The sequence below is a fragment of the Scomber japonicus genome, chromosome 17 (assembly GCF_027409825.1).
Source record: "Scomber japonicus isolate fScoJap1 chromosome 17, fScoJap1.pri, whole genome shotgun sequence".
NCBI lineage: Eukaryota > Metazoa > Chordata > Actinopteri > Scombriformes > Scombridae > Scomber > Scomber japonicus.
The window spans coordinates 31,670,079-31,742,167 of record NC_070594.1 but is presented as its reverse complement, the minus strand read 5'-3'; the positions used below and the strand labels follow the sequence as shown (position 1 = coordinate 31,742,167).

General features: G+C 38.5%; 1 protein-coding gene across 1 annotated transcript; it reads left to right on the top strand.

The window, feature by feature from the left end:
• Window positions 1-12,041: 12,041 nt before the first annotated feature.
• On the top strand, window positions 12,042-69,813 carry opn5 (opsin 5). The gene is made up of 7 exons (XM_053337257.1): window positions 12,042-12,207; window positions 17,441-17,587; window positions 41,709-41,828; window positions 60,504-60,674; window positions 61,448-61,782; window positions 61,934-62,178; window positions 69,596-69,813. Exons 2-7 carry the CDS (start codon window positions 17,455-17,457, stop codon window positions 69,660-69,662), a joined length of 1,071 nt encoding a protein of 356 aa, XP_053193232.1. The 5' UTR covers window positions 12,042-12,207; window positions 17,441-17,454; the 3' UTR covers window positions 69,663-69,813.
• Window positions 69,814-72,089: the final 2,276 nt, after the last annotated feature.

The following is a 72,089-nucleotide window of genomic DNA, read 5'->3' as shown; positions in this document are numbered from 1 at the left end:
ACAATGTGCTTTATTATATTACAGACAATAGAAAGGAGAACAGCCCCAATGCAATATCGCTCTATCACCATTAGAGGTCCTCATGGAGTTTTGAAGCTTCGAACCATGGACCTTTTTTCAATACAATTGCATTGAAAGCGTCATTGGTTCGGAAAGCTTCATTTCGCCATCACTAGTTGCTGCACTTTCCTGCATTGACCATCACAGCATTTAAAGGGACGTGCACACAGTTTGTCGTTGCATTCAATTCATAACCAGTCGTTGTCTGGGGGCCCCCGGCCAGCTCGGGGCCCAAGGCAATTGCTTGGTTTGCCTGTCATGTTGCGACGGGCCTGTACACAGGGTAACAAAGACAATCTGGCAAGGAAGACATGGTGGGGCGGGGTTATATACACAGGGAGGCAAGACACAGGTGAAACAAATAGATAATCAACTAAGGCGGGAAAAAGAACAAAGAGGGGAAGTAAAACTAACAGCACAAGGGAAGACTAGACTTTCAAAATAAAACAGGAAGTGTACAACACAACATAAAATACAGAGTCTGACAGATTTACTAAATGAACTGAAAGAATTACATTCGTACATGGCAATATTGAACACACACAAATCAGAGAGTCAATCTGACAGCCCAAGCCAGCACAGACCCAGGATCTTGCCTCACCCACAGTGGAGGACTGCACCCCCCCCCCCCCTCCCCCCCCTCCCCCCTCCGGCTCCAGTCTCAGTATCCACCACAAAGCTTCTGACCTCCCCCAGGGCCAGGACGAAGAGGAGATACTGCTCAATATCTGAGATTTGCTCCACAACACCAGTACCCCATCCCAAATTGCACCTCAGGAGAAAATGCATTGTCTGTCAGCAGAGTGGCAGTAATTATTGCACTCACTGCTACAGGTGTGGGAGCAATGAACACTATCAGGCTGCAAGGTGAGAGACAAAAGTAGAGTGAAAATTGACTGAATTAACACTATCTCTGTGTATGATTATAGTCATGTTGAATAATGTGCAACTTTGTATGTACTTTTTTGGATGAATACACTCCTGAGGAAGCCTTGTGTCCGAGTAGTTCATTGATATTTCCCCTTTTTCAGGGTGTAACGTGGTCTATTACTAAAAGTTGGATCTCATAGCAAAACAAATTGTTTTATGTCTCTTGAATCAATATATTTCAAAATATATTTCAAGTATAATATGTTGTAATACATAGAAATCAGGTTATTCTTAATGTATTTCAGCCTATGTATGGTTTGTTACTGGTCATATTAGTTTCAGTCAGTTAGTGTATTAGGGATGTCTGATAATATTGGTATCAGGTTTTTACCAGGGGCCTGTTTCAGAAAGCAGGTTTAGTGAAACCCTGAGATGAGGGAAACTCTGGTTTTTCGGTTTCACAAAGCCAGTTCAGCATAACTCTGAGTCAGTTACCCTGGCAACATACTCTGTGAACCTAACCTGCTCACTGGCAGGTTTTCTTCAACTAACCCTGAGTTTCTCCTCCTTTTTAGTTGAAGCCCGCAGACTAGAAGGAGCTGTCAGACATGGTGTGTCCTTTTCTTAAAGAGTCAGTTAATATTGAAGCACAAATCTCCGTCAGAGGGTGATCAGACCCCGCTGGGACGTTTTATTATTCTCTGATGATGTTCTGTTGAATGTTTCCATTTTTCTGTACAATCAATAATTTATCTGAACAATATTCTCAGCCCTCGTATCGTCTGTATGACACCACATGGACATGCCTCAGTTCAGAACAAGTTCTCTGTTCAAGTTCATGTTTCCAAGGCAACCATCTGTCAGGCTGTCACAAATGCAGTATTTGAAGGTGATTGATAGGCAAGTGGTTACTGCTCATGCTTCATAGTGACAGTGTCGCTGGTTTGATACCAGTGAGGAACTTTTCTCTCTCTCTCTCTCTCTCTCTCTCTCTCTCTATACCAGCTACTGTTAAATTAAGGTGAAAATTCCCAAACATAAAACTAAACTTGACTATTTCACTGAAACGTTTACACTTTTGTAGTGTTGTATGTATAAAGGCATAGGTGTTGCTTTCAAATAGACAATATTAAATACTGGCAGTGTTGGGATGGCTGAAAAATTGACTTTCTTCTTTGCTTAGAAGATTTCATCAACTACTGAAATATATATAAGATGTTGAATGTAGCATTTAAATGCCTTTTAATGAGGTAGGGCAGGCTAAACAACACCACAGCAGCTTGTAATGAATACCTTACTGGTTTGAGCTATATTTTTATATTTCATATTCAGTTGCTGCCAAGTAGGCCTACGTTTTGTACCTGTTGGGGTCTGCATGAATGTTAAATGTGCCACACACACACACATACACACATACACAGAATATAAATGTTGAATAAGCCAACCACTCGAGACAAAATGTTTCTCTTTTGTTTTCATTAATACTCACTGTTGACTGTCTTTTCTTAAATATACCGGTACTCATCATCTGCATGTATTCATTAATATTTCTAAATCCTTTGGGGAGAAGTAGGAGGACTGAGCCCTTTGTTTCTCCTGTTGTCATGGTGAATCATGTTATCTGTGCTCCATTGATGAGGGCTTGGTATCTCCTCATGCAGAAGCTTCACTCAGAGTTACTTTGACTCAGAGTTGATTGAACTAACTGTTAACACTTGTTCTGAAACCCAAAACTGAGTTTGACAGCTCAGAGTTGGTCAACCTAGAGTTAAGGTTTTAACTCAGAGTTAGTTAAACCTGCTTCCTGAAACAGGCCCCAGGACACAAACTCAGAGCTGAGCAGCAAACAGGTTTATTTGGTGGGTGGAAAGGTAGGTTGGAAGGGAAGGAGGGGGCTCAGGGCGACGAGCGGGAACTGGAGTGGGTCCAGGGAGGCAGCGAGCTGAGCAGGAGCCGGAGGATTCCTGGGATACAAGGATACAAAGTAAGCACGAGGAAAAACACACTGAAAACCACACAAGCTAGAGGTCGGCCTGACGTGAGTTACCACATGGTGAAATGTAATGATCTGGCGGAGAATGACAGGAGAGCCAGAGTATTTAACCTGAGTGATGATGAGGTGATGAACTCCAGGTGTGCGTCCTGCAGCCGCTGCCTGCGCCTGGGACCCGACCCTGGGAGAGAGGGTTGCATTTATGTTTGCATCCAGTGGGGCATCACTATACAATTTGCCATAATGTGTTCATTCCACAATATGACACATGTTATGTTGTTATCTAACAGTTTTGGTGTAAAAAGCCTGCATTAGTATCGGGTGATATCGGTATCGGAAATTAAGAGTTGGACAATAATGGAAAATTGGATATCGGCAGAAAAGCCAATATCGAGCATCCCTAATTTGTATTATTATCAATCAACAAAGCAACTAATAACTGTAGGTGTCTAATAACTGTAGGGGAGTAGTGCAATGTTACAACCTGTGAATGTAGTGGAAGAGAAGTATAGAGTAGTACAAAATGCAAATACTCAATAAAGTACAAGTATCTCAAAACTGTGAAGTTTGTTACTGATGCAGACAATAATGTTTGGTTAAAAAAATGTCAAAGAAATAATCAATAACCATTATTAAATGATAATGGTGTAAATGAATAAGATAATACAGTTGAATTCAGTTGACTGCCGCTCCCTTCCACCATTCTCAGGTTCCAATAGTGCTGCAAGCTGTTAAGGAAAGTCCTGTCAACTGGCTGGACAATGTGTGTCGTATGTTGAGAGAAGCACACAACATGCATGTTGTTGTCTCTCATGAGAGTAATGAACTCAGTGTTAAACAAAACTCCTGTAGACAGGAAGTGGTCCTCTAGACTTGTGTCCCAGAGGGTTCAACATCCCAAGCTCAGAAATCATTTTGCTGTAAAAAGCTAACCACTTTTGCACAACTGCAAGCAGACTGCTCAGGCAGATGGGAGTTCCTCATACTAGAACTTACTCCCAGCAGTTTGCTTCTAGATTTTGACAACTCCCTTCACCGCCTCTGCAGGGTTGATTTTGGCACATTCCAGGCCCTGGCCCAAAACCTTAACTTTGGGGTGTTCCCAGCCTCCACTATCTCCCTGTACTCTGCAATGGCTCCCTTCATCCTGCCCTCACTCAACTTTACTTTTTTTTTTCTTGCTGTTTGTTTTGCGTTCCCTTTCTTCCTGCATCTCTTTTCCTGGCTCATTTGCGTCATTGTAGTCTGCTTAATCAGGATGAGTTAGTGCTGGGTTAAGAGGTCAAGGCTAAACTTAGTGTGTTAGGTTTGGCTTAGTTAGTTTGTTGCAGTGTTTTTTGTTATATGAGCTAGCCCAAAAAAACACCTAGCAAAATCCAACTAGTCCAACGTTTTGTGGTTGATTAGGGGTCCGCACACATAACGAGGTTGGGAACCACTAATCTAGAGCATACTGAGGATACACAATGGTTCTTGATTGCTTGAAGCCCTGTCCCAATCACTCAAACTATATTAGGGTTGATGGTACGAAATAAAAACAACCTACTTAGAAAATTGGAACATGATGTTGACACATTTAAATGTATTTTGTTGCAGTAGTACATCACATTCATGTTTCCATAAAAGGATTGTGCCATATATTAGCAACTCATATGTTGCAAGGTCAACTTCCTGTTTGATACTTGCCCACCTACATATGTCACACCAGTGAGGGCATTCAATTTTGATTATGTGCTTTCACAGCTAGAGGTTTGCAAAATAAAGGTTTCTTTTTTCCTCAGCTGAGAAAATAAAACCCATATAGTTAAAATGTCCCATTTTTATTCCAAGTATTTATACATTTAGAAATATGTTTGTAGAGGACCTCTAAAATAGAATATAAAAATAGGTTTGATTTGGGACTTCATGCTTCATGATTGCCCTGAAAGTTAGCTTCTGGAAAAAGGCTCTCCTCCACGGATGCTGACCAATAACTCAATCAATCCCCATGACTCTCACTGTCATTCAGTAACCGTCATGCTTACTTCACTCACTGTCACATGCTTCCATTGTTAGGATACCCTTACACGGCGTGCTTTTATTATGAAAGCCTAGACCGGAAACTAGTGTTTAGCCAGACTGTGTGCATTGACAGCAGTTTGACATCTTACAGCAAAGTGATGACTGCTTTGATACCGCTCAGAGCGTGTCTGCGGCTCAGAGGAGAAGTTAAAGCGGCATCCAGGCAATACTTAGCAGACTGTTAGTGTTGCTTCAGGACGTCACGGCTGTTTTCCTCCACTTCATCTCACACTGAAACACATTTGTGGGAATTAAACTCCGCCCGGAATGACTGATGACCGGTGATCTAAGGGTGAGCTCCAGCAAAGCTTCACTGTGGAGTTATTATCTTTCACTTTATTCTCTGGTGTGTGTGTGTATGTGTGTGTGTTCTCAATGTGTTATGGAGGCATGTTCCAAACTGTGCGGAAAATTATGATAATCACCGTATTAATAATTTTAATGTTTAAACTATTAATAAAAAAAACACCCAGCCTCATTTTTCATAATCCTGTTTTTTATTGGTCAGCATTTCTGTAAACAATGACCTCTAACTCTCCAGCCACCATAACACAAATGAGAAAAGCTCTGATGTGGTTAAAAAAAAAAAAAAAAAAAAAGTTGATATAGGCTAGCTACTCGTCTGATTCGCCTTCAATTAGCCGCGATATTAATTTTTGTCTGTCTTTGTCTGTTGCCCTGAGTTTGATCTCTCAGGTACAAACAGTACAGACAGGTCTGCAGTCTAAATGTAGTGTTAGAAAAAAACATCCATTCTGTTAGTGTTGTTGCGATGTTGCTTTACTTCCTCATTTGATGCTGCCTGTCTTCAATTAATAAATAGAACTACTAATCAACAATTTTCCTCTTAAATATACATTTTTTTCTTCTGACTTTGAACATAGTATGTGGAGTAGTGTTGGACTCTTCTATTGCTCTCAAACAAAAAAAACAAAAAAAAGTTCATCCTGCATGTCATCCTGAGCGTTCAGTCATGTTTAGAAGCAGCTAGAAAAGTCATGAGTGATAAAGTTGATAAAACCATGCAAATGTAGTTTTTTGGGGCTATTGAAAAATCAAGTCTAATAAAACAATAATGCAACATCTGTCAAAGCGGTGGTTTGTGGTTGGACATTCACTGAGTGCATTATATAATACAGTAATCTAAGTGTTTCAATGTTAAATTCAAAGAAATATATAATAGCACCCAAACACCTCCTCCTGACTCAGCCTCAGCAGTTTGAACCTCCCGAGGATGAATCTCTGTCAAATTGGAAAGCAACACTGTGTCTAATTGTGACTCATGTAATGTCTTATTCAAAAGCAGTCTGTGAGCTTCATATTGAATGTCATTTGAAAGTGAATGCTGCTTATATGCAAATAAGTCTTAGAAGTCAAGTCTCATGTAAACCATTCACATGCCTGTTTAACAGCCTCTCATTGAAGTTAGTGGGCCAAGCAAGGCTTTTACACACAGTTATACATTTTATATATTTCTGCAAATCCTGAGAGAATATAATACTACTTAAACAGAATAGTCTGACTGATGCGCAGGCTGAGTGTGCTTCTATATTCATGAGAATTACCGTCTTACTTCATCTCCTTCTACCTGCTGAGGGATTCTCCCCAGCTCCTCTTCTACCCAATGAAAACATTCATCACTTTCTCTTCAGCTGCTCAGATGATCTTGGAAGGAAGTGACCAACAGACAGGACACTGTTTCTCCGGAAGCTCCAAAAATTCATTTTAGGAGATTGTAATTACTGCCCAGTCATTGAAAACATATGAACAGTACTGTACATGTGCAACTGTTGAATTGTGCTATGGCTCAGTGTCTGGCCCATGCCTCGATTTGGAGCATCCTAAAAAAAACCCTGTTAAATGTCACAGCATTCCCAGATCATAAGCTTGCTTTGATTGCACAGATTTGGGATGTGGGCTAGTGGCTAGTGCTCGGACCTAAATGAACTGGCAGATCTTTCTGTGCACCAGCATTCCCTGTATAAACATTACAGTCTTCTCAAATAACAGACACAACATGCATTTTTCAATACATGGAATAGCCAGGAAAAGAATTGCTAAAGAAGTAAGCAGTGAGATAAGAAAAGCTCAAATAATGTGTATATAAGGATAAGGACATGGCTTTAAAAAAGTGAAAAGAATGTGTATATATAAGGATAGAAGTACTGTATCAGTAATGATCCTGAGCTCCTTAACATTTTTAGAGTTTTATTTCAAAAAAAACATGACTTCTGAAAATACAGTGTTTCTCTTCTGACTGAGATGTTGTGATGGGTCAGTAATGTGTTAGACATAATAATAACACACACACACACACACACACATCCAATAATAAGTGTCCAGTGTGTTTAATTCCACCACAAAAAGTTCTGTTACCTCGTTAAAATCCTTAAACTGACTTCCGGTCCATCTTCCTCTAAAATTCCATATTATATGAATATATTAGGATTGTAATATATTAGACGTCTTTTTAATTCCTGAGGTGGAACTGCCTGGCTTAAGAGGTCTGCTATAAGGTTCCACATAAGTTTAATACTGTTGTAACTTTGATCGGTTACCTAAACTCAGTAACCTTAAAATATGAGACGGAGAACAGAAGTTGTCGAACAGCCAACTGGGATCTTTATTGCAGGTACTCGATACAAACAACAAGATAGACCAACGAACGGCAAGATAGCAAAACAGCCCCGAGGCACGTCCTTACAGACCCTTTATACCATTGATTGCGTATGGTGTCGTGCGTCATTGTGTGCGTGCACCAGGTCAAGTTGACCTGGCATGTTCAGGCTAATTCTCAGTTCCTGGAACTCTATTCTTAAGTGTTGGTGGCCAAGATCTTCTGGAAATATCAGACATGGTGAAAAACAACTCCTTATTAGGAGTTTGGTGGAATAAACATAATGGCCTGTTGAGCAATGTTGAGCAATCTTACTTGACCTTTCGCCTCTATCTGGTGTTCTCCTTTCTGATACACACAATGTAGGATTTGCCTCTACAATACTTAAATCATCATTGGCTGCCAGAGTACTGTAGTTGTGATGTCACAAATCATGCTCATAAGCCCGCCCCCTTAAACTCAGACTGACAGTGAGCACAGAATGAATGTGAAAACAAAGTCATTCAGGTGCAGGAACAAGAAGAAAAACATATTTTTGAGTGAAGGTGGACTTTAATGCTGTAGGCTGACTAATTAGATTATTTTAAGGGATACAAAGGGATGACAGAGGGAGGATCTCTTCATAAATACACTCTGGTCTACTGCGATTGTATGAGAGTGACTCATTTTACTTTTCCTTTTTTCCTTCATGTGTGAGTTTCTAGCTCAGGTGTTATAAGTCTCCTGCTTGATGCAAATGAGCCACTTAGCATCACCTTTCTGTTTTTCATCATCATATCACAGTTTTTTAATCACTTTGTTATTCTATTTTTTTAATCTACCATCTGACTAAACAAAGTGAAAGTACAGGGATCCATATACAGCTGTAGTGACATCACTCCAGTGTGAAAAAAACAAAAAGAATTGAGGGAGCGTCTAAGTACATATACTACTGTATGATGACATTCACATGAATGTATTCCATTGTCTGTCTTTTTGTCCAGTTGTCTTTCTGCTTCCATGCAGTTCAGTTCTCACCAGGCAACATCCCTGCCATCCTCCACCCTAACCCAACATATTCAATATATAATGTGTATATGCTTTATCCTTTGATGTAGGAGGCATTCAGTATTCCAGGTCAGACATGTATATGGGGAAGCCAGATAAATATTCCTCTTAGATGGTTGATGGACTGCTGGAGGCAGCATATTCTGTGTGTGTGTGTGAGTGTGTGTGTGTGTGTGTGTGTGTGTGTGTGTGTGAGTGTGTGAGTGTATGTGTGTGTGTGTGTGTGTGTGTGTATGTATGTATGTGTGTGTGTGTGTGTGTGTGTGAGAGAGAGTGTGTGTGTGTGTGTGAGTGTGTGTGAGTGTGTGTGTGTGTGTGTGTGAGTGGGTTTCTTTTTTGCTCTTTTTTTTGCTCTGAGGTTTGGCCCCCGTCCTAGGTGGAAGCTTTCATTTTCAACCACACAGTATCTCACCCAGCGTTAGCCTGCCATGGTATTGACTCCTGAACACACTCATTAAACCCACTGTGGAAAAGCAGTTTCTTTCTTTGAGCTCGACATTAATACAAAAGGAACTTCTCTAAAAAACGTACAGTAAAATCCGCTGTATAAGACAAACCTTTAATGCAATATTTTTTCAGTGAAAAGTGGGGTGTGTCCAATACAGCAGTAAAACACAGAGAGAGTTTGGATCTGGATATGATTATAGGTATTTAAAACTTCAAACAATACCAATAACAAAATAGACTCATACACTGGTGTGACTTATACGCTGGTCTTTCTGCATCCATGATACTGCAGGTGTGGTAGAGCAAGCTGTACCTTAAAGTTGAACCATATCTTCCTCTTTCATGGCTTTCCCTCTGTGGTGGCTGCTTATAAAGAAAAAGAGAGAGATGGGAGAGAAATATATACAGATATTAACATTGCCTTAATAATAACACATGCATGCAGTTCACTGACATGGAAGTAAAAGCAGGTGAAAGCTATAATGAACAATTTAAAATGCAAAGTTTAAAAGCTGTACTCATTCATTTTTTATATGATCAATGAAGCAGCTGTGTTCTTTAGCTGACTGCTGAGTGTAGCTGTCTGTGGTGTGGGAAACCTCTGTCTACACATACATTTATTTAATGGCTTACTTTAAGCACCCAATGACCACATAGAGTAACGTATAATGACATTATATGGGCACATAGGCCATCTATTACACAATATACATTTACATATACAGTTATTTGGATATAAAATGAACTATATCAAGGTATAGAGAGTTTCATCATATTGCCCAGTCCTAATTATTATGTATTATAACTATGATAATTAGAATACACTATGATCCCTGAAAAAAAGCAACCAGCAGCTGTGATATGATATGATACTTGACATTATAAGTTATTATAGAATGCTTCATAATGATGTGATTATTGCTATAAAGCATTATGAATATTTATAAATATGACTATACAGTGTTATAAACAGATTATAAATGATTTATAGACATGGGATTTGTAGAAAGTGTTACCAAACTTTCCACTTGATAAAGAGATACCACTGCCTGTATTACATGATATCATCATAAATGTTAATGTGTTGTTCTATTGTATCACAAGAGAAAAAAAAGGAGAAAGTCAGCTGAATGGCAGACATTGACTAACATATTATTGTTGTATGTAATGACAGGAACAGGTGTCGTTCAAACTGAACATTATATTCTTCAGTATGCTACAGTTTGACAGAAGGGGAGAAAAGAACATGTTGAACATATGTTGTTACTAAAGTTGCAACAAAGCACAGAGCAGAATAAAAACAACTGTATGTAGATGGAAACAAGGTATTTTCAGTATATTCTCCATAGTAATGCTGAATATTTACCATTACCAGGTTCCCCATATCTTGTCTAATTCTGTAAATACAATAAATAATATGTTTTCTTCACATACTGTTTAAACTAAACCTGCCTGATGAATGATTGAATCAAAGAAGTTACAACACAGACATCAGACTAAACTGCAGAGTCACATAATAACCTCCTGTACTGTGTTTAATAAGTGTTGCACATCCTAAAGGTCTGTGTTTCCATTACTATGATAAAACACACACGCTTGTTAAGATTTATTAATGCAATGAGACTTCTGAGAACCTGAGGACACATGGACTGAGGTTATTATGGAGTCTGTGAAAGCAAAAATATCACTATTTGAAATGAGGAAATATAATATAATATAATTAATATAATATGATAATATCAGCACCTACTTATTAATATACTAAAAGAACAAAGACAGCATGTGGTGCTCTTTGCTCTGCTGGGCAAACAGAGGAGACATTTTAACCCAAATCCACTGCTGCAAAGGCAGTAAAGGACACCGATGAAGTGTACACTGTGTCAGATTAGAGGATAACCACCTAATCCAGATGGAAGACGAAAACTGAGGAATACTTAAGAGCTTCTAATGTGAAAATGATTTAACCAGCACTTTACACATGATGGGAAATGTTCAAGTTACACTAGAAAATAAAATCACTCAAAACAATCTTCACTCAATTGCTCAAGTGGTCACTTGATTTAGAGAAGACAAAAGAGAATAGATTGTCCTAATTTTACAGAGCTCAGAGGGGCTTGGTGACACGCCAACATTACTGATGAATGCTTGTCTATGTGTGTATTTACTGCTTCAACTGAATGAACCGAAAGGATGATGTGTGTGTGTGTGTGTGTGTGTGTGTGTGTGTGTGTGTATGTGTGTGTGTGTCTTGTGATCTCTTAGCTTAGTGGTGGATTCAGAGGATTTCACAGCTCATACTTTATATTTGATCAATAGGACTTTAATTCTATCAAGAAGGATGTGGCTAGGTAATTCCTCTGCTGCCTTCAGTGACACTCGTAATATGGCTGAGTGTGATTCAATTGGCCCTTGTGATTCAATTAGGAACTGCTAAGCCAGGTGAAAATATAAGTATTCTGTAAATATAAGTATTGATTATATTTGTATCTTCCTTGCACGTTGGAGATGAATTGATATTAGTTTTTTTGGGATAACAGAGATACGGTAACCACACCAACAGATGGGGAACTCTTGGGATGGGGTACTGAGTTGCCGTGCAGTGTTTCCCCCTGTATTCATTCTGCAGGGGTGCTGATGCAGAATGGATACAGTGAAAACACTGCATATGCCCCCCCCCCCCCCCCCTCATGTCATGGTTACAGGTTGTGCGATTGAGGGATTAGACCCAGGAAAGCAATTTTGGAGGCTAGATTTAAATGTTGGAACCATGCCTGAGAAAACATGAGGGGATGCTTTGGATCAAATAAAGTGGATCATTCAACTTGTTGGTTGTTGGTTTCCACTTTGAACACCCAAATGCGGCGACAGATGCAACAAAGCACATGTTGCTCACTTTGCACACAATTTTCTTGAAGGCGACGCAGCTTAATACTTTAGGGAATAAAGAGAGCCTTTACTGTAAAGCAATCGATGGTGCTGTCCTTGGAAAAAACCTATTGGAAGCAATTTAGCTGGACAAATACAAAGCTGATATGCTGCCAATCCACTGCTTTGTGTTAGTGTGGTAATTGATGGTTCCTTTGTGACGTTACAATAGGGGATGATCTCCCATGTAAGAATCATCTGCACCTTTAGTTTGCTCTACAAAAAGATTTCATTACAGCTAAGCCAATCATTTGAGGGACACACCATGCTGCTGTTGTAATGTAGTTGAGCTCACAATAAGAAAGATACTCTGTGTAGCTTATCAGATATTGATTTCTATTCTCTCCTTTATATCAGGAGTCATCAATTACTGAAGGTTTTTAAGGATTTATCATTGGAGTGGAGAGGAAACACATTCCTATATTTCATGTTTATTCATATTCTCTGTTTAGGGTTTTATCTGTGGGCAGATGTGATTTTCCCATTAATAACTTATAGTTTATAGTCACAGCTAGTTTTAATAAGCATTTGTCTAAAAATAACTCATACAGGAAATATACAGTATGTTCTGTGTTGCAGTTTGAGACTAGAGATGTAATTGATTATCCTCACACAGTGGGCCGCTGTATTGACCCAAAGTCATGTTGTTGTTGTTGTTGTTGTTGTTGTTGTTGTTGTTGTTGTTGCAGTAGAGAAGAAAAAAAGGCTTCAACACAGCATTTCCTCTTCATCTGCCACCTATTTGTGTATGTGAAAAATAAATGTGTTGAGATTAAATAGGCTTAGACTGTGAAATTAAAAGAGTACTTCAATTCACACATTCAAAGTTTCATTCCTGGTAGGTTTATTCTGTGTAATTTCATATGACACAGTGGATACCTCTCATCCTGTGGGGACAGCATAGAGGTAACAGATTGATTGGGATTTACAGAGTCTTGTGTTAATTATGTTATCCACAGTATGAATAATAATGTAAAAGTTGAAGTAAGTAAATTAAAACTTATTAAAGTCAAAACTCCTGCTTTTGTCAGAGGGCCGTTTTTTCCCAGGGGCCACTGTTTGCCTTTCACTGCTGTTTATACTTAATACTGCAGGAAGGAAAGGGTTTCTCCATCTGTATCCTCTTATAAGATGTGATTCAACACACACACACACACACACACACACACACACACTTACACACGTGTGAACTGTTTACATCTTGCACAACAAGCACCAATCACTAAATGAATGCTAATGCGTCAGCCCTGAATTTCTAGGAAACGTGTTTGTACTCAGCATGATTCAAGTGCCAGTGTTGAAGAAGAAGAGTGTGCTTTAAGGAGGGAAGTGAAAACAAAGGACGTGGAGTTCAGGGTGATGGAGGAGTGTGTCTTTCATGCCAGAGACCAGCAATAGCATCTTATCTCAGACCAATAATTCATGTTAATGCCTTTTTTTAAACCTTGACCTCAACCTTTCTATGACCCTAAGCTGCACTGCTTAACCATACTGTAGTTGTGGGCTGTTTATTCAGTAATCATACCAATAATAATACTATATTGTGTGTTTTTGATAATATTTTCCCACATTATATATATATTGGTGAAAAAAAAGGTATAATAGGTAGTCATAGCAACACAACACGCTTTCTGACTCTGGAATTGGGTAGTAGTTCAGCAATCATCAAAAGGCCCAGAAACAAGACTGGATCAAACCACTAGTAACCTACTGTTGCACTGTGTGTGGTGTGGTAGTGTCTATAATGTTCATCTGTAATTATCTGCACTGGTCCCAGTAATATTTGTGTAGTAGCATGTCACATGAGATGGTGAAGCTATGTTTGAGTAAAGAAAAGGTTATACTCATATTTTCAAATGTTTGATGTATTTTCTATTATAACGATGTGTTAACTTGCTCTTTCATCTCCTTCACTCTGCCAACGGCTCTCATTTTTCACTCTGTATGGAGCATTTTGTCAGGGTGATGCTTCTTTGATACGCTTTAATGGTTGCGCCCTCCTTCACTTTGTCAGCATGTGGAAGACACTCATCCAAGAGATTCCCTGTCAGAGGAGTCAGACCTGCAGGTTGTTCTCTCTCACATGTTCTATTCAAAATACCTGCAGCCTTTCTGAGTTTCCTTGTAGATCTTACATATAGTCTACATTTGTTCTAATTTAATTTAACATATTTAACATATTTAATTCTGTGTTTATTTCCAGTAAAATTATTTATCTATAAATCTGCACCACATCTATTGGCTTTTATTCTGGGCTACTGAGAATGAGCCTGTTGATATACTATGACCTCATTTAGCCTGATGCAGACATTCAGGAGGTAGGAATGAGAGCAAGCTCACAAAAATAGTTAACACAGCTGAGCAAGGTTATATGGAATCCCCAGAGACGGTTAGTAGAGCTGCACACCACACAAAGGAAAGGAAAGGAAAGCAACATTCATAGTTCAGGACCCTCCACATCCTTAGTTGAATGGATTTGAAAAACTCAGGAAGACAATACAAGGTAACCACAGCAACGAGAAACATCTTTCAGAGATCTTTTTTCATCCTCAGTCATCTTATGAAATGAAAAACTTGAGATATTACTGAATGCTGCCGTTATTAGGATTTCTATTTAAAGTCTGTGTAAAGTAAGAATAAATGTGTTGAGTTTGACATACCACAGAAAAGTGTGTTGTTAACCTGCCGAGTTTGCTGAAACCCTGCCCCCTACCAAGCGTCACCTGTCAATCAAAGTCACCACCTCTACCCGAAACGAAGTTTTCTGCTGCTAACTCAGCTGCTAGCCTGGTGGCTAACTTGGTGGCTAGCTCAGCGTCTAACTCGGCGGCTAGCTTGGCGGTTAACTCGGCGGCTAGCTCGGCATCTAACTCGGCGGCTAGCTTGGCGGCTAGCTCGGCATCGAACTTGGCAGCTAGCTTGGTGGTTAACTCGGCGGCTAGCTCGGCGTTACGTAATGCGGCAGTGATTTTCAGACCCGCCCACTAAATCCTGAAGACAGAAATGTTGAAACACAGTTTGTGAAGCCTAGCTCCACAATTCAAATCTAAATGGTTGAAATACTTTTTACACCTTTTTTAGAAATACACTTATGACCTATTTAATGTGTTTAGAAGAACATGTCTGAATTCACTTTAAACGGTCTTTAAGTATATGTATTTATGTTTTTATTTTAGCACATTCATCCCAACTTATTTATCGTCTTTGTGTCATGTATTCTAACCCATGGCACAGGAAGTTTTAGGTGTATATGTCTGTGAAGCCATATGCAAATATGAGTGGATATTAAGATGTCTATTCCAGGGTTTAAAAGTGAGTATTTGCATAGTATACAGTATGTAAGTGTGCTCCTGCATGAGGTTAGTCTACATGTGCCTGCATCAATATACACAGGCTCAGCAAATAATTATATGTTTCACAAAAGCTGCTCATAGTGCCCTTCATTTAAAGAGAGGTTTTGCATCTATGTTATTTTTAATATTCCTAGTATGAGAGCCTGCATTTTTGTCTTGGCAAATTGTGCTAACAAATCCTCCAGATGTTCTCCTCCTACTTGCTACTTTTCACTTGTTGAATCTGCTGGTAGACTCCTGCTCTTGCCATCACATCCATACACTTCTGTAGACATACGTAACATTTTGAAGTGGCCTAAAGCTACACCTCCTGCTCCCTCTTTCTATGTTCTGTTTACAGCCTTGCTTGGTGGATGTTTATCATAGTCTATTTTTCTCTTTGCAAAACATATTGTACATAAACATATTAAATTCATAAACCTTTGCACATGAAAGAAGATGCTCCATGGTGAGTGCCTTGGTGATTATTCTAATAATGTGTCTCTGCCTGCCTGTATTGTTCCTACTCTGCAGTACATTCCTCCTTTTCCCCTTGTTGAATGTGCATAAAGTTTACTGCACATAACAATGAAGAAATGACCTAAAGCTAGTGTTGCAGAGTTGCATTTATTGGTACTTTACTTATGTGTGCAATCTTTCTTTTTACTTTTAAATAAAGAGGTTAACTGTACTTTAAAAATAGAGTAGGCCTACATCAGCCACACAATTATCCAAACACTCCATCAGAGTCATATATGTGTCCAAACCTATCCTCCCTCCTGCACATGCAAAGCTCAGAACTGGAACCAACCTGATGCCCAAAACTGTGTTTTAATTAATTCCAGAACTGTCTGGAACTATTAATATGAGACTTGCCAACTTATCAAACTTATAAGAAATCTCCTCTGAGCTGTGGCAGTGCACAGTGGCTTGAGGAAATTAATAAATGATTTAAATACGTTTTAAAATTAAAGGACCAGTGTGCAGGATTTAGTGGCATTTCATAATATCATTTACAGCAAAAACACACTTTTTGGCAGGAGGTGTTATGAACTGAAGCAGAGCTAAAAGAAGTGATTATTGTGCTCACTTTCATGTGGCCAAAACACAACTCCACATAAATGCTAATGTTGCTTGGTGCCAATATGTCCGCATTATATGAATTTTTCACAGCAGACGTTTAGATTTGTCAAAGTAGAAAAAGCATGAGCATAACATTAATGATGACTCATATGACTCACCCATAAACCAGCATATCACTACCCTGGATTTCATTTCATTATTTATACCTGTGATTTTCAACAACTGTCCACTGTGAAAAAAGGCATATGGTGTTTACTTTTTCTGTTTTTTAACCTGCACAACAGAGACAAACCCAAACTTGGGGATATGTCATAGCAACCATCCTTTTATCACTTAAAAATGATGCTAAACATGACGCTCCCATCTCCCTTCTCTGCCAGAGTGACCAAAGGCAATCTGTTGCTGACACCTGTGACATGTGTTTGTGACTGCTGGCTCAGGGGACATCATGATGTAATGATATAGAGCTACTTACTTACTTAATCCTCTTGGTCCCTGGTGGTACATGAGGCTTCAATGATCTGCCTCTAGCTGGACCAGTCTTATGCTGCATGCTGTGCCTCACCACTTTTTAGGTCCATCTCCTTTTTGGGTTGGCTGTGATGATATACCCCACAGGTCCTGTTCACAGCAAGGGGGGGATAATTTATTTTCAATATAATTCTATCCAAGTAACACAGTGACAGAATGTAGGACTATTTTGGTCATGGGTTTCATACATCTACTGGAATAAAACGTCTGTGGTCCAATTGATGTCAGCTTAGGGGACCTTGATGTGAAAAAGTTGGACACTGATGTGTGTGTGTGTGTGTGTTTGTGAAATGGGTTTATAGGTTCATGAATTATTTAACGCCAGCATTTTTTGTGTTTGCATTTCATGCACTGCATGTATAGATACCTGAGTGCAGCCATGTGTCCTGTTTCCTGATGTCTGTATATGTGTGTGAACTGTTTTCAATTTGAGGAAGCAGCTACATTGTTTCAGCCTTTTCCTCCACTTCACAGAATAATCCCCACTGATGGCAGTGATGGAGAATGAGACGTGGCCACACTCCTCATACATCCCCCATTATCTCCTCCGTGGTGACCCTTTTGCTTCAAGACTCTCCAAAGAGGCGGATATTGTTGCAGCGTTTTACATCTTCATCATAGGTCAGTTTCTCCTTATCTCTCACAAATGTTTATTTCAGCTTTTCCCTGAAAGTCAAGCATTCAGTCAGATGTAATGCCAATATCCTCAGCAAAGATGAAGATCGATAAAGATAAACATAATAACAGTCTGTAGCATGCAATAAATGCTTGAACTGATTCTAGACGAAATGTAATATTTTTTGCCCAAGCAGCATTTGCCTGGTTAGTTGATAGAAACTTTCAGACGTAGGCGTGCAGGACAAAGAGGAAGCTTTCTTTAAGGTTTGAGTTTACTTTGGCTGACTATGAGTTCTTTGGCAGAATAGGAAATTACACCTTTAACCCATTTGATGTACATGAAGAATCATTTTATCCTGTAACACATACTGTTCAAATGGCGGCAATAAAGCCAATATGTAAAGAACAGAAGGATATTAAAGGGTAAAATATAGGATGTGGGTCACAGATGAATGATAATACAATTATCAGAATAAAGGGCTAATTTAGGGCTTGGTTATTTTCTTTCTTTCTTTCTTTACTTTTCTATTAGATGTCATGGAAAAATAATTTACCCAATTTGTGCAAACAGGCTAATGGAACACAGCGTTAAGCAATCTTGAATGTATATTTAGGGGTTGTTTAACATGCAGACATGTAAATTCAAAAGAACACCCACCTACACGACAATGTATTTAATTCAAGAAGCTCATTTAGATCAGATTGTCCATAGCCTTGGCAATAGTCACAGTTCATTTCCCCATGCATTCATATTAGATACAATCCTAGGGTTGCATAGTCTGTGTGCTAGCTAACTGATAGCTATAGCTGACCAGTGTTGCTGAAATAACTTCCAGTGCGGCGTCACACCTTTGAAAAACAAAGGGACACATAAAGGGACAAGGACAAATGTGCTGAAAGCAACACCAAAACATAGCTGCTAGCTTGCTGCTAATACTCTGGGTGCCCCTACTTAACTGAGCAGACATATCAAACTGTAACTTCACTTATATTTGCAACATTCACTTTAAATTAAGTGTTAATGTTACTGCAAACATTGAAAATTGTAAGGCTACGGACAATTAAATTACACTTTGTCATGGCAGATGTTTTGGCTTGTCATAGCAGGAAAACCATAGCCTAATGTCACTAATGATGATCCATAAGTGTACCATGCACAAATGAGAACACTGCTACTGTGTTATCGTTGACCCTTAATCCCATGTTAAAATATTAAGGATATTGTTCTGTTACTTTGTACAAACAAACACAGTTAAGAACATTAATGAAGTAATATGGAGTCATTTGGATCATGATTTGGTAATTTTGTGTGTACAATGATTTATTTCAGGTCATCATTTAATCTATTGATTTATGTCAGACTCATAATAAACAAAGTGGTAGTAATTCAATTTACCAGTAACCAAAGCAGGAAGATACTTCTCCATATCTGGTAAAATTCTAGAAGGCAGAAATAACTTGAGAATAGTTGAGCAGCTGTTATCTCAACTAGACCAGAGAGAAGTCTTCAGTAAGTATATATCTTTCTTTTGGCCATTTCTTCATTGGGAAACAGCCAACTTTTGTTCTAGAAATGGACAAAATAAACTTCAGCCCACCTAAAACTGTCTAACACTTAGTTTATTGTGTTTTAAAAAATGTATAATAGTGTGAAGTTTACAACTCCATTGACTCCTTCGAGACCCCCCCCCCCCCCCCCCCCCCCGGGTCTTAGTGTGCTCTTAGAAAGTATGCAGACTAATATATCAATGTTAATTGCATCATATTTGCATCTTGTATTGTGGCCTTGGGATTAATATGATCCCAAAGAACATTTTCTCAATATCCGGACGACTGACTGTAATTACTAATGTTCAACAGCAAATCAGATTAACTGACCTTTGCTGGTAATAAATTCCCTCTGGATACAGCCTCGGGCAGCCCATAGTACAAACAGGGTCATTGTTGAGATACAGCTTGGTTACAGTACACATTTCAGAACTGGTAAACCTACAGTGTGTTAAGTTGCTGTATTCCCTTTTTACTACCAATAAATAATTACCACACTCAATTGAGGCTTTGGTATAACGGGGGAAAGGGAAGTACACATTCTATTTGTGCAGGCAATTTAGGGAATGTCTTGGGAAATAGGAAGTTGAGCAACACAATAGTAGGAAAATACAAACCTTAAGGTGACAAAAGTTGACTCTACATTTGAAATATGTATGGGGCCTGCTGCCCTTTGACTTCCAGCTGTATTTGACAAGTGTGGAGGAGATTACAAGGGACAGAAATTAAAGGGGAACTACTAGGGTTAGACTACTACACATTTGTGAAATAAGTTGTTAAAAGTCTTTAGTGGCTTTAGGAGCTGTGAAAACTCTGATAGATTGGTTCAAGTCTCACCACTTGAGGCAATCTATCAGAACAAAACTCTGATAGATTGCCTCAAGTGGTGAGACTTGAAAATGATTTTGAGGCTAGCAGCTCAAGGCTACATCAGCTGCTTCTAGGATAACACTCCCAACATCGTTGACTCAACTGTTGGTGGTTGCAGTGCTGAGTTGCACCATTGAATAACGGTGGCAGCAGGTTTTAACAAGGAAGAAGAATACACTGTGAGTCAACAATGCCATGTGGGTGAAATGCAAAATACTGGATATTTGCAGAATGTTTGCATCGTCACTCCTCTTCAATATCTACTTTTCCAAGAGCTTTCAACATCATTTCACAGTCTTCCGAAACATGTATTTTGCTCAGTTTTTTAAATCTTTTTTATAGCACTGAATAGGTGTAAGTGTGATTTAATTTTCACCAAACATGCATCCCTTCCAGCCCACCAACATATGAACACATACAGTATATGCACAGCACACACACACATTGACTTTTACAGGAGGTACCTTCAAAGAACATTATAATCCCAAAGAGACCTTATTAAATCCAATGCCTGCCAAGAACATTATAATCTATGTATTGGTCTATGTAAATTCAGATTCTATACAAACACACATTCACAGGATTTCTTTTATCAGTCAGTGGGCTGAGTGGTGGTCTGCTGACATGCTCATATAAGCAGTGGAATGTAAATGCAGTAAATGTGAGCAATCACAGGCTCACGTGCTTTACGCTTTCACTATAAATTATCATCTAACCCTAAAAATGATCTTCTTTTGTTCCCTTGTACCTCTGTTATAAAAAGGCTGGATTTTCTCTGTCCTCCACTTCATTGTTGGCATTGCTATTTAGCTAGTGCCATAATTCATAATTAGTGTGAAAAACCCTGATAGGCTACTGTATTACATGTGCAGATTGTAATCATAACACATGGTAAGTAGTTAAATGGAAGTGGTATATAGCCTGAGCAGCCTCATTTATCCTAAGTGTCCTAGCAATCCTTGTTGGCTGGGAACAAATAGATGCAGCAGTGCTAGAGGAATAGAGAGGTTGTGAGGGACTGATGTATAGTTACGTCATATACAGTGGTGGAAAAAAGTTTTCGGACACCCTTAAAAGTTTACACAATCTCAAATATTATCATGAAATGTTTGTGGAAATATCTTTTTTGTGTTTCCTGGCTGGCATGTTCCCCACAAGCCTTTCACACTGTTGAGGGGTAATCTGGTCCCATTCTTCTTGAATTACTGTTTTAATTCTCCTAAATTCTTCAGTTTACGCTTTGAAACAGACCTTTTGATAATCCATTTTAAGATGTGTTTAGTATTTTGGCTGTGACTGTACTAAAAGAAATTGCACTTGAAGAATTAAGAGTGATTCTTAATGCAATATTTCACAAATGCATGGGGTGTCCAAAAACTTTTTTCCACCACTGTATATAGTAGATCACCAAAGTCACATTGTAATTGAAAATGAAAAGAGAAGTGATAAAGTCACAAACTGTTGTTTTTCTAGGTAATGACTTTCACAATTCGGTGCTTTTTATATAGCACTTTATTGCTCTTATAAATTATCAATGTTTTATTTATATCATAAATTGTTATGTTATGGCTCAGGGAGTGCTATCTAAATTTCATTATATTGTTGTCTGACCCTCAATATAATGACAATAAGGCTAGCAAGCATCCTTGGTTTTGTGAAAGGCACTATATAAATTTAACTTATCATTTATATGTATTATTAGTATTATTACTACTACTACTAATGTGAAAGGTATTTCTTGTATTGATACATTTTTACCATTTTGTCACCCCTACACTGATGCACCAGTGATTTCCAGCAGCTGGCAGCTGTTTTCAATGAAAAAGCTCAGATGCATGATCTCCCTGCACTATGCACAGCACCAAACACCTGGAACGCAAAGTTAGTGACAGGCTGATGAATATAATGAAGCATTTAGCTGCTGAAGCAGCAGAGATTTCCCTCAGGAGTTGATGGAAACATAAACACAGCAAAAAGAGTAGAGTGAATATTGGACCTATGCTCATCAGGTGGCTAGAAACACATCTCTGAATAAATGCTAATGTAGCTCCTCTACTGGATGTGTAAAGAAGCTGTTGTTAGCTAACATGGTAGCCATATCACCTTAATAAGGGAAGGTAGGATGGTCCATTGTTTTAAATGTCTACCTATTCCCACCCTCTGTAATTTGCTCAACTAAATCTATGCCGAAAAACTGTTAAAAACTACTTTAAAAAAATTAATCAAATGAACAATAATACAAACCTGTGGTAAAGAAACGTTTGACACAATTATTGATTTGCTGCTTTTACAGAAGCTACAGTTTAATTATATAAGGCTACGTTCATACTGCAGTTAAAAGTGACCTGAATCCGATTTGTTTGCTCAAATGTGACCCATATCTGATTTGTTTCTGACAATGTGAACAGCATGAGTCACATTGAATCTGACGTTTCCAAATCCGATTCAGGCCACTTTCAAATGTCGTACTGAATCAGATACATATTGGATTTTTTTGAATGCGACCGCAATCAGGTCGCATTTAATGCGACTTTTGCTCCAGAATATTGTCACACACAGCTAATGCTCTGCATAAAGACATCATACAGTTTCTTTCTCCTCTTCCTCCTTTTTAACATCACCCACTCACAAATTTGCTGGCTGGCGCCACACACAGTTTTTTACATTAGACCATAAATGAGACTACTAGCAACTTCACCAGCTGTTGCTGTTGCCACGTTCACTTCAGTAAACACTGTTCTGTGACGTCATTAATGATCAGCTGAGCATGCGGCTCACAGGAAACATTTAAAAGTGGAAACATTTAAAAGTGTAATATGAAGAGGAAACATTTAAAAGTGTAATATGAAGAGGAAACATTTAAAAGTGTAATATGAAGAGGAAACATTTAAAAGTGTAATATGAAGAGGAAACATTTAAAAGTGTAATATGAAGAGGAAACATTTAAAAGTGTAATATGAAGAGGAAACATTTAAAAGTGGAAACATTTAAAAGTGTAATATGAAGAGGAAACATTTAAAAGTGGAAACATTTAAAAGTGTAATATGAAGAGGAAACATTTAAAAGTGTAATATGAAGAGGAAACATTTAAAAGTGTAATATGAACAGACAAACAAATAAATCGGAATTGAGCATTAAGGCCTGCAGTGTGAACGTAGCCTAACACTGCTTCCAGAGTCACTGAACTGTATTAAAGTGAAACAGCATCACCTGTTTTAAAGGAGGCTCTCCAGAGGAAGATGAGTAGAAGAGAGAGTGGTACATCCTCCCAAAGTAACATCTTTGACTTGACATCAGCAGGCATGTGGAGAAATCAGATAGATATTTTGGAAGTAAAGAGCTACTATGTGACCAAAAATTAACAGGCTTGCTACACACACAAAAACATAGCTCTGGACCATCTTAAAACTTTTATAGTATTCAAACAACAAGTGGCAAAGAGAGCAGTACAGAGAGAGAACAGTGTACAGAGAACAAATCCCAGGGGTGACAGAGGGGAGTCAAATCATGAGATCACAAGTTCCACACACATTATTGTGTAGGACATTTATGTAACAGATGTTACATTGACATTACAAGAATGCATCCCTTGAGGTGTACTGCTGGTCTGGAGGCTTAAGTCACTGACCATGTAATTGCAATGTCTCTTTGTTGCCCCCCCCCCCCCCCCCCCCCCCCCCCCACACACACACACACTCATTTCCTGTCAGCCTCTACTCTCTAAATATAAAAATACTAAATATTTTGATCACATCATTTCTAATCCTTCCTTCTTATTTTTCAGATCAGTGTGATTTAAAACCTGCTGTATGGTTTTACATATAAATGAACATCTGTTACATTCAAGATCTTGTCAAAGAAGTTCATGATTAAACTTATCACTGCATGATAAATCTCTCTGTGTTTCACAATATATGGACTATTTAAATCTCTTGTCATGTGCAACAATTGTGTTTGTCATTTGGCTGTTAATCGTTCCACTTTGTTAGACTTTCCAAATGTTATCAGACCGAATAGATCAAATTCTGACTATCTACTATCTATCTACTAACTAAACTATCTATCTAACTACTAGTGAAAGTCATTTTGCAGAGGCTGTGTGACAAAACTATTTATGTACTTTTTTAACAGCCACAGGAGTACTGGTCATCAGACATACTGGAACTAATCCTATCCAAAATATGTTTTTGGGTCTGTAGACCATCAAAGCATTGTTTTTTGTCTCTGTGTGCCTGTCATTCAGGATGCACATGACAACGTGCTGCATGCTTGTGTCAACCAATCACAGCCAAGCTCCCTCCAATATTCTCACTGCCAAAAGGGGGAGACAAAAGCCTGGCACTCCAGCTTTAAGCATTTCTGCCATTGTTTACATTCAAATGTTTTCAAATGTGTCTATTCTGTTTATTAGTGGAAAATGCTCCATACAGTTATTCATTTCTAACTGTACTAATAATGAATGAAAATGCAGTTTCAGTGTGATTAATGCATCAGACGAAATTTACAAACTGTTGTCTATAGTTGGCAAACAGCTTTACGGTTAACACGCAGGAAGCAGTAGAAGTTGGTCCAGTCGCACACTGTGCACACATCTTTATGTTTTTGTCTCTAAAAGAAAGGAAACCTATAATCTGCTATGAGACTTGTGAGATCTGCAATCCCAGCTCTGCCTCACAGCTCACACATTATACAGCAGCAGTGTCTGTCACTTTCCATGTAGTTTAGCAGTATTGTTGGACTCTTTCTTGACTGAATAGTTTGCAGCATGTCAGGGTGTGCCTTAGAAACGTGTAGATATTATCTCTCTGCAGTCACACACATGCAGGGTTGCTTTTAGGAGTGAAGGTCTGAGGCTAAGACCAGACCATCTGCTATTCTACCCTGAACAATACTACAATACTGCCTACATTATATTTGGTTTTACTGCAATGGATGACTGCTGCAAAAAACATTACATTCCAACTGACGTTTCACATTCAATTATAGCAGTTGTTCTACAGGACAGCTGACAATGATCACACTTATGCTACTTTACTTTTTTATTCTGTTTTTGCATTTTTATTTGACTGCTGTAATGTGTAGCACTTTGTGTTATACAAATAAAATAAACCAGCGGCCTGATGACAGTAGACTGAACTAAAACACTTGTTCATTGTCTATCAATCAATCAATCACTCAATCAGACTTTATTTGTATAGCACTTTTCATACATAGTGATGTAACACAAAGTGCTTTACATAGTAAAAAACTAAACAAAAAATAAAAATAGCAACAGGAATTGAGGAAACGTTATCATAATTCTCATCATTATGGAGTGAGAAAACACCAGAGGTAAGATAGAAATGTAAACATTCAGAATACACAAATAAAATAAGACAATAAAAGATCAACGAAATATAATAAAATTTTTTTTAAAAGTATTACATTTTTCTTGTCCAGCTATGATGTTTTGACTCCCGCTTTTCTCCAAATTCTATTACCAACTCTAGTATCCTATATTCTTTGTCATCTATGTTTACATAACAAAACGCTGTTCCCCTACACTAATAAGATAGTTGACATGTACCAGTAAGGTTAGCTTAGTCATGATTTCGGGCTAAATAGTCAGTATACACCAGCAGCAGATTTAGTTAATAAACCATTGATTCTTAATTGTATTGGCGACATGATAACAACGGTCTCTTCTACATCCAGCACGACAGTGACGACTTCTCAGCTCCCACCAATCGTACTAAAGTATAGTTCAGAGGACTGTTTGTACCCCTCCGCTCCCCTAAAGGCTGCAGAGCATGAAGGCCAGAACAACTAGGCTCAAACACAGCTTCTACCCTGAGGCTGTCAGACTGATGAACTAATACAACACGCTGCCCTGTTTTAATGTTCTGGTTTTAATCTACTTTTTTATATTTTTTAGCCTGAGTCTGTCATTTACTTATTACAGCTTATTTTTAGACTTACTTATATGTAAATGATAATAAACCTTGAGACTTGAAACTTGAACTTGAACACAATATTATCTTACTGTTATATGTTCACTCAGGGTTCTGTAATTGGTGTGATTTCACTTTCATGAGGCACATTACCTGAGTGTAGGCTGACAGGCAGCCTGAGTGAGTGGGTAATTACCTGCTTTAAGTCATCTCTGTAAACACAAACACATTTCTACACAAACAGAAGTAACACTCAGCCCAATGCAGAGGCCAGGAAGTAGAATGTACAATACAAGTTCATCTGAGGTACAGAATGTAATATTACTGGAAATACTACAAGATATATCATTTTGTACAGAGATGAGCTAATTCATAAAAGAATATGCTGTATGCAACATTATGTGTTTTTCTGTAATGAAAAACTGACTGGCTGAGACAGATTTAGAAGAATTAAACAAATTATAGTAAACAAATTGAAAATGAATACAAACAAATTGAAACCAAAGAAAGTACCTCAAAGGTAAAACTAAAAATTAAATATATGAGAGTGCTACAGTTTCATTATGACAGTATTCTCACTCTTCACTGATCAGGATTTCCTGTTTGTGGTCACTTTTTCTGTTTTGCTGCAAAATGTTTCAGTTTTGATCAAGGAAAGAAAAATGAGAGTATTGTAGTCAAATGTAGCACATCTATATAGTTATTGTACATTTTTGGTTACAGTTTATTTTTATTCACTTTCAATTCATTTAGATTTTTCTCATTCTTGGGAGATTGTGTTGAGTTAATATGACACAAATCTAATCCTGTACCCTGTATCTGTCTGGAGAGTTTTATCAATGAACAACCCTTAGGTTTTCTCACTGATACACTGTTAAGTAAAAGCCTGTGTAATTACATTTTTTAAAGTAGATTTTATGTGTGTATCTTTTGTAGCATGACCAGTGAAGTGATGTAACTTCTTAACTTTAGAGTTTACAATAAAGCAGCACCAGCATTTTCAAGTTAAAAGCAATCTGACAAGAGCTTTTATTACCATGATTATTATGAATGTATATATCTTATTCCCCAAGCTTATGCAAATCACTTTGTTACATTCAAGCCTTGAAATTGTCCTTTTGAAGAAGACATATGACAGAAAGTGTCTCCTTTTTCATGCGTGTCCAAACCAGAAACATTTGGTTCTGTTTGAAACTTTAACAGCTATGTCTGCATGGCTGGTTCTGCTAATCACAACAAAACAATAAATCAATCAAAACTGCCAATATGGTAAACATTTCAAAATCAAGCCTAGCCGTCCTCCTGATAAGCCAAGGTGACACGCAACTAATCACATCTCCAGATGATTCCATGGTGAGACAGAGGCAAGAAGCTTCACTAACTATAATCAGCTGCAGCAACATGACTAGTTCAACTAAGTGGATAAAACCAGGAGGTGATCAGCTGATAACCCCTGCTGTTTACATTACTATGTGTCAAGGCTCAGTCGCTCCAAATACAATATCTAACACCAAAAGCTGTAATATAATAAAGCATCAAGATAAAAGGAGAGAAACAGATGAATAGAGGAGGAGGCATTTTCATATGCAATTCGTTTTCTATCAATTCAGATTCCTCACATGGTTTTTTCCATTTTTTAAGATTTAAGATTTACCCACATGGCTTCATGTGGGAACATTCCAACTGCCTAAATCTTGGCCAAGAGCCTCTTATTCGCTATTATTTGGTTCCTGGTGCAACGCATCATGAGTTCACAGAAATGAGGAGACTTACAGTCAGTTTGTTGTGTTATTTATTTATTTCATTTGCCATTTTACTTTGTGCCCTCATACATATTTGGAATGAATCAGGTTTATTCAGTAGTGAAAAGGGTGTTTGTGCTGATCAGAAGGGCAGAGTGGGAAGCAGCTGATGGGGCAGCAGGTTTATAAGTGAAGGTTAATCGTTGTTAACCCCGGGCCAGGACTTATTTATTTCATTTTATTTTCTTTTTCTAGAAAAATGTGTTGAAAAAAAAGGAGAAGTGATCTTTTCTCTACCTCTGCTGCTGAGCTGCTGAGAGTCTGATTGTGGTGGTGATATTAGAGTTGCTTAGCGGCATTGAAATTGCTTCTACATTGAATCCCCTGTAGCCATGTTGAAATACTGCATGTACTGTATGTGCAAGATATAATAGAACAGATAAAAATCTTAGAGCTTATCTTTTAGCTTTTCCTTAAGTCATGTTCTGCAGTATTTTACAATAATAAAAGGAGGTTTTGCTGTTCTCTACTGCGGGATAATATATTAAGTTATTGCATTTTACAAATTTCGTAAAAAAAAAAAAAAAAAAGGTTGTAAATTGCAGTAACGCCATTTATCACATAACATATTTACAGCTATACACATGTTGAATCACACACATTGTATATGGTTGTGCTCATGTATGATGAAGCTCATTTACATAGAAAGATACTCCAGAATCAACCATCCTTTTAAAGGCCTTGTTAGCATAATGAGTTGAGCTCTTCAAGTGCATCAAGATGAGAAAACAGCCTCTCTAATTACTGAGAAATCACTCAAGAATGATTTGTGAAGGTGGGAACCACAGGAGGAGGACCATGACATAACCCATAAAGCAAACAACCAGAGACTTGAACAAAACACAAATGTTATTTGTATTAATAGGTTTAACAGGGAAGAGCGATGTCATAAAGTACCTCCTTAAGCCTTTTCTGATCGTTTTGGCTTTTTGTTGCTTTGCACATTGTTGTTTTGTGAAGTTGTCTGCAGCAAGAGTACATAAGTGACTCCAGGCGATACAACACTGTTGACTCAAGTAAAGTCTTCATGAGTTCATTTGATTTGGTTAGCTTCCTTTTCTATGACTGCCTGGTCTTCACATTTGCTTTCAAAAACAGTTAGTGTGTGACTTACACAAACAAACTCTCCCTCCACAGTTTGGAATATTACAAGCTCTGAAAACTGTTTTCTGATGTTTATGGAAGCAGTACTTTATTAGTGAGCCAACATTTACACCTGCACTAAAAAAAAAGTACTTAATTTTGTTATAGTATGAAATAGTGACCCAAATACTCCAAATTCCTGCCTTGTCACAGTAGATGCTGACGTTCAGTAAAGTCAAACATTTTACAGCTGACTTTCAAAACACCCTAACCCTCACCTCATTACTGGAAAATACCCACACATTTTGAATACACATTACAATTTGAAAACTTTATTTTCAAATTTATTTACATTGCCTTGTAAAGTTGATATGGTTAATGCGTTAGCTTTACAACACCTTATAAAATGAATATGGGTAACTGTTAGGGTTACAACAGCTCCTTATAAATTGATAATGTGATAGCTTTACAGCAGTAACTCTAAGATTGATTTGCCTAGAGTGTTGGTTTGGCTAATGTGCTATAAATTGATGAGACTATATTATATTATAAGTAGGGCTGTCATGTTATTTTACAACATTTCTTATAAAGTAATGAGTTAGCTTTCCAACATTTCCTTACACACCACAAGGAGTCACTTTAGTCAGTCAAATAAACCCAACTAGTAATATTTTAAGCTCTTAAATTAATATATGTTATCATTGTTATCATTGTTATATCATATTATATATTCATTCTGCTGTTTTAAGTGCCTCAATTGCAACCATGCTTTGTGTGTGTCACAGCCACTGTTCTAAAGCAGGCCAACAACATTAACTAGCTTCTGATTTTAGGACTGAGCTGACTGGGCTGTTGGTTTAAGTAGTGTTAACTGTGGTGTGACCAGCAGATGGCCACCGGTGCTGAAACAGTCTTTTTGTTTTCCACATGAGTGACTTTTTGGTTGCCCAGAGGCACAATAAAGATGTGGCAGTGTATAAATCTACTCTGTCTGTCAAACACATGAGGACCAATTGCTCTGTCAATGTTGCATTTGCAGCAGTGTGATGTCATGATTGTTACTGTCACTACTAGAGCATTTTATTAGGTGTAATAGTGGCCATTTGTTGTGGTAATAATAACAATGAGGTGCTATCATAATTGCAATTATCTTACCATTTATATTTAGAAATGTGGTCCAGAAGGGCATTTTAATCAAATAAGCCAGTGTAACATGTCTCTGCTGTCACATCTTGTATTCAAGTAGCATAAAGTTGATTGTACAATTTTACACTTAAGTTGTTTACACTTGTCTACACTTAAGAAAGAGGCAAAACCTCTCAGGGTTCACTGTGTCAGTCCACATTAGACCCAATGTGTTCATTGCTCATTGTATTGTGACTAAATTCTAACTAACCAAAGTTCATGCTTCAAGTCCCACTGGTTTATTCTGAACTTAGTTAACCTACTGTAGTTATTTGAGTTCATTGAGTGAGTGTGATAGGGTCCTGTGGTCCAGTTCAGCTTAGATTTTACATAGAGTACAGGGGTGTAATGATTGACCAAATATTTGGTTGATAACTAGATTTTTGAGGCACTGCTGGATGCTGTTTCTGACTGTTCCTCTGTCTCATCCTCTGAGGCCTGGGTCTACCAAAGACAAGTCAATAAAACAGCAATATTATTTTACTATTAGGAATTATTACAATTAAAATATCTGACAAATATACAAATCCAAGAAAGAAGACATTGATAAAACTACCATGGATGATTTAATCTTTGATCGTCTGTTTAGTTCTAGTTAAATACTGAAATAAAACTGACAGCAATTGTTGTCAACACGATGCATTATGGGTCTCATGGCCTTTAAATTGAAATGTCTTGATTTAATAGATTGTATTATATTAATTCAGTTTAGAAACTATTTAACAAATACAGTCAGGCTGTTGAATATCTTGCAATGAGTGACTTCATCCAGAAAGGGAAACATGTCTAATGTGGGTCAAGAGCAGTGCTCTCATGAAGAAACTGTGTTCAGTCACAGTCAGGGTGTCTGTTGTTGAACTCAAATGCAAGGGCAGATTTGACATTTTTCACAACTGCCGAGTCACTCTCCTTCATGGATTCCAGGAATATGTGTGTCCATTGGAACTGTTGGCAGCTGTTCAAACAGATTTGTAACCATGTTAAATGGTTTGAGAGTCTGATGTGTGCTATGACAGAGACATTAGAGCCAGCGTTTCAGACAACATCATAGCAAATGAACAAATAAGCATTATTTTGACAAACTAACCAAATATTGGGAATGTAATGTGAGTGCTTATATGAGACGGGATCAAGTCAGTAGATATCTCTGCAACACAATACATAGACATCTTTCACATAACATCAGAACTGTTACTTCTTTGCATTCTGTTGATGATTTTATTACATTTTTTAATATTTTAAACTAAAGGTTTAAAATCTTACATGATGCATCTTTAATTGAGATAATTAAGTGTTCAGTGCACTGGAAATATCTGGGTCTTTTTTAAAATGTATTTATTTTAATATTTTAGCCCCCTGTTTAGTGATGACTTGATGACATTAAAATATCTTCCAGTGGGTGATGACAGCCTGATGTTACTGGTCCTGCCTCAAGCTTTTCCCTGTCATGTTTCATTCATAGCAGTTCAGTAGACTCAGAACAAGAGAAGCTGCTGTACCTCAAGGTGTGTTTGACTTTTGAAAAGGAATTCATCTGGAGGAATTTAACTTTCTGTTGTTTTTTTGTTTTCTTTATACATTAAATCCACATTTTCACCTTTTTACCACAGTTTGTAGATAGCCTCGTGTCATAATGACTGTGATTTTAATGTTGGGGATCTAGTTCACACATCAGAACTGAATCAGAATTCAGGAGTTTTAATAGAGAAGAGATCCAGAGAGGTTTTCCTTCAAACTTTGCTGAATTCAATTATTAAAGTCTCTTTCAGTTACACTCTGAAGGTGGGCAGACCTATTCTGGAATGTCTCTTGCCTGAAAAGATGCATAGTGATAGTCAGGATCAGCATTTCAACTTAATTTCAAATGTTTTGCATCCTGATGAAATCCTGATGTGATTAAATACACTTCCATTTACCCTTATTTTTTACACAGCAGGTGTGTCCCCTATATCAGTGGTTCTTAACCATAGGGCCGGGGCCCAAACGTGGGCCGCAAGCGCCACCTAGAGGGCCGCAGAGAACTTTAAGTTTTGCACCTGAGGGCCATGAGGGCCAAGGGACTGCATAGGTTATCAACTTAAGACACCAGAGATGTTATCAGGTGGAGAGTTCTGGTCCTCTGAAATGAAGCCAACGCGGAAGTAACTTAGAACTGCATTCTATCAAAAGGCCACCAGGGGGTGACCCAGCATGCACCTGAAATTTTCAAGATGCCGCTGCCTAGATTCGAAACTATTGGCTTCCGAGCAGCAGTCCACAAACCAATGGGTGACATCACGGATGTTACGTCCATTTCTTTTATACAGTCTATGGATGTTATCAAAAGAACACAGAAGAAGACATTCAGCTAGCCACTCACCTGTAGCAAAAGTGATGGAGACATTTTTAAAACATGAAAAATAAGACAAAAGTGGTGCTGACCCCCCCCCCCCCCCCCCCCCCAACCTTGTAAACGGAGGTAGGGAGTTTATTTATTTATCCTCTTAAGCCCAAGAGCCCCTGCCGACGCCCCCTATAAATGAAAAACATCTCAGGGCAATTAATCAAACACGAATATAGTCAGAAGAAGCTCAGCTATTGAGCCAGCACAACAACAAAACACAAGTCAAACACAGAGCAACTGATTGCGCCATTTGCAAAAACGCTACTCCGTCTAAGCACTGCACATGCCGGCAGTCACTGCAGTCTTCGTATCTTTAATTTTACGCAAATTACACATCAAATAAAAGCTGAGATTTCACTGATTCCAGCAGTATAACTCCCATTACCGTGAAAACTTGCGGAATAAACCGTCAAAGAAAAATCCAAACAAACTTCCCATTGTAAATTTACAACTACAAATTATGTCTTACCCTCACTGTTTTTATGGTTAAAAGTTGTCTGGTCACAATATTCCCAGTAACAGCTACTCCAATGTCTCTGGACCATTTTGAGTTGATTCAAGCCAGTTTCCATGTATTTACATGGCATGGGGGATGAATTGTAGATAGCCTGCCTCATCCTCCTCAATGCCAACACACGGTTGAAAAGATTTTATGAATAAGCCTGACTTAAGCCTTTAAATGTTTTCTTGCTATATTTGTTCCATGAATTATCAGTAAATTAAGTTAATAAAGTAAGTAAGTTAATAAAAGTTAAATAAAAATCTTTGTCGTGATCACATTTTATCATATCATTTTATTATTTATTAAATGTTTAAATGGTTTTAGCTTGATAAACTGTAAGTGGATTTGGTTTATTATTGAATACAAGAGTGAGATCAATTACACCTATACAGTGTTAATATTTCTTTCAAAAATGTCTTTATTGATTTTAACACTGGAGTGGTCTCGTAATACATTCAGATGCGTAGTTGAGGTACAGCAACAGTAACAGAGTATTGAAGGAAGGTTCCAGCTTAATTCCCACACACCAGAGCACCCTAAATTCACCCACCCAAAACAGAAAAAGAACCCACAGACAGACAACACATCCACACCCAGGTACACCAAGGGACACGCAAACAATGACAGCAAACAAGAGTAAGTAAGCAGGTTAACAATTGATGTAGGGTAAACACGTAAGTAAGTGCTCAAAAAAGGGAGAGGGGAGAATAAAATAAAAAATAAAAAAATAAAAAAACAAATAAATAAAAATGTAAATAAAAGAAAAATAAAGAAAAATAAAAGAAGAACATTTTTAAAAAGGGAGTGGGAGGGGTACAATGCTCAATTAGACATTTTCCCAAGGTAGAGGGGTAGAGGGATTTCACAAAGTGTCTAATTTGGAAGAAGTGGAACAGGTGTGCATTTGGAAGTTTAAACTTGGCTGACAGGTCTGCAAAGGAGGGAAAAATATCCTTAATAAAGAAACCCTTGATAGAGCAGAGGCCTGTTTCAGACCAAGATCTAAAGGCCGTATCAGAGCAAGAGGGAGAAAATAAGTGATTGTGATAGACTGGGGAGAATGTAGGCCAAAGGTCCTCCTGAATTGGGTCCAAATCGTCAATGTGTTCGTAACAACAGGGTTAGAGCTGATTCGCCTAGCGGTGATGGGCAATTGAGAGCATACTACTGACCAAAGTGAATAGCGTGAGGAGGAAGTCTCCAGCCAGGCCCACTGTGGGTATTCATCTTGTGTGCTTAGGGAGGACCAGTAGGGGAGTTTACTGATGTTGCAAGCCCAGTAATAACAGTGAAAATTAGGGAGCCCCACCCCACCCTTAGATTTTGGAAGACAAAGCGCTGATGGATTGATTCGTGCTCCTTTGTTGCCCCACAGGAAGGGGAAGCGTATCATAATTGGGATGTGTTGAAACAAATAGAGGAATTGTGGGAGTATTATCATGTTTATCAGGTTAGCGCACCCCATTAGGGAGAGGGGGAGGGTGGACCATCTAGCGAGATCAGATTTGCACTGCTCATACAGCGGACTGAAATTTTTAGAAAATAATTCAGAGAATGAGTTTGTCACACGTATGCCAAGATAATTAAGGCCATTCGTAGCTTTTCTAAAGGGAAAGGAACCCTGAGAGAGCGTATCAGTGGTGGAGTCGATGGGAATATAATCACTCTTGTTATAGTTTTTATTATATTATATTTTATAACCAGAGTATTTTCCAAATTCCTCTAGTATATCAAGAATCACTGGCATGCTGTGAACTGGGTTGGAGACGTACAACAGAAGATCATCAGCATAAAAGGAGGTTTTATGTATTGCGCCATAACGCACTATACCTTCAAACCTGTCTTCATTACGGAGCCATATGGCCAGGGGCTCAGGGGCTAGTGCAAATAGTAAGGGTGATAGGGGGCAGCCCTGCCGAGTGCCCCTATGCAGAGGAAATGGGTCAGATTTCAGCCATTGGTATTGATGGAAGCCATAGGGTATTTATATAGGAGCTTAATCCAATCTATAAAACTAGAGCTAAATCCAAATTTACTAAGTACAAAAAACAAGTATCTCCATTCGACACGATCAAACGCTTTTTGCGCGTGTGATTGAGGTGATTGAGGCTTCCGAGAGAGTAGGTGGAAGGTGACCTTTGGTATAGGCATCATTACCCTGGAGAGGATTGGGGCAAGTTTAGCTGAGTATACTTTATAAAATTCTACAGTATAGCCATCAGGCCCTGGTGATTTGTTGTTCTGTAGAGATTTTATCGTTTCTTGGACTTCGCTAGGTGTTATTGGCGTGCCCAAGCTGGAGGAGCGTGTTCCATCAACCTGTGGGTATATTAACAAATCAAGGGGATTGGGGCCTTCCCAGGTGAGCGAATCAGTCTCAGATTTGTATAGGTTAGAGTAGTAGTCAAGGAAACTGTTACTAATTTCGGTGGGGTCAGTCGTCATGGTACTCGAGGGTTTTGTGATTTTAGGTATGAGCCTAGAGGCTGCGGCTGCCCGTGCTTGATAAGAAAGCAGTTTACCCGCTTTGTCTCCCTGTTTGAAGAATGTTTGTTTGGTATGTAGTAGTTGCTTCTCAATTTTGCCTGTTAGCAATAATCTGTATTGTGATTTAAGCTGTAATATTTTCTTATATAACACAGCGGAAGGCCTGAGTGAATATTGAGTGTCCAGATTTAAGATCTCGTCTTCTATTAATTTTAATTTGAGACGTTCTATCTTCTTGCAGTTACAGACAAAGGAGATGATTTGGCCGCGCAGGTAAGCTTTAAATGCTTCCCAGAGGATCTCACTGCGAATGTCCGGTGTATCGTTAATTTCGAAGTAGAGCTGGATTTGCGTAGAGAGAAAATCTTTAAATTTTAGTTCTGATAGTAGATGTGAATTAAATCTCCAACATTTTGATGGTGGCTTTCCATGGGGGAAGTCTATGTTTAAGGAAGTAGTTGCATGGTCAGAGATTACGATGCTATAATTGTGTGGTAGTCGGCGAGGTTGGGAATTTCTGCAAATAATTTAGAAAAAAATTTGTCATCATCCCAAGTCAGAGCATACACTGAAGCCAGGATCAGGGGAGCGTTTTGTAAATTGCCAATTGCAATAACATAGGATCTGAGATAACAGTGGAAGCTTCAAACGCTTTGTCTCTGTGTATAATGATAGCAGCCTCCCTGGCCCTCTCCGAGAACCTTGAGTGAAAGACATGGCCCATCCAAGGTTTCTTAATGCGCGAGGACTCTGAGGTACAAAGATGTGTTTCCTGTAGGAAGAACAGGTCTCCTCTGAGCTCCTGTAGGTGCGAAATTACCTTATGTGCTTTAGTGGTATTGTTCATCCCATTCACATTCCAGGAAATGAATCTGATGTTCCTACCACTCATTGGCAACACCCCGGGTTGTTAGAGCCTGTTGAGCACATGGGTGGGGGAGGGGGGAACAACAATAAAAAAAAGACAGAGGAGAGGAGAAGAAAAATAAAAAAGCAGGGGGGGGGGGGCACAGACATACATACCATTCTCACACACACATAACTGCAAGACAGAACATTAACATCAGTCCACGTAGGAATAACAAACTTCTGTATCATTCTAGATACAAACCTCTTAATCATATTACATCCCTGTTCCCATGTTCCCAATGTAAAAAAAAAAAAAATGTATCTCAACTTCCATTAGAAGCAATTAGTGCAACAGTCAAATAAAGTGAGAAGCACCTTGTTGGTGTATTAAGGCATCAACTCACCTGGCCATGGTGTAAACATAAACAATCTCCAAGTTGCCAGTGTAAGGAGCAGAAATTAAGACTTACCAATAGTATTGAGCCTCTGAATTCTTAAACATTAAAACAATCCTTGTAACAAGTAGGATAAAACTGAGGCTAGATAAATATCAAACAATTAATTACAGCAGTTGGGATCATATCCCATTCACAGTATAATCAAAAGGCACTCATTGACACAGTGTATGCCTCAAAAATGGTGAAAAACCACAAAATATAGTGACCCACCAAGAAGAAAATGTGGCATAGAACAAACAAAGTGCAAAAGTTTATAACTTGAACTGTCCCCCAGTTAGGAGTGATTAGCAAGACGCTAACCCTCCAATACAAACACTGGGCTGAGCGACTAATGTGATGCTAGCCACTATGCCGGTCCTGTTGGTCTGTCATTAGCATCACTGCTAGCAGGCCTCTGTTGTTAGCTTTCGAGTCGACCATAGAGCTGAATTAACAGTCAGCGTTTTACTGGCATGTCTCCTAAATCCACAGTGCCATCAATAAAGAAGTAGCAGCGTTGTAAATAGTACATTGCGAGGGCTAGTCGACGTGATCGTGGGCCCGTATGTCCATGCTAGGTCTTGTTAGCAGCAAGGTACCTTTTAGCCTCTTCAACCGATGGGAGCGGTAATTTAACCCTGCTGTCCGTCGTGATGTACAGCCTTGCTGGGTAACGAAGAGTAGGCCTCAGTCCACGCTTGTAAAGCAGCGACATGACTTCCTTGTAAGCCGCTCACTGCTCTGCAACCTCCGGTATGAAGTCCTCAAGGATGGCCACCAGCTTGCCCTCGTACCGTAGCTCAGACCACCTTTTGCGAGCTTCGCAGAGAAATTTTTCCTTGGTCTGGTAGTTGTGGAACCGGATGATGACCGGCCTTGGCCTCTCGCCATGTTGGGGTTTAGGGGCTAGTGATCAGTGAGCCCGATTCAGTACAGGAGGAGATGGCAGGGTGTGTTCACCCAGGAGTCGGGTTAGTAAAGTGGCAAAGAAGTTGTTTGGACAAGGACCTTCTATTGACTCCGGGAGCCCCACAATGCGTAGGTTATTGCGGCGGCTTCGTGCTTCTAGGTCCACAGCTTTAGCCTGTAGCTTTTCGATGCTAGTGGTTAGCTTTGCACATGTAGCTTCGAGGCTAAGCAGGGATTCGCCTGTAGAGTCCGCATGTCCAAAGATGATATCTTTTTATTGTGATCGCTCGCCGTGGCTTGCACTTGGTCCATTTTAGCTTCAAGGGACGAGAAGGTAGTCTTAAACTCCGTAACTAGGTCTAACTTGTACTTCTCAAGTAGCGCAGTTATGGCGGCCATGGTGACATCCGTAGTAGCAGGGTTTTCAGCCGATGCCAAGTCCTTTTTATTCTGTTTTATTTGCTTGCTTGCCATTCTATTTACACCCCACTGCATCTAAAGTCACCTGTTAACACCCACAAGGATATTCTTGGAAGATAGTCGGGTTAAGTAGTTTGTTTAAAAAGTAGCGGGAAAATGGGATGGACGCGTCTAATCCTCATACGCCATGACCTGAAGTCCCACAGTGTTAATATTTAATGGGCCCCGGGCTACTCTGCACTGAAAAAATTGGGCCACAAGGTCAAAAAGGTTAAAATCCCCTGCCCTATATCACAAATGATTGCAATCCATCCTGTTTTTCCTAGGCTACATGCAATTAGGTTACTCACGACCAGAGTTTGGTGGTAATGCACCTGTAGCTGTTTAGAAACTGCCAAAACAACTGGAAGAAGCATAACTTTAACAATGTATAAGTTAGCAAGCTGGCTAAAAACTGTCAGCTACAAGTGACCCACACGGCTCTGTCATCCACACAGATTGTTCACATGATCAGGCATTAGATAAACATTACAGCAGCATGATACATTAAAATCAGTTGCTTTCCGTCCTGGTGCTCTACTAAGACATCAGAACACAGAACACAACAGATCGTTTCAGCATCTCTTCTTATAACAGGCCAGTAATTATATAGTAAAGTTCCTCTATACTAATTGGAGCAGAGAAGCATTTACACCTTTTTAGCAAATCCGTAGAAGGCATCTTAATTATCTTTATTACTTCTTGGTTGCATTTACGCTTGGCTTCTTTTTATTTTAAATGGTTTTTAGGCTGTACATGCCTACAGGTCTTTTTAGCCAAAGTTACTACAGATCCTCTCCCAAAATACTGTGATTTGAATAGCAATCTGTATATTTTACCTTGTTAAAATTCTTATAATGACATCTTGAATCATGGATGCCAGGTTTCCACATCACACTTGTGTATGTTGTATACTGGACCACAGCTGGCTCCAAACTATTACTACTACTATTATACTACTACTAATAGAAATAATGATATTTCATTCATTGTGAAACTATGTGCTATAATATTAATAACATAGAACACACAAAGTAAAGAAAGTAATAATAATAGTTAGGATGAAAAAGCCTTCTTGGATAGGAAGGCTTTAAGGCCTTTAACAAAAAAACAAAAAAGAAGAGTCTAGTGTCTGTGCTGCCTTTTGATGGTTGGTGTGGTACAGCAGAGCAGAAGGCCTGATCCATCCTAAATGTGGAGCTTAGTACTGGAGGCCCAGAGGAGCAAGTTGCTGGCACATGGAGCCTGTGCATAGAAAACAGAATTGGTGTTATGTGTTTGTTCTTTGTGCAGTCTCATCAGGATCCTGGCAGCGCTGTTCTTCATTTTACTTGAGATACTGGATGCTTCTGGATGCTTCTGCCATTCAATTTATAAAAACAATAAAATGGGAAAACATCCAAGGGGGTGAATACTTTTTTGGGGGGACTGTATAATGACTTACTATTTGATAAAAATAACTTTATTTGTATAACACATTTCATACAATAAATGCAGCTCAATGTGCTTTACAACAAAATACACTGCATACACCAAGTGCTTCACATAACAGGAACATAAAATAATGTTAAAAACGAACAGAAAAGAAAGAGGAAAGAAATAAAAACATGAATGTAATATAAGATGGACTATAATAATAATAATAATAATAATAAGATATAACAATAATTTTAGAATAGTAAAAATAGTACATGTATAGTAGATTACAAAACAATATATAAAATCAAGTAAAATACAACTACTAAAAGAAGTGCAGTAGTGACTGATAGAAAAGCTAATCATTTTAATAATTGATTGCCCTATGTCCTCCCCACTCCGCCCATGGCCCCGCCTCATGCCCAAATAAGTAGAATCCGTGTTTTTATTTTTCCCAGCATGCGCCTGAAATTTTCAAGATGGCGCTGCATAGATTCGAAACTATTGGCTTCCTACCAGCAGTCCACAAACCAATGGGTGACGACACGGATGTTACGTCCATTTCTTTTATACAGTCTATGGTTTATGCTAATCATTGCCGCGTTACATAACGCAGCAGTGATTTTCAGACCCATCCACTAAATCCTGAACACAGAAATCTTGACACAGTTTGTGAAGCTTAGCTCCACACTTCAAATCTAAATGGTTGAAATGCTTTTTACATCTTTTTTAGAAATACATTTATGATTATGTGTTTACAAGAAAATGTCTGAATTCACTCGCTCAGAAGCGACCACTTTCTCCAACACCATGGAAAGGAAATGAAGGTTGGAGATAGGTGTTCAGCTGGCAACAACTTCTGGGTCCAGGGTAGGCTTTTTTTGAGGAGGGGGTAGATAACTGCCACCTTGAGGGCAGATGGAATATTACGGTTTGAAGGGAGGTTGACCGTTTCAGTGATCACGGGTCTGAGAACAGGAATGTATTACTTGAGCAGAGCTGTGGGAATGGGGTACGCAGCACAAGTATAGGGTTTTATCTTCCTGAGGATTCCCTCAATAACTCAACAATTTACTCAATAAATGAATACTTGTCTGATAGGCAGAATTGGTGATGTGGATGTAGAAACAGTGTTCAGCATGAAAATAGCATTAAACAGGTTTTAATTACTTTGGTTGACTTGAAGCATTAACCATTGTTTTCAGACACATTATTTGCAAATGAGTCTGACACTAGTAATAAATCATAAACTTTAGTTATAAAACCTTTCAATGCGAGGGTACTTTATATCATTAAAACACAGATAACTAACAGGTGGTTAAAATAACTGAATGGTGTGTGTATGAAAACCTTGGTATGAACACACCATCTACCTTACTGACAAAACAAGAATTGGTAGATGCTAACCAGAGCACCTCAAGCAGCTTTAAAAACTAAAGCTAGATGAAGATGTGGAAGATGTAGACACCATCTAAATAAATTAGCAAATTGACAGGCAGCTAGTGAGGAGCATCAAGGATTGAAGCAGAAAACAGCTGCTCTGCTAAAACCAGAACAAGATGTAACAGAGATGAAGCCTGGAGAAGATAAAAGCAGCAATGACCCTCTCCAGGCCTGTGAAGTCAAACACCAGAAAAATCTTAGTAATGTTCTTTCGTTGAATAAAACATGATTACACATTAGCATTTCAGTTAGTTGAGCATCTAATGAGATGTTTGAATGAGGAAAATTACATAAAAAAATATCTGCTTCTAGCATCACGTTTCACACAGCCAAATGATAACATGCTATGGATAAAATAATGAAGAGTGCTAGGTTAGGAGTAGTTTTTACTGTCTCTGACTAGGAACATGGTGCTTTGCACTGTTGAAAATTGTAATAAATTACTGATTACATATTACTCATTGTAATCTATTACTAGACATTTGTGGTTTAACAAGCAGGCAAAAAACATTGTGGAAGGACAGTTTACTGGCATTTTAATTGTAGTTTTAAAAAAGTCAGTGAGAGCAGGCTCTCTGCTTCACCATTAGCTCTGGAGAAAGACACTGCTGTCCAACACGCTGTGTACCTTACCTTACTGTAAAATGTATAAAAAACCTGCTTGGAACGCCAATTCTTTGCTCTGAAACACAGTTGGTGTGTCCACTGAAGGCACTAAAAGCACAGCCAAGCATCCACAATGTAAATTTAAATTTGCTGTCTCACAAATGTAAATGCTATTTCAATAACCTCTAACCCCATTGTTTCGTCCTCTCCTACAGGTATCATGTCTGCAACAGGGAATGGCTATGTCATTTATATGACCATCAAACGCAAGACCAAGTTGAAGCCGCCAGAGCTCATGACTGTTAATCTAGCCATCTTCGACTTTGGCATATCAGGTATGGTAGAACTTTAAGTGATGGCAGATTGCTTGGTGTAAGCACCACTAAAGTATTTATTGACACTTGCTGTCACTCTAAATAGCAACTAGTAACAGCACTACTAAATTTATTGTATCTAGACTTCATGAGTAGAATCTAGCCTGGTATCAGTGTGTTTATTTTGTCCTTCAGCAAGAGTAGGTAGGGGGACACACCAAGTGTACAATACAGTGAAGTCTAAAACACACATGCACACAATTGTTACATAACAGGAGTCATTACATGGCACCCACTCCCAATTAAAAAACAAGCATGGTGGCACCACAAATACAGGTACATTTTCACATGCAGTGGCCTGGGACACACAGAGGTTGATTTTTTTTTTATTTGATTTGACTGGTACTGTAGATCCACTTTTTAATCCCAAAAGTTTAATGAATAAATGGTCGATTGTGACTACGGTAAGTAGGGTACGGTGCATGAAACTTGATGATGAGACAATCTGATGTTAGCTTGCTCTCCGTCCTGGTGCTGTTTTTGTGAAGTTTTGTGCACTTAACACTACGATTGTGAATCTCCAGGCACCTTATGATTTGATTCTGATTCTGCATCAACATTTTGGATTTCTATACATGATTTATTTTTGCACAGTTCTTAATCCACAACACAATACTGGCAGATAAGACACAAAAACAATCTGAAACCTTTTCATTTTAAAAAGCAAGTTGCATTTTAATGAATTCATTTGAAAGCATCTTACAGTCTCCTGCCTGTATGAGAATAACAAACCGAGGGGGAGGCAGAGTGCTGTGCTGTGATGGCATTAATGTCATGTCTGTAGCAGTGGAGAGCAGCCTATCTACTGCACTGTTAGCTGTCTGAGTAAAGACAACAGGCGCAGGGTTGTTGAAGTGATATAGTTCTTTTCTTCACCTCAGAGTTTGTTAACATTACGTTGTTTAATGCTGCAGTGTGTGTTGGCCAGCTGCTCTTCTTTGTTACTGCTGTTCTTCACTGCTCCACTCCACTAACGTTCTCTGAGTGATAAAATGTCCAGGTGCTGCACGGCCCTCAATGTTGAATTCCACCTTTTTCTTTCTGTCAATATCACGTCATTAGTAGTGACTACACCTGAGGAGGCGATACACAGGTAGTCCTGAAAACAGGACAGAATCAGTCTCTTTGTGTCCCAGGCCTTTAAATACCATCTTGTGGACACAACGGTGGCTTTGACACACATGATTACTGAGTTACAGTATATGTGTACCCCTTGTGAAAATGTTGAATTTGTGGTGCCATCATGCTAGTTTTGTAACTGTTAACTATTAACTATACATTTCGTAATATCAGTAAAAAGTTTAAATAATTTGGTTAATAAATGCTGTTATGTAACAATTTCATACATGTGTTTTAGACTTAGACTATACTATAATATACTTCAATAATTACAGGTGGATATAGCCTCAGAAGGGGTAAACCTTAGTGTCCAACCCAAAAAGATTTCACATTGCAGCTCAAAAGATGTGGAATCTTACCCCACAAAATAAACAGACTAAAAAGCAAGTGATTTGTGGTTTGTTACATTTATAATTTAAACTTAACCATAATTCATAATTGTATCACTACATTTTGAATTTGATTAAGATAATACATTAGTTAGGAGTTAAAATATTTGGTTTTATATAGTAGAATTTGTATAGCAATATATACTAGTTAGTAGTAGTAGTAGTAGTAGTAATAGTTTATATAGCTGTGATGGTCTAAATAAAACATTCTGTTTTATCATCTTTAATAATTTTTTTTCTTTTTTTTCTGAGTAATGATACAGTAAGAACAGGTTTTCTGTGAAATGATTACATAGGAAACATTTTATAACTGTGGAATTGAAGATACAATGTATATTATTACATTATTGTTAGTTTTTCCTCCTTGGATGTGGAAAGTCTTCCATAGCTATGCATCTGAGAGATATAAGTTTAGTTTCTACCTCAGCCTGGCCTTTATGAGCTGCTGCTGTGTTGGACGAACACACCTGCTAGGAGATCGTTTTCTAAAGTATACCCATTTCTTGACTTGTTGTTTATTTTAATTTATACAAAGAAGTAGAAGACATAAGTATAATAAATCCCTGGATTGTGGGTGAAGCTTGCCTGTCACACTCACATGTGTAAAACAATTATTCTTACAACTGCCATGAGTTACCCTGTAATGACATTTCCAGAAATGTACATGGTAAATATCAGGAAGTTACTTCCTTGTTCCTCATTGTGTTGTTTTCTTCCACTGCACCTACATTTAAGTATCAGTAGGAACCAATAAGTATTTTATATGTATGGACTCATACTCTTTGTGCTGTTTGCTTGTTGCATTGCTGAAGCTGGTCTAAGTTAGCATCTTCATTTTTGTTTCAGAGCTGGAATTGTCATAGTTAACTTTTGCATTACTATAAGAGAGGACACAGTATGTTAGGCTGGTAGATTTCTTTTTTCCCAAGAAGGGAAGAATTTTTAAGAATCACAGTTCACTGATTTTTTTTTAAATATGTAAATGTATTAATTTAAATATATTCTCTAAATCAATTTCCAAATACCTAATCAAACATTGAACATTCATAAGATGAAACATCTTTAAAAGTCTTTAAAACTATCCTGGAAACGACCAAACCTGAGAGCATAACCACTGGTGGAGGTAGAGGTGCTAAATATTTTTAATAAGAAATAATGCTAATGACCATTTTCATCATGTTTTACTAATTCTCTGAATATGAAACTGGTTAAAGTGTCAGTCTGTTGCTTAATTCCCCTCTCTCTGCTGAAGGAAGCTATCAGACAAATTAAATAATTTCCATTCCCAAAGCTGTATCCACTCTTGATACGATGATGCTCATTATCTGTTTGGCTGCTGTTTCATTAACTTTCCTTTTGCTTTGTTTTTATTTCACCACTCATCATCTAGTGTTGAATTTCAAAATATTGTTGTCACCATTAATTGCTCCAACCCATAATGCCTGCTAGCTGTTTATTGAATGTTTCCTTTTAATACGTTTTGCATAATGACATTTTTCTTTCATTCTTTGAGACTCATCTGTTAGCGCACATGTTTGGCCACAGAGGAATGCTTTGACATTTTGATTAATCACTCGGCACTGTCACATTATGCAACATAGCCTAACACATTTTCCCCTCAGCTACTTAATGTAAAGACAATTTGACACTTAAAGGTCACTTTGGTAGCCATGGGTAGTTCTATTAAGCCTATGAAAACAGCGGTGTAATGTTTCTGGACTTGACAGAAAGCCTGCATTACATACAGGAGACATATAGTTTGGGATGTCCCAGGCAGAGAGAGATGCAGTACGTCAAGTCAAATCAATCTGTACAGCAATACAACATCCTCTGTGCTTAGATCCTTGATTCTAATAAGGAAACGCTTCCTAAAAAATTTGAAGAAAACTCAGTCAGAGCAACAGAGGAGGGATCTGTTGTTGTTTGTGAAGTCATCTGTCATCTGTCATAAATTGTGACATGATGGCTCTTGTCTTTTCAACAGTGATTACTAAAACATGCAGGCTGTAGTTTATCTTATCTGTAGCACAGTTAATAATCACTTAGCTAAATAATGTTAATGATACATACATACATACATACATACATGTTAACATACTAACCTAATGTTGTCTTTCCTGCTGATTTCATTTGAGGATAATGATATAGTATGATGTAGTTTCTGATGTAATATTCCATATTACATTGTGTTTGTATGGATATAATTCAACAGGTTATGATATAAATGATGTTAGTGTATGGTGTTTTATTATCTTTTTCCATGTGCCCCTTTTTTAACATTGAACACCTGCCCCTCCAAAGGCCTCTGCATGGTCTGCATTAGATCATAAGAACATCACATAACTTAAACAGAAGAAAGTAGAGATAAGTAGTCAACTAGTGTAAGAAAACATGATGTCATCGGTTGGTTTTCTTCCTGTGTTCCCCAATATGTTGAGTCACCAGCCACCACTGGAGATAGTCATCCCTTCACTCCAGACAGCACTAATAGATTCTCAGAAAAGATGTTGGATAATGTTTGAGCAAGCATGTAAACCAGTGAACTACTTGTAGACAACTATATAACATTTCTTTCATAAGCTATAGCTCAGGGGGCTTTACATGCTATTATGAAATCATAACAAGTAACAATAAATTGCTAACATGTGATTTTTATAATGAAGTGTGACAACTCACACAGTTTCCATGGAACTTGATGATCTTTAACCTTATATCTCTGGTCTATAGGGATATAGTGCATGATGCTTACCCATGTATGCCCTGCACTGCTCTGTACCAAACACTGTCAAAAATCAACCCACTATGTTCCCAGAAGGTGAACAAAACCTGGTCATACTCACGAGTTTGCCTTGCAGCTACTTACGCTGTAGTCCTAGCTTACAATAAATGTTAATAAATAAGTCTGCTGTCCTCTCATGCCTTGTGATGGGAATTATGACATTGGCATATTTAGAATAACTGAAGAGTTTTATTCCAAAATGTCATCCACCAATTGAGTTCTGGAATAAAGTTCTTGGTACACTTATGACCTAAAGCATCCAGGTCAAGCAGGAGTCATGCCATTCTGTTTCAGAGGGGTGTAATGATTTCATCTAATGCCTCAGTTGGAGTAACTTTGAGGCATTGTCCAATCCTGCATTTTTACCTTGATTTGATTCCATTAAATGTTCTTATTATCCTTCTCCATCTATCACATTTTAAGGTGGATTTAGTTGGCATTCCAACCTTGATTACTGTTTTTTTTTTTTTTTGTTTGTTTGTTTTTTACAGCTTTTATTAATTATTATCTGGTGATGATCTATGCCTTTAAGCCCTCATCCTCACATTCAGTCTGCTTGCTGCCGCATGCTTTACTGCAGCTGCAAGACGTACTACACTCTTCAGTATTAGCTGTGCAGAAGTTTGATCTGTGTCTTAATATATATAGACACACTGGTGTTGCTTACATGTATGTGAACAGAACTCCACTGGCTTTCTATCTTAAAGAGCAGTGCACACAGAATCATTATCAAATAAGGAAAAAATGATCTGTCAACACTTGTGTTACAGAATGTATCACAGTTAATCAAGGCTGACATGTGAGAACAAAACAAATGTGCATTAAGCATATGCAAAATGTGCTGAACCACAAACAAGGTTGGATTAACTGTGTGTTGAAACCAATGTGACAAAACTAATGAGGGAAAGAGCACAGCAGTCATGTTTGGTAACAAGAGTATGTGAGTGTGTGCATATGTGGGGGAAGGGAAATAGAAATTAAAGTTATGAATTACAAAAAAAACCCTCAAAACTAGTCTATTCTGTTTTTCTTTATGACTTAGATAGCACAGACATAAAATACTTGTGCTTTTTACTTTAGAAGGACAGAAAGAGTCAGTATTTCATAATACAGTATATGTGATTCACTCTCACAACTCTCATCCAACTTATGTTTTCAACAAAAAAGCTTTCAAATACCTGCCCAGCACAAATTCTATCATGAAAGTATGAAGTACAACTTCAAATAAACGTTGATTATACTCAGTTTTATTCATCTATTGGATGTGTAAAAAAGCAACTAATGCTAATGTGTTTGCATTAACACCTTTATAAGTTCATAACATGTCAATGTTACTTTGTCACAAAATGGCCAAAACTTACATACAAAATCAATTAGAAAGCTGTTTTAATGAGCATGAACTCAGTTTTGAACTATGTAAAATGCAAAACCAAATCTCTTGACCAAATGGAATTATGTACAAAGCATACATACACAATATAAAAGGTTAGCTTTTAGCCTTTGGCTTATATGGACAAGCATTTCATTGCTAACCTTATTCAAATGTATTACCTAGTTGATTGTATTCTGCCTTTTCCTGCCCTCAATCTGACTATGAAACTGACATAAATCTTAAAAGGTGAAAATCATAACATTTTTTTTTTTTCATGCTCTCTCAAAATGATTTCTCATCTGCTCTTCTGCCTCTCATTTGTCTTTCTTCTCTCAGCATTGTCTGCATAAAATTAATCAGATTGATGTCCGTGAAGTGCTTCATCAAAAGCACATCCATTCAGCACTCTGTTGAATATTCTTGAGTACACATCCCTGCAGTCTCTTATTCTTGCTGTAACAACAATGAAAGAGGAGTGTGCAATTATTCAGAAAATAATACATCTGCATCTATCACAGTGAGGTTACTCATATCATAGAAGTATGTCTTTTCTTTACAAAGACAATTTCAATTTCATAACAATATTCTGTGTATCTTTATCAGTAACCATTGAGCTTATTTACATATTAATTACTTGCAGTACTTAATATTCAAAAGACAGATGTTTGTAGTGAGAAGATGTCAGATAAAGGCTGGTCCCTCACACAGACCTTTTGGAACAGCAGGTGTTAGATTCCTGCAGCCAAACTGTTTGAAGTCATTGAGAAAAATTCTGGTCATGTGTTTTTGTGACTCTATCTGTGCAGACCATCGGAGCTGATTTGTCAGTAGCACAGAGGATGACAAACCTGCTTGATTCAATTTGAATTGAAGGTATTTCATACAAATGTTTTAACCCAGCTGGGAATCTTTCAACTTGAATATGCTATACCAGTCCATTCACTATTGTGCAGGGAAAAATGTTTAACCACCACAATTTGGTCTAACAGCTGCACCATAAGAGTGGGCTTGTTTTCATTGAACTACAGTCACTGCTGTCACTGTACCCTCCTGGCAACAGCCAAAGGTCAACTAAGTCTTAATGTTTCAATAAGTCACACTTGTCATCTTGACCACAGTCCTCTTACAGAGTGCCTGAGGCCATTTCATCTGACTGTGTCTTTATTTTGTGATAAGTGGAAAGAAAGCAGTGTCAAATGGTAAATGAACTGTACTTATATAGTGCTTTTCTAGTCGTTATGACCACTCAAAGCACTTTTACACTACATGTCACATTCACCCATTCACACACATTCATACTAGGGATGGGCAATACCACACTTTTAGGATTCCATACGATACCGATACTTTTTCTTGCAATTTCATCAATATTGATATTGATACTGATAATTTCTTGTTGGCAATTTTTTCCAGTCAAAATATTGTCAAATAACTGTCAAATAATCCAAATTGCAATATGGCTGAATCTGAATCACAAGAACCTGCAGTTATATTTTTTTGAAGTTTGTGATAAACAGTATTATAATTAATCAAATATGAAAATCATGTTACAGATTAAAACCAATATCACAACATCAGAATTTTAATGTTTTTTTCCAATGGAAAAATAAAACTATCATGCAAAGATGAAAAATCCCCAAAAATTGTATCTCATATTTTCTTATCTTTTTTACTCTGAGCCAGAACTGTTCAATTTCAGTAAACGTATTTCTTTGGTGTGGAAATCAAGATGACTTAATTCCTCTCTGTAGAAGCTTTTGCCTCTTACTTATTCACATAATAAAATAAGGATTTCATACCTGGCTTAATCAAGTGTTCAGACTTCTGAAAATAAATGTATATTCACACATATACGTTTTGCATAATTACTTCGGCAAAATATCAGTAAACATTACTAAAACCAATGTCTGTTTTAAGTCATCAACAACTCGACTATACTAGATATAAATATCCTCTTCAGCTAAAGTATGTTGTGTTAAAATTAGATTGTGATCATAAATGTTAGGGAATTTTCCATCATTAATATGCACTGGGTCAAACTAGGCTTTGCGGTCATAAGCAAGGCCTCACCAAATCTTGAGTACAGACACTGTCTCCCCTTGAGATAGTGGTAAACAGTGAGTCTGCTCCTTTTGGGGAAAACAGGAGGCATCTGATAGTGTTGCTATAGTAGCCGAGGTCAGATATGTGTTTGACTGTTTTCCCTGAATGGAGTAGAGGCAACTGCAGTCAAGAGTTTTGATATAGTGTTGGATGTAGGACAAAGGTCCTGAGTGTTGTCTAAGCAATGTTTTGTCTATAGACCAGTACACTAAATTCTGTATATTGTAGATGTGTTGGATCTGTCCATATTTGGGCATGGCTCAACCCTGGACGTTATCTGTGTGGGTTATAGTCTATTCCCGGAGGAGAGAAGCCTCAGAATTGAAGGAAGCTTCAGGCCATGTAATGTGTACTGATCATTCGCTCATTTCTCCTTGATCAAGTAAATAAACCTTTTTCAATACAAGACATCCTGGACTCCTGTCTACTCCCTCCATTGTTATATGGGCTGCATAATTAAAATCTCTATCAATAAAGATTCAGGAACAGACACAACACAAGCGTTGTCTTTATCACTACACTGCCAAAGGTAACAGTGCTGTCTGGACCTGGATACACTTGGCTCTCCAGCAAGGTCTTTTGGTGGACAGTGGGTGGTGCAGGAGACTGAACTTGTCTTTCAGCAGCTTGTTTTTTCTCAAGCTCACTGTGGCTCTCGGGATGTGTGGTCTTCAGGTGTTTGGTTAAATTGGTTGTGTTGCTGCTGTGTGCACACCTGGCACCTTCCTGTAACTTTATCAACTGGTGAAAAATAACTTGCATTGGTGTTGGCTGTGCAGTGTGCACTGTCGGCTGAGTGGCTCATGTCTCAAATTTCCTTGTCACGTGACACGGGCCACTGGGGCCAGCTCAATATGCTGCCAGGTACGGGGGTGTCTCGACACATAGTAATTGAAGTAAGCTATCTAAAACAGTTGAAAGTGATGCATGCACCCCCAATTCTTATTTGTTAGTTAATATCGATATTTGTTTAAGGAAATCTATGCCAAATGAGTAGCGTGTGAGTATCGTTATATCGATACCACAGGATCGATTCGCCCATCCCTAATTCATACACTGATGACAGGAGCTACTACACAGAGTACCAACCTGCTCATCAGGAGGAAACTTATCATTCATACACCATTGGCGCATCAACGGGAGCAATTCAGGGTTCAGTATCTTGACCAATGACACATGGACATATGGACTGGAGGAGCCGGGAATCAAGCCGCCAATCTTCCAATTAGTGGACGACTGCTCTATCTCCTGATTCACAGCTGCCACAGCACTTAAATCTGCTTTCACTCTGGCTGTGATCAGCCTTAAAGGTATTGATGAAGCTCACCACACTGAACTTCCTAAGGGCGATTTCAAACCTGCATGGTTTAGTCCGGTTGAATAGGACTCTGGGTTTTTTCCCCCCGATTTGGTACAATTTCTTTGGACAGGTCTGACGCTGTGAACTCACCGAAGAGCGTTGAAAAATGGCCTGTGGCGAGTTGCTTTTCAATTTCTATGTAAACTCTACATGTATTCCTGCCTGAAACACATTTAAAAATAAGATAAACTTATTTGACTGTGACTGATCACATAGACTACTGCACAACAATGCGTTGTACAGTTTAGAGACACAGAATCAGAAGCTGTATGGACAGAGATCTGCTGTCTGCTGACTGAGTTTTGAACTGAGATATTATATCATGTGGGTCAATATTTGGATATTTTTTCTGCTTCAAGTTCAATACACACCTCACACACAAGTGATGAAACAGACTGTCCCGGTCTGTAATGCACACACAGACGGGCAGAGCAGCACCTTTTACTCCTCAAATAAAGCAGAGCAACAGAAAGAGGGACGTGTTTCTCTCCATGGTGAAAATAATCTCTTACCAAGGATATTATTTAGAAGAATTCCTTTTCCAAGTTTCGTTGAATGATCGTTGGCAACAAACTTTAGAGAGCATCACATATGTCAGCAATGTTGACGTCAATGCAGCTGGAACATGATACGACCTGGATTTGCCAGTTTGAGCTAAACGTAGCCAGGTGTTCTTTGCATAGAAGTTTGTTGATGAGCAAAATCAACAGTTGTTAGTGAAGTAGCCAGAATGAATTGAGATCCTACTAGGACTAACACTACATGCAATGTTCATTTTTGATATTTGGACAGATAGGAGCCTTTTCAGGACCTTTTTTCTTTGTTAAGTTCTGACTGATCATGCATCGAGTGATGCCTTTTGGCTTGTTTTTTGGTTTGTATTGTATCTTTTATTGCGTCAAAAGCAATTGAACCAATGTGAATAAACTAAAAGTTAACAACTGCGTTCATTGAATCAGACCAGAGCAAACCCTTGCCTGCAACAGCTGCTGCTGCTAGTCCAGCTGATGGTCTCTCTGATCCTTTAAAACCATCATCTTATTGTTGCAGGCCTGTAAAGCATCCAGAAGTTAAGGATGTTGTGTTCTGTGTTAGTATAAGATCTTTCTGGACATTCAGTACACTACTTTTTTTCACTTATGATGCTGTTGGGGGAAAAATCCTAAAAATGCACAGAACACAAGAATTAAGTCTAATCAGGTAATAATACAATACAGTAAGAGAAAAACGTTTTTAAATGTTTATGCATAATCATACATGATATTCTAAAATGTTAGTACAGCATATGAAAGTTATTATGAAAAAAGTATTTGCCCTAGACAGTAATTAATTACTAATTAATAATTACTTTCATATCAACACATGTCTTGCATGACAGATACGTTTCATTGGAGTGCCATGGATGTTAGTGTCTTAGCCATGAATCACCATCTTACCTTGTGACCCAGCTGGACTTATAAGAGCACAACATCACAGGATCACACGAGACCCCATCTTGGCAGGCTTCCACTTATGAGCTTGTGTCTGAAGCACCAGTGGTTTGGACCAATCAGCATCACAAATTCACCTGCCAAACAAAGTAAGACAGACATCCAATCACCTGTCAAGTCTTTTTTGAAAGTACTTGCCCTTTTCCAAATTGTTTCAATGGATGACTTGTCAGATAGTTCTGTGTAACAAACCATCTGGCACATCAGGTTGATGGAAAAATATTTATCCATGGGTTTAAAGGGTGAGGTGAGCAGAACTATACAATATTGATTGTGAAAGGTCACCTGGTAGGAGTTCTGTTCAAGTAAGATACAAGTTAATTAAAGACTTGAACTGAATGATATGTCTATCTCAGTGCCTGCAGGCTACAGTGATTGCTTTTCTGTCCATGATGCTCAATATTGCTTGATAGAAATGAAGACAAAGATAAAAATAAACCAATCCAAGCTGACTGGTTAGGCCATGCAGTTAAATTATTGATTTAGGGTTAAGCCTAATGGAAACCTCTGAGGACAGAAACAAAACACACATTTATAATCTATTTTTATTCTAAAGATGACTGGAGAAAATACATGTACTGTAAAAGAAGTTTAGATGTTCAACCAAAATTGCGTAATCGAAGTACATCAGTTTAATAGCAGTTACATATTTCTCACCTTGCATAATAATTCATGCCATACTCAGGGCTGTATCCTCACTCATCCTCACTCATCCTCCTGCAGTAGACCAGTTTTCATGATTATACTGTAGACAATGGAAACTACTCTCTTAAGGTGCTAAAACAAGTTAGGTTCTATGTTGCAGTGCTAATTTAAGAGCTAAACATTGAAAACAAGGTGTAAAAGTAACAGTGACAGTCAGCAATATTTATCCTTACCATAAGTAGGAATACTACCATCAATAGAGCATTATTGTATAGTACTTCTAAAAGATTGCTGTGTTTTTCCTTAAGCGCTCTCATCAGGACAATAACTCAGCTTGACAAATACTTTCGTTAATTGCATTTGAGAACCGATGACCTCATGTCACTGTGGATATTGATGACCCATAGTGGATCAATCTTGCTTTCACCAAGTAAAACATTTAACCCTTATGGGGTGTTCACACCAAGAGCGATGTCGCGATGTCACGCGTTGAGATTACATGTAAAGTCAATGCAAACACGCGATTTACTGCTTTGCGGCGCGATACACGCGTCACACGCGATGCGATGGACGCGATGCTGCGAAAATCGCGTCAACGCTCGAGTTGAAAATATTGAACTTTTGCAGCGACATCGCGTGACGCCATTCCGCAGCAGCCTATCAGCGTTGAGATTCTCCTGACGTCACTGACGTCGCCGTCCTGGATCACTCTTCTGCAAGATGGAGGACAAACTGATAGTTGCCGTGACAGCTCACCCCGTGCTTTACGACACGTCCTGTCTCCTTTACCGGGATCGGTAAAAAAAGGAGCAGGCGTGGAGTAAAGTAAGCCAGGTGGCTGGATTACCTGGTAAGTTCTGTAAATATGTATTTGTTGCGTGTTTGCAGCTATTGGTTAGCATTAGCATAGCCCCAGTTAGCGTAGCTGGCTTTCCCGGCATAAAGTTACTGGTTTACTAGATTCAACAGTTAATTTACGTGTGTTCTTGTCAGTTGATGTGTGTCGCAGGAGATGGAAGAGCCTCAGGGACACTTATATGAGGGAGAGGAGGAAGGGGACAGAGTCAAGGAGTGGGGCAGCAGCAGGGACAGCGAAGAAGTGGAGGTACTTCGCGGTCCTGTCTTTTCTCGACCCCTTTGTTGCCCCCCGTGAAACAAGCGGGAACATGGGGGCAGGGGTCGAGGAAGATGGGGCCGTGGAGTACAGCGTAGGGTCCATGGAGGACGAGGGAGAGACAGCAGGCCCATCAGGGATTACCATCGGAGGTTTGTTGATGAATGAACACACACACAGAAACGACATGGAAACTAGTTTTTGTATAAAATGATAACTGACTTGTATTGATGTGTCAGTACAGATATGTTTTTCACAGCCTGCACTAAAAAAATGTCAATAACTAATCTGTACTCTCACCTATACCAAACCTACAAGTTAAAATGTGAAGAATGAAGGGCACTAAAACATCATTTGCTTTAAAGTGTTGTGGAGGATAGATATTGCTATGGCTAGAACAGTATGATGTATTAAATGACTGCATCTGTAAAATGCTTTATGTGCTGTAATTGTTAGAATAACCTAGTCAATTAATATACTGTATGAACAAAAAAACTAAGACATGTTTGTCACTACTACAGCCCAAGCAGATTCTGACATTGAGCCAGAGTCTGCTGGTACTCCCCCTGATGATGGTCCAGCTGTCTCTCCCACTGCTGTCTCTGCTGCTTCCCCTGCTGCTTCAGTGCCAAGAGGTATGTACAAGACATATTTAAGATAGTTTAATAGATAATTAATTTAAGATATTTAAACAAATATTAATTTGGATATTGAGTTACTTCTAACTATTGCATTTTTTGGACGGTAGTAGTTTCATAAAATGTTTTTTCTATTTCATACAGCGATGAAGAGGTCCAGGAAGAGGGCCAGGGAGGAGGAAAACTCCGCCGACTCCACCAACAGACGGGCGGAGTTAGAGGCTCTCGTCCTGGAAACCCTCAACGGCCTGAAGCAGCAAACTCCACCTGCTCCCCAGCCTCCCCCCTCAGAGGATGAACTATTCCTCAAAAGCCTGGTTCCTTCCCTGGAGAGGTTGTCACCCCAAAGGAAGGCATTTGTAAAATTTCAAATTCATGAACTTATTTATGAAGCTAGCACTGTTGTGCTCAATTTGGAACCTGCCGAGTAGCTATTTAGCAATGGGGCAGCAATCACTGCAGGGAACGTATCAGACTTTTGAGGAATCATTCATTTTGTTCATATGTGTCCCTGAGGCTCTTCCATGTTATATATTTTTTTTATTGTTTTTGTACATATATATCTATCTATATATATATATTTTTTTTTTTTTTTTTTGTATGACAATTTAATTAATAAAATATAAACATCTCAGCTGTCTTTCGTCTACTCTTACCTACAGTGAACATTCTCACCAGACTTCAGATATTTGTTGCTCACCCACATTGTGTACTGTAAACTTTGATTCAAGCTGTGCAGAGTTAATTAACATAAACTAAACAACTTATTTTAACCTCTTAAAACACACTGTTCCATCTACGGGACGGGTCAGAGGTTGGGAGGTAGCCACAGCATTATGTGGGACACTGACTAATCATTTACAGGACAAAACAATACCAGAATAATATCAGATGGCACCATTGATATGATAGTTAGCATATTTATCATGTCATGCATATTTTATGTTTATTGTATTGTTGCAGACATGCCAAATTAAAGCTTTATTAAAGGCAGTCCCAGATAGCGGACACCACATCAGCCACGACCACGGACACAGTGGAGACCCCAACACAGAAGCTGTTGGCGATGGTCCTGTAGGAGTCACCAGTGGCCAGGTATCTGCATCATAGAAAACATTAAATTAAGCTGAGTTGTAGCATGCAGTGATACTTTATGTGGCAGTTTATATTTTATTTAGATCAGAAAATACACAAATACATAGGCCTACAGCATGCATCAAATCCATACTCAAGACTCAAAATACAAAACAACCACAAAGACACAAATAAATGATCACATATGATATGTCATATGTGAAAGTGCTCAAGCAATCAATGCATGTAATGTCTTTGTTGTAAAGCACTTTGAGCTGCATTTCATGTATGAAAAGTGCTATACAAATAAAGATCAGTATTGGTGAAAGGCGACCTGGTCCTGGCAACAACGAGGCTCACTGCTGAAGTTATGCCCGGTGTTTCGGTTTAACTGGTGACCGTGTTAACTGGTGACTTTCTCACATTACATTACGTTACAAGAAGTCAATGAGTTATCTGAACAAAACCAAACTTACATAAATGATTAGTTATTACACATATTATTGTGTATTTTTAAAGGATTGAACTACAATCAATGATTTTTTTAAGAGAGTTATGAGAAAGTCACCTATTAACACGGTAACCAGTTAAACCGAAACACCGGCTGTGAAGCAACATTTCTCAGCAAAGCAGCAGCAGCTAAATCTCCCTGTCAGTGAATATTTATTGATTTTAACACAACAATACACAGCTACTCACCGGAGACAGATGGACAGGGCAGCGGTGGTAGCAAATGTTGTTATCTCGACCATGGTTGAAGAGACAAGAAAGCAATGTTGTTGTGCCGTGAAAATGGGCGGACTCGCGATGGCACGATGACGCGATGACACAAATGTACACAAAATGGTCACGCTTCAAAACTTGAGCGACAGCGCAACAGATTTTCATTTGTCGCGCGACAAAATCGCGTCCAACGCTCTTGGTGTGAACACCCCTTTACAAACAAAGGCCACTTCCTCAAACAAGTCAAGCCAAAAACCCTTTTGTCTTATTTTTCTTCATCTTCTATTGTCTTCATGGCTGTCAGCTATAAAGATTATTCCAGTTTTTAGACTGCTTTCATTAAGATAATGAAAACGAAAATGCATTAGAATATTTTGATAAAGAAATGTAAGGATTCAGGTTCAGGGAAACAGATTCAAGACTAGATACCTGAGCATTTAATCAAGATATAGACAGCTTTCAGCAAGGCCATGTTAAGATTCACAGCATGACTTAGTCTTTAGATCAATAAATAACATACTTATACAGTTAGTCCAGTGCTGTCAGCATCAGGCAATGTTCCTGAACTGTCTTTGCTATGATGAATATTTTTAAGAATAGTTCAAATGATAAAGTGTTGGTAAAATGGATTGCTCTCAGTAACTAACCCAAAGAGAATAATCTCCTGACTCTGCTCATTGTTTTGATTATCCAGCCCACAGTTTGACTTCTTAGTTTGAGCTTCATTAGTGTCATTTCCAGATGCAGCAGTTGTATGCTACCTGCTCAGCGCCAAAGTTGGCAACTTGTCAACTTGACTTCAGTACGAGCCAGTAAAGATATTAAAGGATCTAGCAGCTAAAAAGTCGGATATGTCCTTCAGGGGTTAGTGGAGATCAGAGTACATCTAAAAAGAGAATGCATATTGGACTTACATTCGCCAGGAGAAACACGACCAGATAAATATTAATGTTGCTCTGTGTCTGCTGGATGTGTAAGTGGGAACTATTCATTTACTTACCGCTGTCAGAAGAAATGTTTCTCAACCTTTAAGCAGAGCTATGACTCACAGTATTTCATGGACTGCAGCAACTGAGAAAAGTTTGACTAATTTCATCAGTCAGCATTTACTTGCATACAGGGTTTAACTCTATGCTCTACTTTATTCTTGTACTTGTTCATTACTGTAAATGATAATCTTTTTCTACAGCATTTTATGCAGGGGTGGAACGTTTTTTTGTGTGCAAATGTAAAGAAAACTCTGGACTTTATTATGAATAATCTTGATATGACACTAATACTTAAAAAGTGGAATAATCCCCTGCAAGCTGTTTCAGTCAGATAATAGGAGTGTGCTGCTACTCCACAATCTTTTAGGGAGTGACAAACTTCTACGCTTGCAGGAAGGTGTCAAGGAAGGTCAGATCCTACATGGCTTCCAACATGAATTTGGTACATATTCTCCATTTAGAAATAATCCTTTCCACACCAGCTGTAAGACAGATAACAGTGATGGTAACCAAACAAGCCAAAGGGCAAACAAAACAAATGTCTGATTTGTAGAGCTGAAAGTTTTCTTTTCTGTTATTGCTGTGACTCAGATTGTGTACTGTAAATGCTATTAAGCCTTCAAACATGTGAGCAACCATGTGCAAGCATGAGTACATGCCCTGGTGGGTTTTCAGTGATTCCAAGAAAACATTTGGCTCATGGTCTCATGTAATCTTGCCTCAAGAGGTTTCGATGTTTATCTCTTTTATGCTGCTTGGACTTGGCATGCCTCTCGGCTCTTGGCCTGTCCAGCTCGCCAAGAACAAGGCCCACATCTGACACACACGACTGTCAGGAAGTCACTGAAGTAGGCAACAATAGACTCTTGTGTGTGCATGCTCGGTAACATATTATGTTTTGAGGAAGCCACAATTACGATTATTTTGTGTTTACATCATCAATGAGCTTACACTCTCATATGTCACTCTTCTTTCGGTTGCACAGTAATGAGACACTTGCCACAAGTTGTCACAAGAGCTGCCACATGTATTACTTCTTTTTAAACCTTTGAAATACCAGGAAATGAGAAAGGGTCTTTTGTCATCAGCACTAAAAGATGGGATTTTTCCGCCTGTTGCAATGAATTTAGTCTTAAGGCAAGGAGAGCAAGTTAACTTTGATATCATTTTAGTGGCCTATGGCTTGAGCACAGTAGTATGTAGTATACAGTATGCACAGTAACACTCAACCTTTCAGGACACATCAAACTTTTGTCTTTTATCATCAAAGTTCTTCCAAGCTGCAACAGAAATATACACTCATTTACCCGTTCATTACAACTCATTACAACTAATGCAGTCAAATACAACAGCCAACAATAAGTTCCACTTATACAAAGGTCGTAATGTTCAGGTCTTTTATTTTTTATTTATTTAATTTTTATTTAATCAGGCAGTCTCTTTGACATTAAGACCTGAAAACATGTACATACATACACAGTTTACCAGAAATGAATAAAAATCAGTTACAACAATCATAAAAAACATTAAATAAAAAAGCTTTAATATATCTGAGGTAAATGTAACACCATTTAAAAGGTTCAGAATACCTGAAAACATTTCTGCCAACATTAGTGTGAACAGCAGGGTATGTAAGGTTACTTTACACAAAGTTAGTGGATGGTAAATGGTAAACAGTTGTTACTAGTTACTAGATTTATATGAAAGAAGAGATGTAAGGTAGTTTGAAAGCAGCAGTGCTCTACAGATGTATAACATGAGATGTTTTTTGTCTTTTTCCTTTTCGCTGTAAGGAAGTCCAACTAACCTGGAGATACTGAGAACAATGATGAGTGCAAAATGTGTCATTTGATAGAATGTAATAGAATGTGATACACAGGGTTTAACTGCTGAAGTGTGGATGGGGCAGCATGACAAGAATATCTCCATAGGCAAGGACAGACATAAAGGTTGAATGCACAATAATAGACAACCTTCAAATCTATACAAGAGGGCTTGTTTGATTTCTGAGACTAATGTGTATTATCCTGTCTTATCCTTTTATGTCAACGATGATAGAAAACAAAAATGTACAAACTACAAACAAGTATGATATAATCTATAGCTTCTAATCTACAGCCCAAAATGACCATGGAATTGGATTATCCTGAATTAGTCTAGCTAATAGTAAGTGAGCATGTGTTTGGAGTTCTTTCATATATACTATGATCAAATCTTTATTTATTTATTAGTATAATGTATAAAATGAAATTAAATGTTGTTTTTTAGGAGATTGTTACATGTAATGGTTGCATTTGCTGCCTTGAGCTTACCTGTAGTTTTTTAGTGAACCCCTTTTTCTGTTTGTGATCTGAGATGGAAAATGTACATTTTCAGTAGGAAGCAATTAACTTGAGGCTGAAAACCACAAACAGGCTTGGAAAGTCAAAAACTAGATCAAAACAGAATAACACAATGATTGCTGATTTAGTAAATATAACTAATAAAGAATAATAAAATATTGGTACTAATTTCTTGTTCTCACCCCTTCTGCTCCTTACTTTCCTTCTCCCTCCCCGTCTCTGAAAACTCCTCCCTCCATATTATCACTGTCAACAAAACACTGTTCTTTCTTACTATTCCCTTTTATCCACTCCGTTTCCCACGTTTTCATTTAACTTTGTTTTTCTATATAATTTTCCCCCTTTCTCCATTTCCATCTGTTCCATCTGCCCTTCTTCCTTCTCTTCCTCTGTACTCCACCTTTCCATTCACCCTAATCCATTTTCTTTCATGTCTCTTCTTCCTTCTCTTAATCCTACTCCTCCTCCTGTCTTTCCTTCCTATTCCCCGTCCTTGCAGTGACAGGAAAGCCCTTTTTTATTGTATCTAGTTTCTCCCATCGCTGGTTGTTTGGCTGGGAGGGCTGTCAGTTCTACGGATGGGCAGGCTTCTTCTTTGGATGTGGCAGCCTCATCACAATGACCATGGTCAGCCTGGACAGGTACCTCAAGATCTGCCATCTGAGATATGGTAGGTCACAATATCATCTAACAGAACCTCTGTAACATTTCCATGCACACTCGTGCTGACAGACATTAGGCCACAGACATACAAATATGCATGAATTGGCTTTTTGATCGGAATAAAAATAAGTAACAGCATATGGAAGGTAAATAATAAAATCAGTTACTTACAAAAGATTACAAACTTGAATTAAATGACTCATTGAACTGAAATATAAACAATAATGTTACGACAGATAATGCACATATCATTGAGGATGAAACAATTTCGGGAGACATTTGTTGAAATGATGTTTTTTATATCAGTGCATTGCATGCTTAGGAGATATGCTGTCAACTCTCATAGTGGCCAACTCACTGGAGGAAATCATGCTGTATATCCATATACCGTCAATGTTTATAACAAAGTTTGACCAAATAAGTGCACAAAAAATGATTTCTGTTTGACTTTAATAATAGAATTCCACAAATACCCCTTCTAGATGAAAATCCTTCAAACCTTTCTCCTGAAATTGTTTTTAAAGTGTGACAGGACTCATTGCACATTGTCACTGCGAGTTATGTGAGCAGACATGTTGCCTTAAGTGGAAAAAAATACATGCTTTACTACTGCTTGATGCAGTGGTGTGATGTGTGACATCTGCCAGTGCTGGGTAATTATCACTGCAGTATGAGGCTGAGGCCACAGATAGAAAATAAGGTTAGAATTAGTGTTTAGATTGGGGGGGGGGGCTCTCTATATTGTCTCTCTCATCAATAGTCCATCTTTTTCACTCTTAGGTGCATGGCTTAAACGCCACCACGCCTTCCTGTGCATGGCTTTTGTGTGGATGTATGCAGCCTTCTGGGCCACCATGCCCCTGATTGGCTGGGGACACTACGCCCCAGAACCCTTTGGGACCTCCTGCACCCTGGACTGGTGGCTGGCACAGGCCTCCGTGTCTGGCCAGAGCTTTGTCATGGCCATCCTGTTCTTCTGTCTCATCTTCCCCACCGGCATCATAGTCTTCTCCTATGTCATGATCATCTTTAAGGTCAAGTCCTCCACAAAGGAGGTCTCACACTTTGATGCCCGCATCAATAACAGCCACAACCTTGAGATGAAACTCACAAAGGTGGGTGAGAGGTTTGAATGAAGGAAAATATTTTCTCGCTGCTCATACAGGAAGATTGTTAAAGCGATGATTTGGCGTAATTTCGACCTAGTCGAACCATGGCTTTAAGACCAAATCTGTGATCTGAATTTCCTTTTGTGTCCACTCCCAGGTGGCAATGCTGATCTGTGCAGGCTTCTTGATAGCCTGGATCCCTTATGCAGTGGTGTCAGTGGTGTCAGCATTTGGCGAGCCAGATTCAGTGCCCATCCCTGTGTCTGTTATTCCTACCCTTCTGGCCAAGTCTGCAGCAATGTACAACCCCATCATCTACCAGTTGGTGGACCTGAAAAACTCCTGTGCAAAATCCTCCTGTTTTAAGGTCCTGAAGAAGCCCAGGCATTTTAGAAAGTCAAGGTAATACTGAATGTATAATCCTTTTACCATGCTGTTTGTTGATTAAGGCAAGGCAAGGCAAGGCAGTTTTATTTATATAGCACATTTCATACACAATGGCAATTCAATGTGCTTTACATAAAACAGAAAAACATGTAAAACATACAATTAACCCCCACCCCCACCCCCCCACAATAAAAACAAAGTACAGAAAAATAGAAAGACATAAATAAAATGATTGCAGCATAAAATAATAAATTAGCTTTAAAATCATTAAAAGGACAAAGAGTGCAAATGAAAGATTAAAATGTAAAGTGCTTTAAAAGAGCTCAATCATAAGCACAGGAGAAGAGAAATGTTTTTAACCTGGATTTAAAAATGTTCACAGTTGGGGCTGATTTCAGTTCTGCTGGTAGTTTGTTCCAGTTGTGTGCAGCATAACAGCTAAAAGCTGCTTCTCCATGATTAGTTTGAACTCTGGGCTCAACTATCTGACCTGAGTCAGTAGATCTCAGAGCTCTACTGGGTTTATATTCTACTAACATGTCATTCATGTATTCTGGACCTAAACCATTCAGTGGTTTGTAGACCAGTAGCAGAACTTTAAAATCTATTCTATAGCTGACTGGGAGCCAGTGTAAAGACTTTAGAACTGACTGGGAGCCAGTGTAAAGACTTTAGAACTGACTGGGAGCCAGTGTAAAGACTTTAGAACTGACTGGGAGCCAGTGTAAAGACTTTAGAACTGACTGGGAGCCAGTGTAAAGACTTTAGAACTGACTGGGAGCCAGTGTAAAGACTTTAGAACTGACTGGGAGCCAGTGTAAAGACTTTAGAACTGACTGGGAGCCAGTGTAAAGACTTTAGAACTGGAGTAATGTGCTCTGATCTCTTTGTTCTGGTTCAAACTTGAGCTGCAGCTGTTTAATGCTTTTTTGTGGGAGTCCAGTCAGAAGACTGTTACAGTAGTCGAGTCTACTTGAGATGAAAGCATGAATCAACTTCTCCTGGTCTGTTTGAACCATAAAACCCTTCACTCTGGATATGTTCTTAAGCTGATAGAAGGCTGTTTTGGTGGCTGATTTGATGTGACTGCTGAAGGTCAGATCTGGGTCTATCAGCACGCCAAGGTTTCGGACTTGGTCCCTAGTTTTTAGAGAGAGTGACTCCAGATGTTTACTGACAGCAATCCTCTTCTCTTTATTGCCAAAAACAATGACCTCAGTTTTGTCCTGATTTAATTGAAGGAAATTTTGGTTCATCCAATTAGTTACTTGCTCTAAACAGTGACACAATGACTGTATTGGACTGTAGTCATCTGGGGACAGTGCCAGGTATATCTGTGTGTCATCTGCATAACTGTGATAGTCTACATTAGAGTTCTGCAGAATTTGACCCAAGGGCAGCATATATAGATAGACTGAACAGAAGGGGTCCAAGAACTGACCCCTGAGGAACTCCACATGTCATAGCCACTCGATCAGATTCATAACTTCCAATGGTCACAAAATAACTCCGCTCTTCCAAGTAGGACCTGAACCAGTCTAGGACTGTTCCGCTGAGTCCTGCCCAAGTTTGCAACCTGTTCAACAGTATACTGTGATCCACAGTGTCAAACGCAGCACTGAGATCCAACAGGACCAGAACTGACACCTTGCCTGAGTCATTGTTCAACCTTATGTCATTTAACACTCTAATTAATTGATTAATGCTACCCACACAGCAGAAGACTTTGAAAACATTTAGAAAAGACTCTAAAAGACTATCAGCTCACTAAAGACTAGTGTTTAGAGTTTTTAGTCTCAGACTAGTCTCAGACTAGATTTTACAAAGACTGTGAATCTTATAGGGTCACTATTTACAAGACTACAACTAGTTTATTTTAGGGTTTTTTTCCCATCACGCAATTTTTCCCATCATGCACAGCAGACATTTTACAAAAATGGAGGAGAAACAGCTGCTCTTGTCTGTGCAGTGGTTTATATCAAAGAGGCATAAAATATTTTTAAAATTCCCACCCCTTCATTCAAAAACAAAAACATTTTTTCAAATTGACAATGCAAAAAAGTGCTTGAACATGTTACTGCTTGGAAGTCCCTGAGTTGTTAAAGTAATATTAATTAATAATTGAAACAAAACAACTAAATGTTAATGTCTGATAGCTTTAACAAAATAACATACACATGTATGCTACACAAAAAGAGGTATTTTCTGTAAATAAAAGATAAATAATAATAATTCATTTTTGTAGTCAGTTTTACTTTTTCCATCATTAGGCTTCCATACAAACTATGTGCGCTAGATTCCCCTGCTGCTCTCCTCCGCTTCTACTGCTGACTGTGAGGTCTGAGCAGGTAGAAGCGGTGCGCCGCTGTTGAATGTACATAGAGGAAACACTGTATATATAGCTAATCTATTGGTTGTTGATCGTGTTACGTCACTGCGACTTGCGATAATATCAAACACGTTTGATATAATGGCAAGCCCAAGACTAGGGAAAGACTGGTATGAAACACAGTCGCAGACTGCAGATTACCACGTTAAATTTAACGATCGAGATGACGGGAGCGCGCTGAGACTCCAGTCTAACTCCAGTCCAGTACCAAAGACAGTCAGTCTTTAGTCTGGGACTGTGAAAATTGTTTGGTGTAAGCCCAGCATTAGTTGGGTAGTTGATTAATTAACTCTTAGCACTAATTGACACATTTCAAATGTTTTCAGTGTCATAACTTAGTCTTGCCATTTTAATTTTGCCATTTAATAGCACAAATTCAACAGTTGTCATGCTGTAATTACATTCTGCAGTATTTTTTTTACATTATGGGAATACCCACCCTGTTATATTGCAGTATTTAACATTCTTTCATCTACTGTTATAGATGAAAGATGCTCTGAACAGAAGGTTACGAGTGGAGATAACTATGCTAGATGTGTGTTAGCACCTTTTCAACTTGTCTTCACTCAGCAAACTCTCTTGCTATTGTAAACTTGTAGGGGGAAACAAAAGTAACCCAAGCCGACCAATCCAAACTCTTGCATGTCATCTCTATAGCAGCACATCAGCTAAGGTGTTAACCTATGGCATTGCTACAGAACAAGTATAACAGAAGCTTTATACCTTCCATCCAGGATATTGTTTGTTTATCCATGCACATACACATTTCAAGTGAATGCAGCCTTTTTATGGTGCAGAGTCACAACAATGTAACATGTTCCACACTACATACTAATTCTAAACAAGTTTTGGAAGTGGAGAAAATAATGTATACTCAGAACAGTGAGTATGCATCCTAAAACCTGACTGATTCATGAGTGTGCTACATGCTATTCTCCCATAGTGCAAATGGAAGTGCTCAAAGCTGCTAAAATCAAAACAAAGCAGCCCTCCCACCCCCAAAAAACAAAAAACAAAAAAAAAAGAACAAAAACAAACAAGAAAACCCAACACCCATAAAACTACATAGGAGTTACATTCTCCTCTTTCCATTCATTATACACATATCTGTGGTATTTTGGGAACCTTTGTAAATACGGGCAAAGAATACAATTTAAGAATTGCGTAGTACTTATCATAGCCTAACTTCTGATAACTTGACATATGGTGGCAGTGCCATAAGCCTGTAGATAAATGGAGCTGAAGTAATTGTAAAAGGAAAGCTATTTCAAAATGGCAATAAATGGGAATACAGTTTTTCCCTCAGTGAGCTGGAAAAGCAATTATCCGCAGACTTAAAGAAATGTTCAAAGGCATTTCTGACATATACTACTGTAACTGCTGAGGTGAAATTGCCAGAGGTCTATTGTTGTAATTGTTAGTTTAACAGAAGTGGCACTGTAGAAAAAATGCTTACTAGATATGTAAGAGTTGATGTAAGAGATGAACCTGTGATTAATCTTTCTCTTTACTCTTAACATGCCAGTGTAACTGTTGTTCAGTCTCCTTCAGTCTGCGTTGTGTTGTGTGAAGTATGGGCTGACACTCTTGGACTTTTGACAGTTTATTACCTGAATACAGCATGAAAATCCACTCAGTCACATAGGCACAGCTCATGGGCTCAATCCTCTCATACTGGCATATTGCACTGACATAAATACATACACAACAAATCCACTTGCTGAATTCCACTTGCACACACCAGCATCCAGAAAAAAAAAATCTGACCACGTAGACAATACATCAGGTACTAAACATGAGTACAAACCAGAACAACAATCAGCAAAAGCAACAGAGGAAGCCAACTCTATTAGAGGAGAAAGAGGCTGGCCAAAGCCCCTTAACCATCCCCCGTAAACATGCCTGTTACATGTCTAATACACAATATGACTACACAATCTCTCATCAATAATCAACACTTGGGGACCTAAGTATCAGAAAACTTGTCCCTCATTGACACTGTACGTGAGCCTAAACCCAGCCATGTAGGAGTTAAAAAAAAACAAAGAAAAAACAAATGTACATCTCGATAAATTTGTAACATCTGTCATACATGTAATAACATACAGTACCAAGCAGCAAGAAAGGTGCTCGCTCCCATCCATATCACTTAACAAAATAAAACAACACTCAACTGAGAAACTATTTGGACCTTAGTTCACTGTCCTGAACTACAATAAACCACCTATCAAAATGTCTTCATCCTTTGGTCCATTATCTCAATAAGTCTAGTCACAGGCCTAAGCAACCTCCCTGTACTAGACCTGATGCTGCAAGATGGTTCCACTGGTGGAACTGGAGCAGCATTGTGTAGGGTGGGAATGTGGTCATTTGACCCAGCAACATCAGCCAGGGCAGCGCAAGAACTGTCACCCTGAGCAGATACCACATTACCTAACTCTGAGTCCGGCTGCTGAGGATCATGAGATTGAAATCCCACCGAAACAGGTCAAGGGAGTGGACCACCCTCACTACCAGGTAGGTCAGAGACACCAGTAACTGGAGCTCCCCGGACCTTGCGATTGTATAGTTCAGTGTGTCTTTTCAACTGTTTGGAAGCTGAAGCTTGTGCAGTCTCAATATGTTCCTTCAGACTCCGTCTCAGAAACTGAACATACTGCACATGGCAGCAAAGGCCGCACTCTGTTTTTGGGGCCCCCCTGTGACAAGCACTCTGGTCTGCCATAGCGTGGTCTGAAATGAAGAGAAACCACAAAAACTACTATATCTACAGAAGATATGGTCCTTCCTCACTCAGTGTGGCCCATGATTAATAATTGTTAATTTCACAGGCGTTGGGAAAGTAGAACATTTGACCAATTATACTGTCCACCGATAAAGGGGGGCTCCCTCAAAATGCAATAGGCCTCGAGCCAAGACATTTTGGTCTTGCCAGGTGTACTCCACAACTGGACCGAGAGAATCATGTACTCCAGGCAAGATGGGAAACAAATTATATTTTTTCCAGAATTCAAAGGGAAACCTATTTATTTTGTGTGCCTAGAAACACGGTCATAAAGGATTTCAACTTGAGTCGCCACTACAGAACAATGCACAAAGACAAATATGATATGAACACCAGAGCTGCCAGAACCACTATCAATGCTGACCTCAAAGGAAAAATACACCAACAGCAGCCTTTTTACCAAAGTCACGACTACAAAGCTTGCTAAAGCAAAGAAGCCCTTGTAAAAAGGTCAACAGTGAAGTGATATGCAGTGAAGATGGTTAAAGCTTTTGGAGATGATAACATGGCTAAGAACTTTGAAATGGTCGCAAAGATTTTTTATAATTCAGAGTCATGTTTAAGACAAGTCATGCATGACGGCAAGTACTTCTCCTTAGTGTAGGATGAGAGTACAATTGTCAAGGATGTTAACTCACGTCTCATTTACACAAGAATCGTTCGAATTGCAAAAGGAGTTATTGAAATTGGTGTCTTTGCATGACACTAGCAAGGGCAAAGATATTTTCAATGCCATTAAAACTACAGTCTGTAACTATTCTATTTTTGACGGCGCAGTTTCTAAATTGCATCTAGCTCAACAGAGCAGATTGAACCAGACAGGAAGTCAGACACAGAATCAGCATAAAACTTCTGGTCCCCTGCCAAAATGAGACAACCTGTGCAGCCTCCCAATCGTATTTCAGCAACAAACACGAATAAAACTGACAGATAAGGAGACCATTTGTCTACGTAGCCTACTGACCAACACCAACAAAATAGGGCCATTTAGTTGTGCTGCTACTACAGTAATTACGATAGCCTAAAGCCACTCGTTCAGATTTGATTGGTTCCACAGGAGAGGAGCCTGATAACTGAAGGCTCTTCCTCCTGTTCTACTTTTAGAGATACTAGGAACCACAAGTAGACCTGCATGCTGGGAGCGCAGTCTTCTAGTAGGTACATAAGGTACTATCAGCTCTTTAAGATATGATGGAGCCTGACCATTAAGAGTTTTGAAGGTGAGGAGAAGGATTTTGAATTCTATTCTGAATTTTACAGGAAGCCAATGCAGTGAAGCCAAGATGGGAGTAATATGATCTCTCTTTCTAGTTTTTGTCAGAACACAAGCAGCTGCATTCTGGACCAGCTGGAGAGTCTTTAGAGACTTGTTAGGACAGTCTGATAATAATGATAACGTTTGTGTTTCTTTGTAGTCATTCAATGTGAAGGTGTTTACTGTGAATGGGTCTCATCCTTGTGTGAAGTTTGATTGAAAACATATGGAAGGAAACTGACAACACTGACTAATTTGAATTGTCAGGAGAGAAACCTGGCTTTTCACAACTACAAAAGGTTGTGGCTATTAGTACTTAATCTGGCATGATTCATATAAACAGTTAAGTCAAAGAGTCTAGTTTAGTTTGAGCTGTGATATTCCTCCCTGCATTATTTTTAACTGATCTGCTGAACAAAGAGCTCGACATATATCCAGATGCTTTTGTGTCATGCAGTGATAATTGTCTGTGTATCCAAACAAATGACATTAGGATTCTGCCTTTGACCTTGTTTTTCTTCTCCACCTCATTAAATCATGGCTTTCATATGTGTGTTTGTACATATGTGCATTTCTTTTATAGTACTTTAATTATACTACTTGGAATTATTGTTATAAAGTACTTAAAATGTGATATAAATAGCCTTCTGGTTATCCATCTAAGAAAAGATATTACATTTTGGCTTTCAAAAACATCATACTGCAAATGTGAACACAAACCATTTATTAAAATGTAATGTTGCATTTAGTAGCCTTCAAAAAGTCACACATTAAACCAAAAACAGTTTAGTGGACTAAAAATTGTTAAAATGTTTCAATGTTTCACCTTTGCAAATTAGACAGATGTATAAACTGCAGGTAGTAGCTTGTGAAGTTAGATGATAATGATAGATGAGAGGACAATTGAGCTATATCAGACATGGCTATTGTTATTGTGTGTATTACTATTTATATGGAGGACTATTTGTCTTAATAACTGTTTCTTATTTACATGTTCCTGCAGGTTCTACACTATCTCGGGCTCGTTAAAGGACACACCACCAGCCAAAGACGCTCACATAGAGATGTGAGACAGACATTTAGACTGTGTGACCCTCTTACCTCTACTATTTGGACGGTATGCCTTGTTCCCTGCCCTCTGTGCCCTACACTTACCCAATCACACGCTGCCTGTCATCTGCTCTGACATCATCAACCGCTCACCTTTGTTGCCAATGGTTCCTGAGTCTCGCTGTTTGTTTGCACCCACGCTGGACCTCTGTGTGCTTCCTGCAGCTTCTCACCTCTTCTTCCTTGGAAACACATCTTTCCCACAAGGTTTTCCTCAATCTGTGGAGTAGCGTTGTCTTAACAGTGGTTACAACATACAAGTGATGTGTTGTGTAAGCGTCTCGACTTTACTTTTTAGTATTACTGACAAACTCTGTATGTTGATGCTTTTGTTGTTGTTTTTTTTAAACATGTGTTACTAATTCAATCAGTGTTGTTCTCATAATATGACTCAAGTCAGGTTTGAAAGCTGAAGAAGTTTCCAACCAAAGTCAAGTTACATCTAAAGCTATAATCTTTTTCACAAATACAAATCTTGAAAAAGCGTGAAATTGCTATATATGTTACATTTATTTTTGAAATGTTTCTAAACATGAATTGAAAATTAAAACAGAAAAAAAAACCTGACATAAGCTTTGTCAAATCAGGTTTGGGTGTTACTGTCAAAGCTAAAAGATGTATTTTTCCTGTTTGTACAGGCTGTTTCGTACTCCTACACCCTTGGCTTGTACAGAGCAAATATTCCAAAAGGCACTGAATCATGTCGCTTATCTTCTCATTAGCTGTTAAACTTCACACAAGGAGGTGAATGTCACTCTAATGGGTGAAACAGAGTCATTGACTTTACAACAACAGGGTATTGTCGCACTGATTAAAAGCTTTTTTTGTTCCTGAGATGAAAGTTCACAAGTGAGCTACACAGCTAAAAGTTAAACCCTGTCCAAAACACACACACACACACACACACACACACACACACACACACACACACACACACACACACACACACACACACACACACACACACAGGAATAGAGCACTTTACCTGTAAAACCATTCAGTATGCATTGATAATAGTTTTGTATCACACATATGTAAGTTGTAGATTGTTGCAGACAGACAAACACAAGTCATATAAAGAACTCATTCTTTCAGTACTTTTCTCACTATTACCAAACTTATAGTTCAGTTGCATTGATGGGGACAGTTATAATTAATTCAGGGACCATTTTGTAAATATTTATCATGGGTTTGTTAGCTTTTTCCCCTTTTTGGCCAATGACAGAAATAATGACAGAAGTATCTGAATTGATACAGATGTAGCATAAAATATGCTTATTTACATTCTTGCAAAGTTGGATGAAAAGATATACCACTCTCATGCCTATGTGTTAAGAATGATACTTGAGCCAAGAGGCAATTAACTAAGTTCAGCATAAAGACACAAAGCAGGGAAAAATAGATAGAATATGTTTATCAAGTCTGCCATCAAGTCTGCAATCTATACTCAATGTGGCGTACTATATATAGTCTCCTAGAATGACTTCCTGAAAGATACAATGTGTTAATACCTGAGCTTTAGGCTTGTTCGTAGGCAGATATTTGAACTTTAGACATAGCCAGACTAGCTATCTACAAATGTAACCAGTCTTTGAACTAAGCTAATCACCGCCTGGCACTAGCTCTTTGTTTAATGGCTTTCTGTGGGCCGCTACAGCCTGTGAGATGAGGGTCAAGTGGCTGTCATGGGTGACCAAGCTAGCGCTACCGCTAGCAAACTGATCTGCTAGCATGTCCACTGCCTGAGAGCTGCTATTCACTGTGTGAGCTCTTACAATGTCACACTGTTATGTGAGTTTTTCTTGAATTCATTGTTCCAATAGATGCATTATAGTTTATGAAAATGATGTTTGCTGTCTTTTTGTATGATACAGTTTCCTCGTCGTTACCAGAGCCAACAGGATAATGGAAGTTTCTTGCTGGGTGCGGACCTATACATATTCTGTGATAATAAAATTCTATGGAAGGGATTCTTAAATGTTTTTTTCACATAGAGATTAACTTTTTTCTTAGTTATATTTGCATGGATGTTAATGATTTATATTTAAATATTTTTTTCACAAATACTGCTAAATGCTATACTTCTTTTTTTCTTTTGCTGTACAGGCAAGTTTTCCAACTTACGTTATGCACTTTACTATTCTGGTCAGAGTTACCCAACATTACTGTCTGATAAAGCTACTGAAATGTAGCTTACTGACACCATCTGCTGTCTCCGTTGGTCACATGGCCCTTGCTTTGCGGGTTGTAGTGGTCTGTTAAGAGTCTCCCATTGTTCTTATCATCCACAGCTCTTAGCAAGAAAACGAAAAAGCACATTTCCCAAAATGTCAAACTATACCTTTCAAGAGAACATTTACTTGGTTGAATGTTTTTTCTTTTCCACA

Coding starts and splice junctions, on each gene's coding strand:
- opn5 (XM_053337257.1), top strand. CDS start 17,455: ATGGCAGTGATGGAGAATGAGACGTGGCCACACTCCTCATACATCCCC. Junction 41,829..60,503: donor CTTCGACTTTGGCATATCAG/GTATGGTAGAAC, acceptor CCGTCCTTGCAG/TGACAGGAAAGCCCTTTTTT. Junction 61,783..61,933: donor TTGAGATGAAACTCACAAAG/GTGGGTGAGAGG, acceptor GTCCACTCCCAG/GTGGCAATGCTGATCTGTGC.